Genomic DNA, 72,089 nt, shown 5'->3' with positions numbered 1-72,089 from the left:
ATCTAACTAGTGTCAACAACGAATTAATATTTAAAGAATTAAAAATTGATGAACTCGAAAATGCAATAAACTCTCTTAAAACAAACAAGTCTCCAGGTATAGATGACATTTGCAGTAATATCGTCGTCAATGTCTTCTCGGAGATACGCAAACCTATTTTCGAAATATTTAAATCATCAATTATAACAGGAACTGTACCAGATAAATTAAAAGTAGCTAAAATTGTACCTATTTTTAAAACCGGTGAAACATTTCTAATAAACAATTACAGACCAATCTCAATACTTCCAACCTTTTCTAAAATACTTGAAAGAATAATCTATAATAGATTATATGAATACCTAATTCAAAACAAGTTCTTAAATAAAAAACAATTCGGCTTTCAACCACAGCACTCAACAGAACATGCAATTTTAGATTTAGTTAATAGCATAAGTGATTCTTTTAATAAAAAGCAATTTGTATTAGGAACTTTTATAGACCTATCCAAAGCATTTGACACAATTAATCATGATATCTTACTAAAAAAATTGGAAAAATACGGAATAAAAAATACTAGCCTAGATTGGTTTAAAAGTTATCTGTGCAACAGACAACAATGTGTTATTTCGAACGATAATAAGTATTCTAATTTACTAAAAATAAAATGCGGAGTTCCCAAAGGTTCCATTCTTGGTCCTCTTTTATTTTTAATTTATATTAACGATCTTCCACAATCACTAAAAAAACTTGATGCAATAATGTTTTCTGATGACACAAATTTATTTTATTCATCAGCATCAATTGAAAATCTCTTTGAATCTGCAAATGATGACCTTGAGAGTCTAAACATTTGGTTTAAAGTAAATAAATTATCTTTAAATCAAGAAAAAACAAAATACATCTTGTTTCATTCCAACCAACAAAAAAACAAAATACCAAGCATGCTACCATTACTAAAAATTGATAACATAAACATCGAAAGAACTGAAACTATTAAATTTCTTGGGATAATTATTGACGAAACGATTTCTTGGAAACCCCATATAAAAACATTAAATACAAAAATATCAAAAAGTATCGGCATACCTTACAAAGTCAAAACTATACTTTCCCAGGAGAATCTGAAAGTTCTCTACTTTTCTTATATACAAAGTTATCTAACATATGCTAATATTGCCTGGGGAAGTACAAATAAATCTAAATTAAGTTCTCTATATACACACCAAAAACACGCATCAAGATTGATTTATAATAAAAATAAATTCACTCATGCCGATCCTTTACTTAAAAACTTGAATGCTTTAAATATCTATCAAATTAACATCTACCAAAATGTTTTATTTATGCTCAAATATAAGCTCGGACTTGTCCCAACTCATTTTACTAATAACTTTTTTCAAACCAACGCCAACAGATATACCACACGAGGAACCGGAAACTTTACATTGCCCATAAAAAAAACAAAATTTTCGAGATTTTCAATTGTATACCGTGGCCCCTATTTATACAACAAAACAATACCTCAAAATATAGAACTTACTAAATTGGATAATCTTATTGCCCTGAAGAAAAAACTAAAAGATCTCATAATTAACAAAACCAATTTTATCGATATGTATTAAATATAAAAGAACAATTAATATAATAAAATGTAAAAAGAACAATTTAAGCTATAAAAATAAATAAAAAAGAAATAAAACATAAAATACAAAAAAATAAATAAATAAAAAATGTTAGCAACTATACATAGTTAATTTTTAACTATGTAACAGTAGACCTCAAAAAATTAATGTGTGTCTTTACTCTTTAAATTTTTAGTTTATTTTGTATTTTAAAGGTTCTCGATGAAAAGACTTTTCTTAGTCTTCTGCGAGTTTCCTTACAACTACATAGTACTACTAATATATGTTGATATATATTTTCAACAAATAACATATATTTTCAACGACAACGACAAGCAAGTCCCTAGTAGCCCTGTGGTGCGACGGACTTGCGTATATTTTTTAAATGCATGGGTTAATAGCCAGCACATTATATTATAAACCACGAATTTATTATTTTAATTCGCATGAGTTAAAATGTCAAACGCGCATGCGTTAAACAGCATTGTTAACGCTCTTTAGATATTGTAAATATTTGTGGTGAACATTTATATAAACTGGAGACATGTAAATATTATTTGTTTTTGAAATATATAATAATGATTGTTGTAAAAAAAAAAAAAAAAAAAAAAATATTCTTTGTATTTAGTTAGTTTACGAGGTAGTGTGTATGTTAGCCTCTCGTTTGATCTCAGAGAATAGTTATTGTTTTGATTTATCTTAAATTTTGTTTCAAAGTTTTTTTGTAATGAGATTTTTTAAATGATAATACATAAAGATCATGTGTTGAAATGTATTTATCTCGTATACATTCATCATCTTCATTTCCCTCATTAACGGCTTTGCATTCTCAAATTTGTTTTTTCCGTAATTTTGCATGCATGTTTTTTTACACTAAATATCTTTTTAAGTTCAGAGGGTTGTGTGCTTGCCCACGCAATGTTACCATAATTGATATAGCTATGAATTAGGCTGAAGTATATTAATTTAAGATTTTGAGTATTAATGAAAGGACTAATTTTATACATTATACCAATAGTTTTTTTAATTTTTTATTCAATATATTTTATGTGGGAAAGCCAAGATAAGTTTTCATCTACATAGACTCCTAGGTAATTTAAATATTCTCGTTTTTTAATTTGTTTACTATTAATAAAAAGAAATGGTAATTTAAGTGGCAGGTTTTCTTCCTGTGTTTTTATTATAAAATAAAGTATATTGAGTTTTGTCTACGTTTATTGAGAGTTTATTAGGTCTGAATCATTTATTTACTTTTAACAGCTCAATATTCATTTCACCATATAGCTGGTTAATATCAATATTGGACATAAACAACTTAGTGTCATCAGCATACTTAACTGAATTTAAATTTGCAGATACATTACAGAAGTCGTTTATATATATTAAAAAAAGGAGAGGGCTGAGAATTGAACCTTGTACTCCACACAGAATAATTAATGTACCAGAATCCGAATTTATCACATGTTGTTCTTGGTCAGTAAGGTAGCCTTTTATCCAAGAAAATTTTTTGTTTGTTACACCATAATAATTTATTTTTTCTAAGAGTATAGAGTGGTCTAGTGTGTCAAATACTTTTGATAGATCTATAAAAATTCCTAGTGTAAACTTACTTTTTTCAAAACCGTTAGTTGTTTGAGTTAACTAACGGTTAACAGATAATACGGATATAGGTCTATAACTTTAATTGGGGAGTTTTAAAAGTATGGTTGGCAGTTGTCAAATATCAAGAACCTTTTTATTTTTTATTTTTTATGTCTCTAGTTAACAAAAAAAAACATACGATATCCGGCCCTCCCTCCTCCCCCCCCCCCCCATAAGAGACCTCTTCGAGACGGTCCTGCTTTTTATGTTTATATGCACAACCAAAAAAATAACCATGATTGCTTTTTATTTTAAAATAAAGGGATCAATATACGGTGTGTCAATTAAGTTCGTTTGAGTTTCCTGGAAAAAAATGTTTATTTTTATAAACGATTCCTAAAAGATAATAAAAACAATGAAAAAACTAAAATAAATGATAAAAAAAAAACAATGACAAAAGCAAAACTTTAAAAAACCTTACTCGTTTCTGTACGTCAAATTAATAATTGTCCTTCGGTCGATTTCTACATTTCCGTGCGTCGCGTTGACAACTGAAGAGTACACGGTATAATATAAATGAATAATATATACTTTCTCAGAACTTTTTAAATGTGACTCAACTATGTTGTAGATGATTTTGTTAAACTCATGAACGATAAGGGTATAAGCACCACTTTAGCATATTGTCAATGTAGTTCGTTCAAAAAGTTCTTTTCATACTTTTTGAGTCGTAAAACTATAATCTTCACTTTTAAGTTTTTTGCTATTTTTTAATTAAATTTAGCAAGCCCCACTCGATGGGCTCGTTCAGTTTTTATATCACTCCCAATTCCAAGTTGCAAGTTAAAAAGTTACTTTTTATTTCTTTAGTTATATCCCAATCTTTTTCATCGTTTGTTTCAATAACCCTATCAATTCTTAGGTTATTTCGTCTGTTTCAATCTTCATTACCTACACTCTAGTTTAAGTTCGGTATCGCCTAAAGATATTTTTTCCTGCGCAAAATGTTACACATTAAATTAAAATTGCATTTCAATTTGGCTAAAGAATTTTAATATAACTTTATTTTCATTTGAAAGTAATTATCTATGGTTACCATAGAAACATTCAAAATATGTCATTGTAATTATTTCTCTTTTTTAAAATTAATTTGGATAAAATATGAAAAAAAAAATTTCAATTTTTCCTTTTTTTTTTTAGATGCCCCAAAAAGTCCTTGCGGTCTTGTCACAGAGCACTGCGGATGATAATTTAATTGGAAGCTCACGCCTCCTTCCTAACCAATTTCGCATAACTTGTCCAGATGTGGGTTTTGAATTACTGTTTCTGAGGCAAGTGCGCTACCACTGCGCCACGGCTGCTCATATAATATAATTATGAAAATAAAATTTACTTTCTGATAGAAAATCTAAATAATTTTTGAAATTATCTAAAATTTAATAATAAAAATCAAATAAGTTTTTTTAAGAATTGACCCCCCTATCCACCCCTAAATTTATATATATTGCTGTGACCAAAAAAAATAAAAAATCAGAAAAACGAAACTACGTACCAAGAGTGCTGCATTAATTTAACTATTAGCTTCTAATTTTTTTTCGTTAAAATCGGCTCCGTAAAACGCGATTTTCGCGTTCCTAACTTAATATACATTATTAGTCAATAAGTTTTTACCTTTTTTACTTACTAAGTTTAAAACCTTTGATGAAAATCAACTCCAAAATTGTAAAACAAACTTCAAAAACAATTTTTTTTTAATTTTATTTTATATTTCGCTGTTAAAATAAATTACAGAATAATTTTACATTGTAAATACCAATAAATAAAATATTTTAAAAACAGACGAGGACTCAAAGAAGATATGGATGATGCAATATCACCTCATTTTTTTATATAATATAATAAAATATTAATATTTCAAATTATAAAACATTCAAAAACAGTTATAAAAATCTATTAAAAATATAAAAGTAACAAAATAAAAAATACATTAAACAAACTAAAGATATAATAAGAAAGTAAATTATTTTTACAATTACAAAGGTATTTTGCAATAACTGTATTGCAATGACACATTAGCAACTTCTTAGACACATTAGTAACTGCTAAGAATAATAATGAAAAATCGTTTGAATAAATTCACAAGATTGTTTTGGAATTTTCATTCCGCATAAGTAAAAATATGTTTTTTTGCTTGAAACTTAAATGAGTGTAATGATTTAACCATATTTGCATTTGTTTTTTGAAAAAAATTCCATAATTTAGGTACTCGATATGCTATCGAGTATTCTATCAATATTCTGTATATTTATTTAATTTCCTTGTCAGTTTAAAGGAATTTCATCGATTTGTTCTTTAAAGATTTTTTTTTCTTTACATTTTTCTCAAACTTACAAATAAAATTAGCTGGAGTTAGGTTATTAATATATTTATACATGAAAATTAGGTGCTGATAAAAATTTATTTCGTATGCATTCATCGTTTTCATATTTCTCATCAAGGGTTTAGTATGCTCTCCTTTTTTTTTCTCGAAAATAATTCTACACGCATGTTTTTGCAAACTAGGTAATTTTTTAAGTTTTGATGGTTGTGTACTAGCCATGTAATATTAGTATAGTTAATAAAACAATGAAAAAAAGAAAACTAGATTAACTTTAGACAAACTGTATTTACACATGGACAAACTCGGTACACCAGACCAATGGTTTTACTAACTTTTAATTGTAAATATTTAATATGGGGAAGCGAAGATAAATTATTATTTACAAGTATTCCTAAAAACTTTATATAGTCTTGCTTTTTATTTGTATGTGTACAATTTTTATTAGTATGTGTACAAATAAAACTTTAACCTTATTAAGTGAAAATCAGAAAAAGTTTCGAAAACCTTACATTTTGGTTATCGTTTTTTCGGGTGTTTTAAAATAAGATTTTAAATTTTCAATTATAAAATTATAAATATTATACTTAAAAAATTATACTTTTGAGATTATTTCAAACTTAAATAACGTTTTTGTTGGTCTGCTTTTTATCAAGTATTTAAGATCTTACTTTGAATAATGCTAAAAAACGTAAATCTTTTATATTTTTCAGCATTTACTAATCCAAAACTTGACATTGTTTACTTAGCGGTTTGTTATGACTAAGGCTAATTTTTAGTTTTTCTAGATCTGAGCATTATCTAAAAAGATTTTGATGCCAAATGAAGCCATGGAATTCGCTATAAAATTATATATTGCCGTTATTTTCATTTTGTCATTTTCAACGTCATTTTCATTTTGTCTTTTTTAAAGGAACTAAATATGCTTGCTAAATAGCTACTACATAAAGTTGAAAAAACACCATAATTTTTTCTCACCACTCAGTTTCACTTCCAAAAAAGCTGTAAGCAGCCAATATTAAATTAAGGAACACTGACATTAAAAAATGAGACTTTGATGAATGGCAAATCAAGTGAGCAAGTGAGAATAAGTTTGAGTGGCAGCTATCATTAAGTGAAACAGAACGTCTTTAGGACGTCTTGTTTTGGTCTAAGACATCGCGAACTAAGTAAGACGTCCGTAAGACGTCTGATTAATGCCTGTGCTCGCTGGGTAGTAACAAAAGTTTCAATTGTTTCACTATTCTTAAAATTTAAAGGGTGGGTTTTTTGTCTAAAAAACTTCAACGCCTTTTCCACATTTAAACTTAAAGTCTGCAATTTTCATTTTCATTTTTTTTTTGATCCAATCAGTATTGATTTCTAATTATTGAAGAAATGTAGAAACCTTCTCTATTTTGAAAATATATTAAATTCTATAAATATAACAAATCGATAGGGTTTTTATTAGCGTCATAGATTTCTGGTTTAGTGAATTTCGCATGACCTTCACCAGGTGATAAGGATTACGTAAAATGAGTATCAGTCAATTTAATATAGAACAAGGAAACAATAACTTTATATTTCAATAGAAATAATGGATCATAAATATTTACCATACTAATGTCTGAAGTAGCTCCAACAAATTCAAACAAAATAATTTCTAGATCACTTTCATAAATAGTTTTTAGACAACGCTTAACAATATTAATTTTTGATGTAACAATATTAATTACTTTACAACCACCAAGACAATCAACAAAACGTTTATTTACGCAGTTCAATTCAACTTATTTTCAAATGGCTTATTTTACCTAAATTCAATGAACCCACAACACAATAAGAAATTTTCTTTTCCTGTTTTGCTTTGCTTTGAAGAATAACTGAGGCTTCGTTACTATATCTTGGAAGACAGTCAACACTCTCATATTTTTTTTGAATAACTCTTGGATAAGGAAGTGCATTATTATATGTTTTCTTAGATATATGCATATATATCTAAGATATGCATATATGTCTAATATATATATATATATATATATATGTATGTATATATATATATGTATATATATATATATATATATATATATATATATATATATATATATATATATATATATATATATATATATATATATATATATGTATATATATATATATATATATATATATATATATATATATATATATATGTATATATATATATATATATATATATATATATATATATATATATATATATATATATATATATATATATATATATATATATATATAAGATATATATAACATAGATATATGCAAAAAATTTTATATGTTTTCTTAACATAGATATATTGGAAAAATAAAAATGAAATGTTAAAACAAAACTCTGTAATTCTGGTTTAAACTTATCCTTGTAAAACCCAAAAAAATAAATGCTTTGCAGACTCAGACAATTATTTGTTTAAATTCATACAAATGATATATTGAAATTTAAAGAATTTTGAATTAAAATTTATTTTAGTTTTTTTGCTGTCAATATATTACTCAAAAAAAATATTTGGTTTTCGTTACAAAAGTTTTAATCTAAGTAGAATAAATCACCATTCGACTTTTGAACTTTCAAATATGATTTGAGTTCGAAACATTGGCAGATAACACTATGTGACACTAATATTTTTGTCTCTCTTTCAAAATCTTTCAAAAATTTTAACTTAAACTTGCTTAATTATGCTTCAAATAAAAATGTTCAATATTTTTTAGATACTTTAACCCAATATAATCTATTACCAACAATAAATAAGTCAACGAGAATAACTAAGACTACATCTTCATTACTTGATAATATAGTTACTAACAATTTTCAAAATTGTCGTTTAGGTTCGGGCATAATCAAAACTGATTTAACAGATCACTATCCAATATTCTTAATTACTGAAAAAATTACCCAAACTAATCCTCCCTCGAACTCTGCAATTTTAATGCGACAGATCAATGAAAACTCCTTATTGTATTTTCGAACTCTTTTATCAGAAAATCTCGATTTGAATCTTATTTTACAATCCCATGAAGTCAATAATGCATATGAACTATTTTTAACACAATTCTGTAAACAGTATGACATAGCATTTCCTGTTAAAAAAATAGTTATAAAATGCAAGTCTCTTCTAAATCCCTGGATGACCAAGGGTCTAATAAAATTGTCTAAAAAAAAACAAAAACTATATGTTAAATATTTAAGGCATAAAACATATAAAAATAAAATAAACTACAAAAAATATAAAAACTTATTTGAAAAAACAAAAAAACATTCTAAAAAAATTTATTATGCAAAGTTGCTAGAAAAAACCAACGGCGACACTAAAAAAACGTGGAATATAATTAAACAAGTAATTGGTAAAAATAAATGTGTAACAAATAATCTCCCCCAAAAGCTTTTAATTGACGGGGAAATGACTTACGATAAAAAAAAAATAGCTGAAAAACTTAACTCATTTTTTCTTGAAGTAGGGCCAAACTTGGCGAGTAATATTCCACCAAGTACCATAGAGTTTGAATCTTATATCAAACCGTGTAATACTATTATGGAAGAATCTAATTTAAATCTAAGCGAGTTAAGAAATGCTTTTAATAGTCTTAAAAGTAATAAAAGTGCCGGCATTGACAAAATTAGTGTAAATGTTGTTAAATCAGTTTACGATATCATTGAACCGTCATTATTTCATATTTTTAACCTTTCATTAAAACTAGGTGTTGTGCCAAAAAAACTTAAAGTTGCCGTAATCACTCCAATTTTTAAATCTGGTGACGAAACTAATATTTCCAACTACAGACCAATTTCCGTCTTACCTTGCTTCTCAAAATTATTGGAAAGAATTATGTATAACAGACTTTATAACTATTTGATGTCAAACAGTTTGCTGTACAGTAAACAATTTGGGTTTAAAAAAGATAATTCAACTAACCATGCGGTAATTGAACTGATTAATCATGTAACAAATGCATTCAATAATGACTATTTTACCTTAAGAGTTTTTATTGATCTGTCAAAAGCCTTCGACACTGTTAACCATAAGATACTTATAAAAAAACTGGAACTCTATGGAGTAAGAAATAAAAACTTATTTTGGTTTGAAGATTATCTAGGTCACAATGTATTATTTATAAAAAAACTGAAAAAGAAAAACACATAACTTGTGGTGTGCCCCAAGGTTCAATCTTAGGACCATTATTATTTTTATTGTATATAAATGATTTGTACTTAGCATCAAATATTTTAAATGTTATATTGTTTGCAGACGACTGCAATCTTTTTTATTCCGACAAAAACATAAAAGTTCTCTTTAATATATTTAATGAAGAACTATTAAAAATAAACGAGTGGTTTACAAGTAATAGGCTTTCGTTAAATGTAGAAAAAACTAAATTTATCTTATTCTCCAAACCTAGTAAAGGTGATGATGTTCCTCTAAAATTACCTAATCTTATAATCAATAAAACATTTATTAAAAGGGAACCAATCGTTAATTTTTTAGGAGTAATACTAGATGAAAATTTGTCATGGAAACCACATATAAAATACATAGAAAATAAAATCTCAATAAATATTTCCATATTATATAAAACTAAACCATATCTTAACACTGCTTCCTTAAAAAAAATATACTTTTCATTTATTCATAGTTTTATCTCGTACTGTAATATTGTATGGGGTAGTACTAATTATAGTAAATTAAAAAAACTTTATAGTAAGCAAAAACACGCATGCAGGATTGTATTTGGGGCACACAGAACTTTTCATTGCGAACCTCTTTTAAGGAAGCTTGGTGCCCTAAGTATCTATAAACTTAATATACACCAGGTTCTACAATTCATGTTTAAAATAAAACGTGGGCTTTCTCCTATTGTGTTTCAGTCTTACTTTAGTGAAATCTCGCACAAGTATCCTACTAAATTTTCAATTAACAACTTCATTGTACCAAAAACTAATTTAAAACTAGTTTCTTTCCAAATTCAATATCGTGGACCGTTTCTGTGGAAACATTTTTTAAAATTTATTACAAAAAAAAATAATATTCAAAACATCTCTTTGAAACAATTCAGGAAAGAATCTAAGAGTCTCTTATTGCAAAATGACCTTGATTTAAAATATCTCTTTTAAAATAAATAATATAAATTATCTAAAAAATAGTTATTGACACTACTTCTCTTTTGTTGCTGTTTTATTTATATTTAACTTTTGTTAATTTTTGATATATTGCATTATATTTCAACACTTATATTTATATTGTAACTAACGTGTAAAATGCTTATTATGTACTTTGCTATTTTTCTTTTTTTATATATAAGCTAACGATTTTTTTTTCAATGTAAATGGGGCTCGATGATAAGACAGTTTATGTCTTCTGCTTGCTCTAGCTCTCTTATTTATTAACACGATTTATTTCATTGTAAATTTTAATATACGGCAAATATATATTAAAAAAAAAAAAAAATCAATGAAGTTAATATTTTTTAGCAAAAACATTTTTAAGTTCTGGATTTAGTTTAAAGCTAGTTTTTTTAAGACTTAGTCCGTTGAAATGCTATGAATATTTGATTTCCACAAAAAACTCATACGTCTTCTTCAACATAAAAACCTCAATTTGATCTTTTGAAAAATTGGCTGCTGCTTAACCTAATAATTCTGGTTCTCTAAATGCCACGTTGTTGTTTCGCTCTAAAAGTTTTTAATCTGGAATGTAGGGATTGTGCTTATTTTTATCCTAAAGAATTAGATGGTCTTCTTTTTCAGAATGCAAATAAAAAAAGTTCAAATAGAATTAGAATTCTTCATCTCAATATAAGTAGGACTTAAACAGAACTTTTGAAAAACTTTTAGATTTTTTAGAAGAAACAAAACATTTAAGTTTTATAAGTAATTATTAAACTTTTCATGCAAAGTTTAATAAATTTAAAATGAGGAATATTAAAATGATTGTCAAAATCGTTTAATGCTTAAACGATTTTAAAAATATTTTTAGAACTTTTTTTTTTCTTTAAAACAATAATTGTTTATAATATTATGATATGACATCAACTCAGGTTATAATGATAACAACATTTAACAATATATACGTTTTACAACTGTTAAAACGTTTTCCACTTTTTATTTATTTTATATTATTTTTTTTTTGTGTTTTTTGATTTTATATTTTTTTGTATTTTTTGATTTTATATTTTTTTGTATTTTTTGATTTTATATTTTTTTTGTATTTTTTATTAGTTTAGCCATTGTGCGGAAAGATATCGAGAATTAGGTGAGGTTTAAAATTTTTTTTATACAGTGCTTCCAGAAAGTATTAGCGCACTCATATTTTTTTTACCTAAGTGAACTTCAAATGAGTGTAATTCGAATATAATAAAAGGCTGATTGATAATTTTTTTTTTTAACTTCTTCATAAAATAAAGCCGAAATACTCATTGTCAAATATATAAAAGATATTTCTTTATTATTAACTTGAACTTAATTAGAATACAATAAGAGTGATAAAAACAATATTAAAAAAGTGTGCAAAAGTATTGGCGCACTTACAGTTTTTCAAAGATTTTAAGAAAGTTTAATATTTTATGCGACCACCTTTGTTTTTAAGGCATACCAAGACTCTACGCGGCATAGAATCTATAAGTTTTCTGAATAATTCTTGTGGCACGGTATTCCACAACTCTTGCATTTGTGTTTTGAGCTGCACCAAGTTAGTGGGCTTGCTTTTTTGTAATTTGCAGTCCATCCAACTCCAAAGATTCTCAATAGGATTTAAATCAGGTGAGTGAGCTGGCCAAGGCATTAGATTCAACCGTGTTTCTTCCATGTATTCTTCATTGAGAGTGCTGTGTGGCAAGGAGCGTTATCTTGTTGAAATTGCCAGGTGGAGTCAGCCTTGAAAACGTCCATTGATGGCTTAAATAATCTTCTAATATCTCTCTATATCAAAGTTGATTAAAGCGATCAGAGTAAAGATGCACCAGTCCATTGCTAAATCCAGCAATGCATCCCCAAATGCCAATTGAACCTCCTCCTCCTCCTTGAACTCTTGACATGATAAAACGAGGATTATATTTTTTGTTTTTGTATCTCCTCACGACAATCCTTTTCTTGCGATTAATAAGTTCAAAATATGACTCGTCTGAGAAAATTACTTTTCTCCATTGCTCTACAGTCCACGCAGCTCTCTCTTTGCACCATTTTCTTCTCTTGAGACGGTATTTTATACTTAATAGTGGCTTCTTTATTGCAAGGTATGAATTGAAATGTTTTTTCTTCATAAGCTTGCTAACTGTTGATCGGCTAACTTGATGTGCACCCAACGCTGTATTCAGATCTGAGGCGATTTCGGCTATGCTCATGTTTGGGTTGCGTCTAGCGAGCAAAATTGCATTATTTTCGTACTTTTCTGACATTTTTTGGGACAACCAGAGCGATTTTTGTCTTTGACTGTTCCAAACTCATTATTGTTTTTGAGCGTTGTTCTAACGCTGCATTCACTGATTTCAAGTTGACGTCCGATTTCTCAATTGCTGAGACCTCTTTTGTTCAGGCCAACAACTTGCCACTTTGTTTCAATTGATATGCTCCTTAAACCCATATTTTTGTTGTTGCAATAAAGTTTTAACTAACTGTATTTCAAATGATATTTCCGTCACTTCAATTTATTCTTCTTATATTTTTTATTGACTATTAATAATCAGCAGAGAGTTTTTAACAAAAATTAACCAAAAAAGTTTTTCTCAAAGGAATTAAATGAGTGTGCTAATACATTTTAAATGAGTGCGCTAATACTTTTGACGCTTAATTTCAGACATTTTTCCAAGTAGTCATTAAACTTCTAATTAACTCATAAAAAAAACAAGCAGGTTGACAATATTTGACCTTATAATTAAATTTAATTGGTTTTACCTCTCATTTAAAAAATAAAACTAGTTCAAAATTAAAATTACTTTACAATTTATGTTGATTTGAAGTTGTCTATAATAAAAAAATTATGAGTGCGCTAATACTTTCTGGAAGCACTGTATATTTAGAGATAGTGTTCAATATTAGTTAAGAATGTTTTGCAAGGAAGGATTTTTATTAAATAAGAAATTACAGAAATTACCTTTACACAAACACCACTTTACAATCGCTACATGTAACACATATATGTTGAAATTATATATCATAAAATAATGGCTGGCAGTGTTTTTCTAACCATAAAAAACAATAGTTGTGCTGTAAAAAAAGCATTGCAGAGTAAAGGAGGTCTTTACTAAACACTTATTTTTGAATTATTAGCAAGTTTATCAATTTAGCTCATACGTGTAGTTTTAACTTCTTGTTCTCTACTTGGCAAAATACATTATTGATCCAAAAAAGTTGATAAAAAATCTCCGTTGTTTCTGCGGACATGAAAATTATATTTTAAAATAGTAATATTTCTAGTTTTCTTGATTATTACCCTGATTACTGCCATTGGGTCAATTTTTATGTTACTAAACATCTGGTGGCATCTACTGTTCTATATTACACTCATGATGGTTTGAGTGAGTGTCAACAGCAGCTGCAAAGTAGGGTTTTTCTCCTATAAATTCACTGTTTCTATCAAGAAAATTGAATTTATCAAAGAAAATTTTTTTGGGATGTCAAGGAGTTATATACATGTTTGAAATATTCCCATATTTCAACAGAAGGAAGACAGTAGGCAAAGATATGAAGGTTGTCTTCAATTTTACCACAAGTTTTGCATTTGTTATTTTTAACGATCTGTTGCCTTGTGCTTTTTGCTAGCAAGGCCGCAGAAGGTAGACTGTTGTGTAAAAAAACAAAAGAGGATATTTTGTGTCGGTTGCATGCGTGGAAAGTAAAGTTTTTTTTCCAAATTTGGGTCCACGGCATTGTTGTTTTTTTTAAACCGTTCCAGAAAAGTTCTGCTGGCACGACTGCCTATTTGTTTTTTTTCAACTTTTAAGTAAAAATTTTTTGTTGATTTTTGAAGGATGTTAAACAGGGACCCGTTTTTGCCTAATATTTCAATTGTTGTTTTGTAGTACTGAGACGTTTTGTTGTCCCAGTGTTTTGAAAAATTGTTCTGTTTTAAAAAGTTCCAGCTTTAGTTTTGGTTTGTAAATTTTATAAGTGAACTTGTCAACCAATTCTTTGAAAAGTAGTAATAATCGTAAGTTTTATCTTCTACGCATTCTTTCAGTTGTTTTGAAGCGAAGTGCAAGATTTTGCTCCTTTGGAGATAAAATTCCAAGACCCCCACTTTTGATGGGTAAGAATTGTGTCTCTCTCTTGACCGGATTGAATTCGGACTTTTGCCACAGATTTTCGAAAATGGTTTTATGCAAACGTTCTATTACCCAATCAGGAATTGGCAACACGTTTGCCAGAAACCACACTATTGACATTGCTAGCGTATTTATCAACATAGTCTTTCCCCTAAGTGACAAAGTACGTAGTCCTAGAAACTTGATTTTTTTCTCTAATTTGTTTAGAGTTACTAGCTAGTTGAAATTGGTAGTATCACTCAGTCTGGTGTAAAAAGTAGCAACCAATATTTTGAAACCGGTGTTATTGTTCCACTTTATGTTATTCAATTCAGGGCACATTTTAGGATTAAAACCCCCAAGAGCAAGACCCTTAGTTTTTGAGGCATAACTGTACCACTCGCTTTTTCAAACAGTTTTGGTTTTTCAAAAAAAAAAGCGGACAAATTTTACGTCCCTGGCAAAAAAGTCTGAATCGTCTGTGTACTGCTGTAATTTAAAGGGTTTCGGTGTTACTGGTAGTGGAAAACCCTCTATTCTGTTATCCTCTCTAACCACCAATGCACGAATCCTCTCTAACCACCAATGTACGTTTTTGTTACCGAAGTAAGAGCTTCGGCAACAAAAACGTACAGCAGAAGAGAGAAAGGATCGCCTTGTCTGACTCCTCTTTTCGTAGAGATGAAGACCAACAAAAAACCGCTATTTAGAACAGATGCCGAAACTTCTGAATACAGGGTGTTATCAAAGGATGCAAAATTTTGTCCGAGATTGACTTTTTGGAGAATTTGCAGTAGAAACGCAAGATCGACTTGGTCAAACGCCTTTTCTTGGTTTAGAGATAAAATGAAACTAGGTAGATTTTTAAATTCTGCGTATCCTATAAAATTACGGACTAAATGTAAATGAGAATATTGTTCTACCTGGGATACCGCAAGTTTGATTTTTTTCTATAATTTTCCCCATAATAATGGGGAGAATTGCAAAGTATACTTTGCAAGTCTTAGGGCCAGCGCTTTTGTGATTGTTTTGTAATCAGCGCTGATTAAGGATATGGGCCTCCAATTTTTCCATTCAGTGAGGTCTTCTTGTTTTGGAATCAGTGAAATTACTGATTTTTTTATAGAGTTGCTGGTTTGTTTCTCTACAAAATGTATTTCAAAAGCAAGTTCTTCAAAGTCTTTTTCTAAAATATGCCAATAAGTTTTGTAAAATTCAGCTTGAAGTCCGTCATATTCTGGAGATTTTCCGTTTTCAAATTTAAAAAGGGCTTCTTTAAGTTCCGCGCCAGTTAGGCGGGTGTTTAAAATTTGGTTTTCATCATCACTTAAACGTTTAGTGATGTGTGACAAGACATAGTTTTGGCTGTCTTCACATAAATTAGTTTTAGTGTAAATGTATTTATAATATGAAACCAGGGAGTTGAGTGTTTCACCAAGTTCACTCGTCAATGTGAACTTGGTGAAACACTCAACTTGGTGAATGTACAGTCATTCTTGCGAATTTTGGTAATTAGCTTGTTCCGCTGTTGAGTTTTTTCCATATTATACAAAAATTTTGAAGGTTTTTCTCCTTCTTTGATTAGTTTTTGTTTCGTGCAAATAAACGCTCCAGGAAACCGGGGCAAGAAAAGAGCATCGCCTTTTTCTTTGATGCTATCTAAATTCGGGTTAGCGTTTTGTAGCTCTCGTTGGATTTCGTTTTCAATCCTTTTGATGTTTTTTTTGTTTTTCGCACATACCTGTATTGATATATGTTGTAATTCAGCCCTAACAAAAAGTTTGCAGTCGTCCCACCATTCTAAAATTGACTTCTAAGACCGTTTTTTGGATTGTCAATCTTGAATTAAGAGTTCAATTTTTTGCCTATGCACTTCTATTTTCAAAAGAGAACTGTTTAATTTCCAGTATCCTGGTCCTCTCCAAGTTTTACTAAAGTTGACGGTTGTTGTTAGGAACTCGTGGTCGGAAAAGAGATTGGTGAGAATTTTAGTGAATGTTGCTTTTTCGTCGATTTTATCAGGGCAGTAGATTCTATCGAGTCTACATTTTACCTTCTGATTTCGCCATGTGAATTCTTAATTTATGTTTATGAAAATATCTTTCATAATATGAGAAATAATTTAAGCGTCTCCGATGGCAATAAAGAAGTTTTAACAATTGAACTTTTACTTGAAAAAAAAAAAATATTATTCTGAGCTGTTGTTATCGACAACCTAACGGCGCGAGCGAAAACCTAAGCATGTTTTCACAACATATCGTGAAAACAAGGGACACATAAAGAAAAAAAGTTTTGTGATTGGGGAATTTAATATAAATTGTTTCTTTATAACGATGACCATAAAGTTAAATAATTTTATGACACGATTTTGGAAACAAAATCTATACCCTTAACTAATCGCCCTTCTAGGGTAAGAATAAACTTGGCTACCCTAATAGGTAATATCATTACAACAGACATTTTTAATAAAGATATTCAAAAAGTCATAAATATAAATTATAAAAACTAATATATCCGATCATTTTCCTATATTCCTGATTTTAAACTCAAATTTAGAAAAAAAATATTATCAACCTGGTGGTTGCAAAAATATATATTTTCAAAAAAAAATATCTGTAACTATTTAAAGATCAGCAACTTTTGCTCCATTGGAATCATATTGATTTTAATGACAATGCAAACAACATACTGCTTACGAAACTTCGTAACATTCTGTTTACGAAGCTAATTTTCCAATTGTTGAAAAAATAATAAAAATAAACAAAAGCTCAAAAAGTCCCTGGATTACGAAGGAATTAAAGAAATCGTCAAAACTTAAACAGAAGTAATATATTAAGTATCTAAAAACAAAATCACCTGTTGGCGAAAATATATAAAAAAACTACAAATATCTATCTGAAAACATACGTAAAAGCCTACAAAGAAATTACTACTCAGAACTAATTAATAAATGTAAAAATAACATAAACGCACATGGCAAATTAAGAAAGAAATTACTGGAAAACAAAAATCATGCTTAGGTTTTCTGCCACAAATGATTAAAGTTAACAACGAGTCATATCCCATGAACTTAAGGTGGTAGACTGCTAAAAAACATTGAAAAAAGTAGTTTTTCAAAAGTTGATTAGTTAAAAACTTTAACTATTGCTGTTTTTAAAAACATACATATTATTTTACAAAAAAACATAAAAAGGCCTAAAAAAACAGTTTAAACTTAGTAGGGTGATTTTGCTTCCCCTAGCAACGCTCATAGCAACGTCAAAATAAGGCAATTTTAACTAAATTTTACAAAATCTAAGCACTCAAACCAATAGCTACTTCTTTGTTTTTTGTTTTTCTATGTTTAAATGACATGGTGTGAAAGAACAACGTTGTTGAATTGGTTTATTACTATATATTAACTCGATAAAAGTGCATACCATCAACATGGGTTCTGCAGAAAGAAGAAATAAGTCTAAAAGCAAAAAACGTAAATGTTATAGATTACTTGCGAATAAAATTCACTTGACTTCTGAATATACTACTTCAAGTTCAAATAATACATCAAATAATACATCTCTAACAAATACTTCTTCAAGCAAATCAGCATCTGCTGAAAAGTTAAATTTACCTACTTCTGATACTTCAAGTATTAGTCAAGATAGTAATCCTGAATGTTACATTATATTTAATTCTGATGTCTTGAGTTCAATTTTAAATCTTGTTGGTTCTTGTCCAAAATGCCAATCTTTAATAAAATTGAATAATGATTTATCAAGAAAGAAAGGATTTTCACATCAACTTGTTTTGTCTTGCACTGCAAAAAAATGTCAATGGCAAAATGAGTTTTTTACCTCAAAAAAAATTGAAAAAAACAGTGATAATGAAACACAAGGCATGAAATCGTTTGACATTAATATCAGAATGTGTGTAGCTTTCAGAGAAATTGGAAAAGGTTATGCTGCAATGGAAAGTTTTTGTAACATAATAAACAGTCCACCACCAATGCAAAAAAAAACATACAATAACATTGTCTATAAATTGCATTCGTCTTATATCAAAGTTGCCCAAGATTCAATGAAGCGAGCAGCTGCACAAGCACAACGTACAAATGAGTCTACTATTGGTGACCCTGATATAAAAAATGTTACTGTAAGTGTTGATGGAACGTGGCAGCGACGCGGTTTTTCCTCGCTGAACGGTGTTGTTACAGCTATTAGTAATGGGAAGTGTGTTGACACTCAAACTCTCATAAAGGATTGTAAAAGTTGCCAATATTGGCAGAGAAACAAAGATATACCGGGATACAATGACTGGGTAGAATCACATATTTGCCCAATTAATCACAAAGGTAGTGCAGGTGCAATGGAAGCTATTGGGGCATTGCAAATATTTAAACGATCAACTGTTTTTAACAAACTGCGTTATACAAAATACTGTGGTGATGGTGACAGTAAGTCTTACCAAAATATAGAAAGTAATAATGTTTACCCAGGGTATAAAATTGAAAAAAGTGAATGTGTCAGTCATGTTCAAAAAAGAGTTGGGTCTCGTTTACGCTCTCTTAAAGTATTGTACAAGGGAAAAGTTTTAAAAGATGGTAAAAGACTTACTGGAAAAGGAAGGATGACAGATAAAGTCATTAATACATTGCAAAACTATTATGGAATGAGTATACGACAAAACAAAGGGAATTTGTATGGCATGAAAAAATCCATAGCAGGACTAATTCATCACTGTTCTGAAAGCAGCAGCGATGAAGAACGCCATAAGTATTGTCCTCGTACTAGCGATTCGTGGTGTAAATATCAAAGGGACAAGATTAATCAAACTTTGACTTATAAAAACAGTATAAACATTCCAGAAGCTGTTTGTGAAATTATAAAACCTATTTTTTCACACAAAGATCTTGGTGCAAACAAGTTATTAAAAAGATGTCTTGATGGAGAAACACAGAATGCAAATGAATCGCTCAATAATGTAATTTGGACAAAATGCCCAAAAAATGTGTACGTGGGTAGGTCAACACTTGAATCAATACGCAATATACGCAAGCGATCGGACGTGTTTTATCTTCTTACAAATTAATAGAAAAAATTTATAAAAAAATAAATAAATAAATTTAAAAATGGATCTTACAATCGAAAATATAGAACAATTAATTAACGTACTTTTGGAAAAACAAAAAAACACAATAGTTGAAGAAAGTCATAAGCTATTAAAAGAATTAGAAAAAAGTTTTACTGCAATTACGACTGCTAATTTAAAAATTATTACCGAAAGATTTAATAAACTTGAAACAGACGTTATAAACAGTTCAACAAAAATTGTTAGTATAACAAAAGCTTTGGAGCAATCTAATCAAAAGATATCGTCCTTAGAAAACGAGTTAAATGATATTAAAAAATTTATTCATGTAAACGATGAAATAGTCGCATCAAAATTTGAAAAAGTAAAAGAGCAAACAAAGAAAGTAAGCAGTCAGATTAAAGATACAAGCGCTGTAAATAAAATAAACAACAAGTTAAGGGAAATAGAAGATCGATCGAGAAGAAATAACCTAAGGATAACTGGAATAAAAGAAAGTGAACACGAAAGCTGGGAAGAAAGTGAGTTAAAAGTTTTAAAACTATTTGAGGAGACGCTTGAAATCAAAAATGTTAAAATTGAACGAGCACATAGAACCGGACCAAGAGATGCTAAAAAAAATAGAACGATAATTTTAAAACTCCTAAATTATAAAGATAAGATTGATATAATGAAGAGATCTGTAAGACTTAAAGGAATGACCATTTATATCAACGAGGATTTCTGTTACGAAACTGTTCAAATACGAAAAGATTTAAGAGATAAAATGTTAAGTGAAAGAAAACAAGGAAAGTATGCGTTCATCTCCTACGACAAACTTATCATTCGTGAATGGGGCAGAAAAGAAAATTGACGCAAAAAATCGCCAAGTATAAATTAATTTTTTGTTTTTTTATATTTATATTTTATGGGATATTTTTAAACTTTTTTATTCTTCAAATTATTAACTTGATATTTTTAAATGAATGTAACATTTACATTTATCTTAAGCTTAAATTCTTACAGAAATTCTTTTATTTCTATATTTAAAAACTAAAAAATGAACTCAAAACATGCAAATAATTTTGAGTTTATTTCTTTTGACTTTTTTCAAACAATAAACAATGAAACTGATTCAATTTATTTTAGTAAAGCAGGTGCTTTGTTAAACAATTGTTTTTATTTTTACAACAATGAACTAAAAGAATTTCTTGAGCGAGATCGCTTAAATGTGATACATTTTAACATAAGAAGTTTAAAAAAGAATTTCGAAACTTTTAAAAATAATATTGAGGAAACTTTAAATATTTTTAACGTTATATGCCTAACAGAAACTTGGTGTAGTTCTGACGAGGCTATATCTAACTCGAATCTTCACCTGCCAGGTTTTAATCCTGTTTCTTTAGCACGTAAAACAAAAAAACGAGGCGGTGGAGTATTTTTTTATGTAAGTGAAGGAATGCGGTTTATAAATAGGCCTGACATGAGTATTTCTGATGCCGATAAAGAGGTTTTAACAATTGAAATTTTAGCCAAAAAAACTAAAAATATACTTTTAAGTTGCTGTTATCGCCCACCATCTGGTGAAATAAATAGTTTCAAGTCCTTTTTAATTACTGATATTATAACAAAATCTACAATAGAAAAGAAATTAAATTACATTATTGGTGACATAAATTTAGACGCATTAAAATATCACGTAAATTCCAAAATTAATAGTTTTTATAATGATTTATTTGAAAACGGTGCAATTCCGCTTATTAATAAACCAACAAGAGTAACTTTAAAGTCAGTATCTTTAATAGATAATATTATGACAACAGACACTTTCAATAAATCTCTTAAAAAAGGGTTAATTAAAAACGATGTTTCAGATCATTTTCCTATCTTCTTTTCAATAAATACTGATATTGAACAAATACAAATAAAAAAGCAAGTTATCCTAAAACGCTGTTTCAGTGAAGTAAATATTGCATCATTTAATGAACAGTTATCATTACTACATTGGAAACATATAAATTTTTCGTCGGAAGCAAATGTGGTTTATAACTCATTCTTTAGAACATTCTATGAAGTTTATGATGCAAACTTTCCACAATACAAAGTTAACTTAAACAAAAAAAGCTTAAAGTCACCATGGGTTACTAAAGAACTCAGGAAATCTTCCAAAGTTAAACAAAAATTGTATATAAAGTATTTAAAATCAAAAACAGATAAAAATAAGGAAATTTATAAAAATTATGTAAAGCTTTTTGAAAGTCAAAAAAAAAACTTAAAAAAAAAATACTATTCAAACTTATTAGAGAAGTTTAAGAATAATGCTAAACGCACATGGCAAATTTTAAATGAAATTACTGGCAACCAAAAAGTTAAAACATGCAACTTACCAAAATTTATTAAAAACAATGGTGATTTCTTATATAATCCTAAAGATATAGCAAATCAAATAAATAATTTTTTTGTAACAATTGGTCCAAATTTAGAAAAAAATATTCCAATTATAACTAACACAATTAATGATTTTAATCTTCCGATAATTTCTATACTTAATAACTTTGAACTTTCGATTAAAGAGTTTGAATGTGCTTACAAAATGCTAAAAATCAATAAGTCGATAGGCCCAGATCAAATAAATGGTAACGTTATAATCAGTTCTTACGAGATCATAAAAACTATACTCTTTCAGGTCTTTAGTTGTTCAATTAAACAAGGTGTATTTCCTGATCAACTAAAGATAGCCAAAGTTACACCAATATTTAAAGGGGGGGGGGGAATTATCAAATATAACTAATTATCGTCCAATTTCTGTACTTTCTGGTTTTTCAAAGATTTATGAAAGGATCCTTTACAATAAAATTTATGATCATCTTTCTAAAAATAAAATACTAAATACAACCCAATATTGGTTTAAAAAACATAATTCCACTGAACATGCAGTGCTTCATCTGACTAGAAATATTGCAGATTCGTTTGAAAAATCACAATTTACTCTTGCAGTGTTCATAGATCTATCAAAAGCCTTCGATACGATAAATCATGAGATTCTTATTAAAAAACTCGAAAATTATGGAATCTGTGGTAATTTTCTAAAATTACTTAAGAGCTATTTAAGCAATCGTAAACAGTATGTGGAAATTGATGTATCCTCTACAACAAATTTACTAGATATAACATGTGGTGTCCCCCAAGGGTCTATACTAGGACCACTTCTTTTTCTCATTTATATCAATGATCTTTATAATGCCTCAAATTTAAAAACAGTAATGTTTGCTGATGACACAAACTTTTTTCTGTCTAGCAATAATATCATAACACTATTTAATGACATGAACTTAGAGCTAATTAAAATTTCAAAATGGTTCAAGTCTAATAAGTTATCAATTAACATAGAAAAAACTAAATGGACTCTATTTCATCCAAAATCCAAAAAACATCTTTTGCCAAATGATATGCCTCAAATATATATAGATAATATTCAAATAAAACAAACAAAAGTTATACTTTTTCTTGGTGTTTTTATTGATGAAAACCTTACGTGGAAAAATCATATTGAAACCTTGCACAACAAAGTTTCAAAAAATATAGGAGTATTATATAAAGCGAGAAGTTTTGTAAATAGACACGCATTAATTCAACTTTATTACTCACTTATTCAATGCCATCTAAATTATTCAAATATCGCATGGGGCAGTGCTAAAAAAAGTCAATTAGATCCTCTTTATCGGCAACAGAAGCAATCTAGCACGACTAATAAATTTTAAAGATCGTTTTACTCATGCAAAACCACTTTTATTCAAAATGAGTATTCTTAATATATACCAACTAAATGTTTTTAACACTCTTTGCTTTATATTTAAATGTAAGATAAACTTAGCTCCAATACCTTTTCAAAATTTATATGCAATAAAGCCCAAAAACAAATATGATCTAAGAAATGACAATTTTATTTATCAACATTATTCGCATACAAATTTTGGAAGGTCTCTTCTATCTTATCGCGGAGCTTATTTGTGGAACCAAATAGTTTTAAAAAATTTTGATTTTTCCCAAAGTTGGAATTTTTCTTCTTTCAAAAACAAACTGAAAAAAGTTATTTTCTCAATAGAAAATATTTTCGAGTTCTTTTGATCTCGTTTCTCTTTTATAAGTGTTTCTAAATGTAATTTAAAATATTTGTTTTTATTTTTTATTGTTTTGTTAATCGGTATTTTATTTGTATGAGGGTTTTCATAAAAACGGTATTTACTAATTTAAAATATTTGATTTTATTTTTTATTGTTTTGTTAAACGGTGTTTTATAATTAAGGTTATTTTATTTGTATGAAGGTTTTCTTAAACGGTATTTACTTTTTATCTTATATATTTTTGAAATAATTGGTTTATAATTTTTGTATTGTTAAACGGTTCTCGGTGACAGGATCTTACGATCCTCTTCGAGTTTCCGTGTTCTTCATATATTTATTATGTACCAACGAAACTTTTACCAGAGAATATTATTAAACGAACAAAAAAAAAAATAAAAAAAATAAAAAAAATAAAAATAAAAAAAAATAAATTAGTGTTGCATCTGCTGTCATACAGTTTAATGATGGTAAAACTGGTATGATAGATGTTCTTCACAGTTTAGGAATTTTACCAGGACATTTTACTAAAAACGGTTTTCAAAATAGTGATGTGCTACGTGAAAAGCTTATGGACATAAAATCATCTGAAAAGTTTAAAAAACAAAGAAAAAAGCTTAGAGCAACAAGGAAGGGGTTTGATGATAAGCACAATGATGAAGAAGGAACATTATATGAAAAGGGGGGGGGGGGGTTTAACCTGTTTTCAAGTGTTAATATATTTGTATTTTCAAAATATAAAGTTTTATTTGCATTTTTCTCTGTTGTAAAGTTTTTCATATTCTGGATAAGATTGCGGGAGCTGTATTTGTCCAATTGATTTGAAATTTTGTACAGATGTTCATTTTTATGAGCTTTATGTCCTGAAATAAAGAAATTTTGGATAAAAATTAAAATTAAATTTTTTGGGCTGTTTTGGGATCAGGAATTTGGCCTAAATTTAGACGCATAGAAAAAGCTTATGGTGCATCGAAATTGAAAAAGATTCAAATTTTTTGTTTATCTCAGGACATTTATCTACTTAAAAGGTACACAGCTGTAAAATTTTGAGACTTGATATATTTTACTTTTTGAGATATCTTTTCCAAGAACTTTGCACTTTTTAGGCCTAAAAACACTTAAATTTGCCCAAAAATTAGAAAGAGGAAAAAAAAAAAAATTTTTTTTTTTTTTAATCCTATTTATCGTGTTTAAAATGAGAAAATCAATTGGAATAATGTCAGATTTTAAAATTTTTTTTTTAGCAGTCTACCACCTTAATAAACTTTTTATTGGGATAAAAAGTTTATTAAGTTCATGGATATTTGGAATCTAATTTGATAGGTCTTTCCCTTTCAAATTAGATTCCAAATACGACGGCTTCTTTTATTGATTTCCTCGTAAATATGGATAATTGCATTTGTTCTGATGAGTTAACCTCAGAATTATATTTTGACGAATTTGATGTAGCTTTGAATTCTTTGAAAAGAAACAAAGAAACAGGTGCAGATGAAATTAATGGAAATGTAATTATACACTGCTTCGGTATATTAACACATGCCCTTTTTAAAGGTTTTAAAGCTTTAAAAGTTTTAAAATTATATGATTTTATTTATTTATAAATTATATTTCGGTATATTAAAACATGTTATTTTTAAAATTTTTAAAGTTTTAAAAGTTTTAAACTTATATGATTTTACACAGTTGAAAATATTTGAATCTAAAAAAAATAGAAATGAAAATTTTGAAATTTTAAGCACCTTAAGTATGTTTTATTTACCAAAAGTATATTTATAAAGCAAAATCATTGGTTTTTCATAATTTTATTTATATTACATCTAAAGTTTAAGTAGACATCATTATATTATTTGTTACCATAAAGTCTTTAAATGAGTTATATATCGTTTTTAACAACATATTAAAAGACCTCATTTGAACGTAACTCATAATTATACTATCAGAAAAACAATGCTGTTGATTCAGTAAACCTAATCGGTTTGGTGATAAAAGAATTGCCGCTTTATTAAATTATGAAACCTTTTTACATTGTTTTTTTTTTTTGCTTTTTTTTTTAATTTTATTTAGATGCTCCAAGAAGCCCTTACGGTCTTATCACAGAGCACCGCAGATGAGCATTTAATTGGAAGTTTACGCCTCCTTCCCAACCAATGTCGCAAAGCTTGTCCAGAGGTGGGGTTTGAACCAGGGATGCTTTGTTTCCGAGGCAAGTGCACTACCACTGCGCCACGGCTTTTGACGTGGTATAATACACGCAATACTTGTATTTAAATTGATTTACAATTAAGTCTTGTGTTTTGTTTTTATTTTCATTGATAATATTATTTCAAAATGTTTGTTATTTGTGTAATATTTCTTCTGTTTTAGCATCTACTTTTAGAAAAAGATTTTTCTTTCTTTAAAATAACATACTAAAACAGGAGAGTTTGCTGGCACGGTGGCCTCTATATGGCAATTAGCCGGAGGAGGATAAACCACAATACCTTTTTTTTTTAACTTTTTTAATTAACTTGTCTCTAATTTAAATTTTCTTTAAATTATCCTATTAACTTAAGGTGTGATTATTTTTTCCTTTTACGATTATCTTATGATTATAGATTAGTAACTTAACATACTTGTAAATATTTGTTTATAATTTTTAAATGGTACAAAATAATTTAAAGTTCACATTTTAATGGTTGTACATGCTTGTTGATGGAAGTACGTCGGGGCGTAGTGATAAAGCAAATATTGTCTTCTTTTAGCACCAGTCATGTAGATTTTTTTATATAACACGGCATTGTATTCTTTTTTTTTAATGACGAAATAAATAAAAAAGTAAAAAATTTATGTTTTTATATACTTTATAAATAATGAAAAATAGGTTAATTTAGCATTATTTTAGTTAAATTTTTAATTAATTAATTTGATATATTTAGGCTTTATAAAATACGTTTAAATGTAGCTGTTTCAAATAACTCGTGACATTCTTAAGGTGAAGGAAGGGGGGGGGGGAGGAAGGAGGAGGACATTAAAAAGTGTCACCAAATATCACATAGGGGAGAAGAGGCCCAGTCGGCATATCTAGTATTGTAAATACTTGGAGTATTGATCGCGTATAACATACCGCCATTGATACCAGAAAAATACGCATTTAGTTTTAAGTTTCGAATTCGAGTTCAATACCACTTATTTATCAAAAATACGTATTTATAATATTTGATCGAAATCGGATATGATATCGAACCTGATTTTGATCAAATATTAACAAAAAATGGAAAAACGAAAATCTTTGCTTTTAAAGCGCATGCTTAAACTGAAATTGCGAAAACAAAATTTAAATTAAAAAGGTTTCTCTTGAGAAATTTAGTAAATTATCTCCAGTACAGTTACAGTACTTTATTGCACTAAAAGAGTTACTAAAACTTTATCATAAAAATATTTATTACTACTTTTAAATTTGTTAATTTAGTTTAATGAAGTCCTAAATTAATATAATTCAAATATACGTTAAATCCTATCATTTCATACCTTGCTTATTTTATTCTGTTGATTATTATTTTATTATTATTATTTCTGTTATGCTATTACCTTTTTTTGTTCTGTCTTAGAAAAGTTAGAAAAATAAGTTAAAATTTTGAGCCAACACTGACATTTTAATTGTTGCTAAACGTTATATTTTGTTATTAGGATTGCAGTTCTTTTATCTGTTTTTTTGTTCTTTATTCAATAAGTATTTGATTTAAATTAAATATGATTATAATTTGATATTTTATTACGAGATATATGTCTTTATATATAAATTAATATGAATCTTTTAATCTCTTAATATGAATTTTTAGATTTTTTCATGATATTTTTAAATTTTTTGTTCACTCAATTCAATTTATATATGTTTATAGTTTGCATATATGTTTATATTATGTTCAAAATTAAAATGTTTTTGATAAATATATGTATGTGGTAATATGTGTTATATAATTGTTTTCTAAATGTATTTTTATAATAGTGTAAAATGTATTAATTGTGTATATAAATATTATAAGAAGTGTTTATATATGTTATATAAATTTAAATAAATATATTGTGCTTTATAGTTAGTATATATGTTTATATTATGTTGTTTCCATGACATGGAAACAACATAATATAAACATATATACTAACTATAAAACACAATATATTTATTTAAGTTTATATAACATATATAAACACTTCTTATAATATTTATGGATCATGTTTTCAAAATGTGTGACTTGGCAAACGTGTTGAGCAAGATTTTGCATAAAGTTGTTATTTATGTTACTAATGTTGTTACATTTGGCTTACCTTTATGTTGGTGTCTATTGTTAAAAATTATAAGTGGTTTTATTATTGAAAGTCACTGCTTTTAATCATTCACTCATAAAAGCCACTCAAGAAAAATCATTTTGCCATATATATATTTTGTTTATATCTTAATTTGAATTTTTAGAACCATGACGTACCAACATGAATTGTTTTCTAAAAGCTAACATGAAATAACAATATTTAACAACTACTACTCTCTTATCATGACATCTTATCTCTATCTGATATTTTGATTTGCGATTCATATATGATGTTTTTCTTTATATTTACTTATCCATTACATTTTTTCATTTCAGATTTATGATATGATGGATTTATGCGATATAAGAGCACAAATATATGTAAATCTTTATGAATTTTTTAAAAACATCTGCTAATAATTAGTCCAGTCAACGTTCAAACTTCAATTTTGCATATGTCATCTTTAAGTAGTTTCTAGGCTTTTCTAAATGTGTTTCTTATTCACATGGTTTTACAAGCAAGGTATGCAAGCAAATTTGAGCTGAAAATTTTTTTTTTTTAGCCTTTAAGGAGAATTGGTGTTACACTTTTTTAAATTTAATTTGTTTAAATATAGTAGTTTTAACAAATAAATGTTTGTTTGTTCTTTGTTTTTTTACTTATTTGTTTTCTTAAGAACTTGGCAACTTATCTAAGTAAGTTTTTTTTTTCTTTTTAGTGCAATTGGAAAGAGCTGAAAGTTATTTTTTAGAGCAATTGAAAAGAACTGAAGTGTTGTTTAGTTACTTCACACGGTATAACTGATCCTGATTTGAGTAAGTTTACTATTTTGTTTTATTTTATATTGGATTTATTTGAGATTTGGTTTATGTTATATTAGATATATATTTTATGTATTTAACATGGAAAACTGACTGTAATTTGTTGACACAAAAGTTTATAAACATAAATCTGCCAATCTTTCAGTATATTTTATATTTCTCTGTATCTATATAAATATTCTTTCTTAGAAAAAATAACAGACTAGAAAAAATAAATAAATTCCTTTTGAAAGTAGTTGAAAAAATGATGATGTTTTTCCATATTTCATTGTGTAAAGTGTAATACCACTTTTTAAAGGTATGTGAATAGATATATAGGGGAACATGGGGCAAGATGACAACTGTTTCGAAAAACGCCTGTATCTTAGTTGGTGATGTAGCGATGTAATAAATCAAGTCAAACAAGGATAAAAAAATTTTTTCTCAATTTCGGAAAAACTTTTTTAATACTTAGCTTTCGTCACAAAAATAATATTTAAAAAGAAACCATTGATAAATCTAGTAAAATTAATCTTCTTCCCTTTCAGCTAAAGTCAACTGTTATATTTAGTTTTGCTTAAGAGATAACTGTAGGTCGTCATCTTGCCCCATTTGTCATTTTACCCCATGTTCCCCTATATATATATATATATATATATATATATATATATATATATATATATATATATATATATATATATATATATATATATATTTAAATAATTAATTTAGAGTAAAATATACTGATTGACATTGCTTCATTTTTTTATACAAGATTGTGCATTTATTATTTTTGTGCATTAAGGTAAAAATAATTTTGTGCATTGTAGTCTAGATTCTTTTTTAATTAAAAATAATTGATGTAAATAAATGTTGTTTAATATTTTTGATAAACGACTAATGTATGTAAACATATAAAAAGATATGGATTTCAATAAATCTTAAGTTTAAATAAAGTCTTTAATTAGAAAAGATCACAATTTGTAAGATTCTTTTACGTTCATTTATTCAGTTGCAGCAATAGTAAGATTACTGGTAATATGTTTAATGATAATAGTTAAATTGAAATAGATAGTATTAGGCTCAACGAAGTTATTAATGTAAATGCTTATAGGCAACTTGAAAATAGTAGTCAAATGAAAAAAATAGATAATTTCTAAGAAATATTTTACAATTTGCTTGCTATTTTATGGTATAATTGTTTAAATTGTTTAACTATAATTGTCTCACGATTGTTCAAATATTGTAATTAATAAAATCTTTTCAGTCCAAGTATTTAAGTTAATAAAATATTTTATTAAGTTGTGGTGTTATTTGCCAGTGTTACTACATTGTGTTGCCTAGCCTTTTTATAATTTTTTTTAATTATTCTGTAGTCACGGAATATATATTTTTTGTTATTAATATCCTAATTCTACTAACAATAAAATGCAAATTGTACTTTTGTAATTAAAAATTGTAATTTTTTTTTAATTTCATTTTTTTAGGTATTTGCAGGCTTTACTTGACTTAGCGTTTCTGGTACCTGTGTTGTGACAGATTTTAAAAAGAACTCAACTGATGTTAATGCGGTCTTCGTCGTTAACTATAAGCAATGACGTTGCTGATAGGGAGTCAAAGTTAAAATATTTATAGATAAATTTGTATTTAATTTTTTAGATAATATATCAAGTTGTTAATGTGTTTTTATTGTTATTAATGATTTAATAACTCATAACCCGTATTACGGGTTGCTTACTGCAAGTCATTACCATTATGTTATGAATTCATATTAGTTAATAAAATTGTATTGAATATTCTCTGGTTATCGTGTTTTATACGTGTTTAAATGCGAGTTTGATACTTAGTAGGCGTCGTATTGCCCAGTCGGCATAACTAGTATTGTAAATACTCGGAGTATTGATCACGTATAACATACCGCCATTGATACCAGAAAAATGCGCATTTAGTTTTAAGTTTCGAACTCGAGTTCAATACCACTTATTTATCAAAAATACGTATTTATAATATTTGATCAAAATTGGATATGATATCGAACCCAATTTTTATCAAATATTAACAAAAAATGGAAAAACGAAAATCTTTGCTTTTAAAGCGCATGCTTAATCTGAAATTGCGAAAACAAAATCTAAATTAAAAAGGTCTCTCTCGAGAAATTTAGTAAATTATCTCTAGTACAGTTACAGTGCTTTATTGCACTAAAAGAGTTACTAAAACTTTATCATAAAAATATTTATTACTACTTTTAAGTTTATTAATTTAGTTTAATGAAGTCCTAAATTAATATAGTTCAAATATATTTTAAATCCTATCATTTCATACCTTGCTTATGTTGATTATTATTTTATTGACATTTCTGTTATGCTATTATCTTTTTTTGTTCTGTTTTAGAAAATTTAGAAAAATAAGTTAAAATTTTGAGCCAACACTGACATTTTAATTGTTGCTAAACGTTAAATTTTGTTATTAGGATTGCAGTTCTTTTATCTGTTTTTTTGTTCTTTATTCAATAAGTATTTGACTTAAATTAAATATGATTATAATTTGATATTTTATTACGAGATATATGTCTTTATATATAAATTAATATGAATCTTTTTAGATTTTTTAATGTTATTTTTAAATTTTTTGTTCACGCAATTCAATTTATATATGTTTATAGTTTGCATATTTGTTTATATTATGTTCAAAATTAAAACGTTTTTGATAAATATATGTATGTGGTAATATGTGTTATATAATTGTTTTCTAAATGTATTTTTAAAGTAGTATAAAATGTATCTATTGTGTATATAAATATTATAAGAGGTGTTTATATATGTTTCATAAATTTAAATAAATATATTGTGTTTAATAGTTCGTATATATGTTTATATTATGTTGTTTCCATGTTTTCAAAGTTTAAGTAAAGTCATGGATTAAAAAAGATCACAATTTGTAAGATTCTTTTACATTCATTTATTCAGTTATAGTAATAGTAAGATTACTGGTAATATGTTTAATGGTAATAGTTAAATTGAAATAGATAGTATTAGGCTCAACGAAGTTATTAATGTAAATGCTTTTGCATTTACATTAATAACTTCGTTGAGCCTACTTGCAGGCAACTTGAAAATAGTAGTCAAATGAAAAAAAAAATAGATCTAGGCAGGATGAAATTAATAATTGTTGAAATGCTAGAAATGTTGCTCGGCTAGCAGAAAACTTGACAGAATTCAGTGTCAAGCAGTGTTAATGTCTGTTAATTTGGTTTTACTTTAGAACAAAGCAAAGTATGAGTTTAACTATTTATAGTATCAATTAACACTTTTAAATTTAAATAATTTTAATTTTTTTATAATTTTTAACATAGTTATGTTCTTTTTTTCATTTTTAGTTTGTCTTCCCTTTGTCGTACGACGATGTACCAACATGAATTGTTTTCTAAAAGCTAACATGAAATAACAATATTTAACAACTACTACTCTCTTATCATGACATCTTATCTCTATCTGATATTTTGATTTGCGATTCATATATGATGTTTTTCTTTATATTTACTTATCCATTACATTTTTTCATTTCAGATTTATCATATGATGGATTTATGCGATATAAAAGAACGAATATATGTAAATCTTTATGAATTTTTTAAAAACATCTTCTAATAATTAGTCCAGTCAACGTTCAAACTTTAATTTTGCATATGTCATCTTTAAGTAGTTTCTAGGCTTTTCTAAATGTGTTTCTTATTCACATGGTTTTGCAAGCAAGGTATGCAAGCAAATTTGAGCTGAAAAATTTTTTTTTTAGCCTTTAAGGAGAATTGGTGTTACACTTTTTTAAATTTAATTTGTTTAAATATAGTAGTTTTTTACAAATAAATGTTTGTTTGTTCTTTGTTTTTTTACTTATTTGTTTTCAGATTCTTAAGAACTTGGCAACTTATCTAAGTAAGTTTTTTTTTTCTTTTTAGTGCAATTGGAAAGAGCTGAAAGTTATTTTTTAGAGCAATTGAAAAGAACTGAAGTGTTTTTTAGTTACTTCACACGGTATAACTGATCCTGATTTGAGTAAGTTTACTATTTTGTTTTATTTTATATTGGATTTATTTGATATTTGATATATGTTATATTTGATATATATTTTATGTATTTAACATGGAAAACTGACTGTAATTTGTTGACACAAAAGTTTATAAACATAAATCTGCCTATATTTCAGTATATTTTATATTTCTCTGTATCTTTATAAATATTCTTTCTTAGAAAAAATAACAGACTGGAAAAAATAAATAAATTCGTTGAAAGAAGTTGAAAAAAATGATGATGTATTTCCATATTTCATTGTGTAAAGTGTAATACCACTTTTTAAAGGTATGTGAATAGATATATATAAGGTTGCCAGATGTCCCGATTTTACGAAGGAGAACTAAGTAAAAAAAATATTTTTACATATTTGGCGCAGAATTCTCCTTCGTAAAATCGGGACATCTGGCAACCCTAGACATATAGGGGAACATGGGGCAAGATGACAACTGTTTCGAAAAACGCCTGTATCTTAGTCTCTCCCAAAAATCAAAACTTACCTTTAGCTGGTGATGAAGCGATGTAATAAATCAAGTCAAACAAGGATAAAAAGTTTTTTTCTCAATGTCGGAAAAACTTTTTTAATACTTAGCTTTCGTCACAAAAATAATATTTAAAAAGAAACCATTGATAAATCTAGTTAAATTAATCTACTTCCCTTTCAGCTAAAGTCAACTGTTATATTTAGTTTTGCTTAAGAGATAACTGTAGGTCGTCATCTTGTTCCATTCGTCATCTTGCCCCATTTGTCATTTTGCCCCATTCGTCATTTTACCCCATGTTCCCCTATATATATATATATATATATATATATATATATATATATATATATATATATATATATATATATATATATATATATATATATATATATTTAAATAATTAATTTAGAGTAAAGTATATTGATTGACATTGCTTCATTTTTTTATACAAGATTGTGCATCTATTATTTTTGTGCATTAAGGTAAAAATAATTTTGTGCATTTTAGTCTAGATTCTTTTTTAATTAAAAATCATTGATGTAAATTAATGTTGTTTAATATTTTTAATAAACGACTAATGTATGTAAACATATAAAAAGATATGGATTTCAATAAATCTTTAGTTTAAATAAAGTCTTTGATTAGAAAAGATCACAATTTGTAAGATTCTTTTACGTTCATTTATTCAGTTGCAGCAATAGTAAGATTACTGGTAATATGTTTAATGATAATAGTTAAATTGAAATAGATAGTATTAGGCTCAACGAAGTTATTAATGTAAATGCTTATAGGCAACTTGAAAATAGTAGTCAAATGAAAAAAATAGATCATTTCTAAGAAATATTTTACGATTTGCTTGCTATTTTATGGTATAATTGTTTAAATTGTTTAACTATAATTATCCCTCGATTGTTCAAATATTGTAATAAATAAAATCTTTTCAGTCCAAGTATTTAAGTTAATAAAATATTTTATTAAGTTGTGGTATTATTTGCCAGTGTTACTACATTGTATTGTCTAGCCTTTTTATAATCTTTTTTAATTATACTGTAGTTACAGAATATATACTTTCTGTTATTATTATCCTAATTCTACTAACAATAAAATGCAAATAGTACTTTTGTAATTAAAAATTGTAATTTTTTTTTTAATTTCATTTTTTAGGTATTTGCAGGCTTTACTTGACTTTCCGTTTCTGGTACCTGTGTTGTGACAGATTTTAAAAAGAACTCAACTGATGTTAATGCAGTCTTCGTCGTTAACTATAAGCAATGACGTTGCTGATAGGGAGTCAAAGTTAAAATATTTATAGATAAATTTGTATTAAATTTTTTAGATAATATATCAAGTTATTAATGTGTTTTTATTGTTATTAAAGATTTAATAACTCATAACCCGTATTACGGGTTGCTTACTGCTAGTCATTATCATTATGTTATGAATTCATATTAGTTAATAAAATTGTATTGAATATTTTCTGGTTATCGTGTTTTATACGTGTTCAAATGTGAGTTTGATACTCAATAGCCGTCGTATTGTATACCTGTCTTTATACGCATCTGATGTCTATTTTTAATGCGCGTTTGACACGATAAAATGGCTAACAAATATTCGTAAATAATGCGTATTCTGGAAAGTTTTAAATGCGCATGTAATACCAGGGAAATATCGTATTGAATATTCTCTGGTTATCGTGTTTTATACGTGTTTACAAGAGTTTCAAATGCGAGTTTGATACTCAGTAGGCGTCGTATTGTATACCCGTCTTTATACGCATCTAATGCGTATTTCTAATGCGTATTCGACACGATAAAATGGCTAACATACATACCACATCGATACGTATTTAAAAGAGTTTCTAATGCGCATTTATAACTAAATTTGCCGACTGGGGGATTTATTTTAGTGTGGCGTGACAAAAAAATTAAATTCTTATTAAAACGGAATTATTGACTTTTAGAAATAAATTGTATGCTCGGAGATATATTATGATCAAAAATAATGTGTCGTCACATACAGGAGGAGTCGATAAAAATGCCACAAAATGTCACATGGGAAAGGGGAGTCTAAAAAGGCCAAAAAATGTGTCGCGCATTATTTGAACAACCCTAATAGTACAATTTTTTTTTTAAATATCATTTTAAAAAGAACCTTGGAACTATTTAAATAATACGTGATAATTTTTGGCTCTTTTCAGATTCATATTTTCATATAACATTTTAAGATATTTTAAACTATATTATCAACTTCCTTCCTCCTCTTGTAGGTGATGTAACATTATTTTCAAACAAAATATCTCCGAGTTTGCAATTTTCTGCTAAAAGTTCACTAATTCCGCTGTGATTTTTTGTAACTTCACACTGTAACTAACCATCCCCTTCCTCATGTTGTATTTGGTTTTCCCATCTAAGACTTTTACGAATTATTTGAACAGCACCCTATTCTTGTATACCACCTATAAGTGTTATACATTGTACACAAGGTTATGTGCGTTTATTAATTTTTGGAAAACTTTATACGTACGAGTGTGAGCTTAATTAGAACCCCCCCCCCTCGTCTATTAATTCCACATTGGAACTGAATGTCAAAACTACCCAGTCGGCAAATTTAGTTGTAAATGCGCATTAGAAACTCGTTTAAATACGTATCGATGTGGTATGTATGTTAGCCATTTTATCGTGTCGAATACGCATTAGAAATACGCATTAGATGCGTATAAAGACAGGTATACAATACGACGCCTACTGAGTATCAAACTCGCATTTGAAACTCTTGTAAACACGTATAAAACACGATAACCAGAGAATATTCAATACGATATTTTCCTGGTATTGCATGCGCATTTAAAACTTTCCAGAATACGCATTATTTACGAATATTTGTTAGCCATTTTATCGTGTCAAACGCGCATTAAAAATAGATATCAGATGCGTATAAAGACAGGTATACAATACGACGCCTACTGAGTATCAAACTCGCATTTAAACACGTATAAAACACGTAACCAGAGAATATTCAATACAATTTTATTAACTAATATGAATTCATAACATAATGATAATGACTAGCAGTAAGCAACCCGTAATACGGGTTATGAGTTATTAAATCATTAATAACAATAAAAACACATTAATAACTTGATATATTATCTAAAAAATTAAATACAAATTTATCTATAAATATTTTAACTTTGACTCCGTATCAGCAACGTCAATGCTTATAGGTAGCGACATAAAGACCGCATTAACATCAGTTGAGTTCTTTTTAAAATCTGTCACAACACAGGTACCAGAAAAGAAAAGTCAAGTAAAGCCTGCAAATACCTAAAAAAAAAATATTAAAAAAAAAATCACAATTTTTTATTACAAAAGTACTATTTGCATTTTATTGTTAGTAGAATTAGGATAATAATAACAGAAAATATATATTCTGTGTCTAGAGAATAATTTTAAAAAATTTTAAAAAGGCTAGACAACACAATGTATACATTGTTACTATAGTAACGCTGGCAAATAACACCACAACATAATAAGATATTTTATTAACTTAAATACTTGGACTTAAAAGATTTTAAAATATTTGAACAATCAAGGGACAATTGAATCGATGTATACAAAAACGTTCTAAGTCATAAAAACTATTTTTTCATGGAACGAGAAAAAACTTATTAAATCCAGAATTATTACTTTAATAAATTCAAAAAAAAAATCTGGGTGCTTTTTGACATCTTTAAATATTAGATTTGTTAAAATATATTTCAAAATTAGTAATATATATATATATATATATATATATATATATATATATATATATATATATATATATATATATATATATATATATATATATGTGTGTGTGTCATACATAGTTAAAGTTGTCTGACTTAAAAATAGTTTTTATGACTTAGAACGTTTTTGTATACATCGATTCAATTATAGTTAAACAATTTGAGCAACCATATTATAAAATAGCAAACAACTCGTAAAATATTTCTTATAAATGGTCATTATCATTTGTGGTATTAAGAAATACCTAAGAGCTCAGTAATTACATAAGTTTTATTAAATCTCCCTCTCATCTAAGAGAGATAGGGAGAGAAAGAAAGTGTTTCCAAAGCAGCATGTTAACAAATGTAAAAAAGCACGGAATAAATAGTATTAACTGGTTTTATTATGTTACCAGTAAACAAAATTATTTTTATCTTGATTAAAAGCTAATTTCCAGCATTTCTTAATTAAGCTCCAGCTTCGCTCTAACTGTTGACTTATGATTAATAGAGTAAATTTCACATCATACTAAATTTACAAAATTAAAACCATGTTTCAACAGTTAGCTAATCAAAACATGACAAAGGGAAGACAAACTAAAAAAAAAATGAAAAAAGAACATAATTAAGATAGAAATTATGAAAATAAATAAAATTATTTAGATTTAAAAGTGTTAATTGTTACAATAAATAGTTAAACTCATACTTTGCTTTGTTTTAAAGTGTCTAAAATAAAATGAAATTAACAGACATTAACACTGCTTGACACTGAATTCTGTCAAGTAAGTTTTCTGCACGCCGAGTTGCATTTCTTACATTTCAACAACGATTAACTTCATCCTGCCTTGATCTATTTTTTTCATTTGACAACCATTTTCAAGTTGCCTATAAGCCTTTACATTAATAACTTCGTTGAGCCTAATACTATCTATTTCAATTTCACTGTTATCATTAAACATATTACCAGTAATCTTACTATTGTTATAATTGAATAAATGAACGTAAAAGAATCTTACAAATTGTGATCTTTTCTAATCAAAGACTTTATTTAAACTTGAGATTTTTTGAAATCCATATCTTTTTATGTTTATATACATAAGTCGTTTATCAAAAATATTAAACAATATTTATTTACATCAATTATTTTTAATTTAACAAAGAATCTAGACTACAATGCACAAAGTTATTTTTACCTTAATGCACAAAAATAATAAATGCACAATCTTGTATAAAAAATTGAAGCAATGTCAGTCAGTATATTTTACTCTAAAGTAATTATATATGTATATATATATATATATATATATATATATTTACATACCTTTAAAAAGTGGTATAACACTTTACACAATGAAATATGTAAAAACATCATCATTTTTTTCAACTACTTTCAAAAGGAATTAATTTATTTTTTCTAAGCAAGAATATTTATATAGATACATTGAAATATAAAATATTCTGAAATAAAGGCAGATTTATGTTTATAAACTTTCGTGTCAACAAATTACAGTCAGTTTTTCATGTTAAATACATAAAATATATATCTAATATAATATATATCAAATATAAAATAAATCCAATATAAAATAAAACAAAATTGTAAACTTACTTAAATCAGTATCAGTTATACTGTGTGAAGTTACTAAAAAACACTTCAGTTCTTTTCAATTGCTCTAAAAAATAACTTTCAGCTCTTTCCAATTGCACAAAAAAATAGAACAAAACTTGCTTAGCTGAGTTGCCTAGTTTATAAGAATCTGAAAACAGATAAGTAAAAAACCAAGAACAAACAAACATTTATTTATTAGAACCACTGTATTTAAATAAATTAAATTAAACAAAGAATAATGCCAATTCTTCTTATAGGCTTAAAAAAAAAATTTTCAGCTCAAATTTGTTGCAGAAAAGCCTAGAAACTACTTAAAAATGACATATGCAACATTGAAGTTTGAACGTTGACTGGACTAATTATTAGCAGACGTTTTTCAAAAATTCATAAAAACTTACATATATTCGTTCTTTTATATCGCATAAACCCATCACATGATAAACCTGAAATGAAAAAATGTAATGGATAAGTAAATACAAAGAAAAACATCATATATGAATCAAAAATCAATATATCTGATAGAGATAAGATGTCATGATATAAGAGAGTAGTAGTTGTTAAATATTGTTCAAAATATTTAACAACTACTACATATTATTCAAAAATAAGTAAACTTATTTTTGAACTTATCGAAGATATCATTTTTTTGGGTATGTAATCAACAACAAGTTTCTTCCAATGAATTTTTATTAATTTTATCAATTATATGCTATTTAAATAAATATTTTTTTGAATATTGACTTTGTAAATTAAATTTGAATTATAATGATAGAACTTTCTTATAGTAATTTATAGTAATTAAAGAAAAATATTATATTAGTAGTACACTTTAACAAACATTTATCTCCACATTAATAACATCTGCAACATAAATATAAAAAAATGGTGATTCATAATTGAAAAAGTTAATTAGTAATTAGTATTTATAGTACTAAAAAATTACAATCCAGAATATTTATATTAAATTAAAATGTCTCTTGAAGCTCTTTTTGGTGCATTCTTTAGCCATTCAGACATAAATTTCTGCAATTCTTTAACAGATATATTCCATGTTGTGCTAACAGCATCAACAAGAATTTTAAAAATCTCTGGTAGTTCTCGACGTAGAGACACATGGTCGCAGTAATCTTTATTTGAAATGTAGTTTCCATACAAAACATTAACTTTTGTTTGTAAATTAACTGACATTAGAGTGTTGATTGCACCATTCATATGTTGACGTGCATTACTACATGTTAGGGCTATAATTTCTAATGTTTTCTTAACTTTTCTCCTATATTGGGGGTCTTCATCTAATTTTTTATTAATGTCTTTAAGCTGGTCAATTGATTCGGCTTTGGAAATCTCTTCAATTCCATCCACTTTGTCGTCTTTAGATACAAACTTTAAAATTATTTTTTGACTTTTTTCAATGTTTTTTAAACGTTCTTTTTGGTCATTTAACTGCATAAAAAGTTTCTGCTGGAACTCAATAGTTCCAAGTGGGTAGTACTCATTTGCTGCTGACTTCGGACGTCCAACCTTTGTGATGGTTTTGATGGTCTTTGTAACAATTTGAGAGTTATTGCCAGAAATTTCTTCCATATCATTCTCAAGATCTCTGCTTTTTTTTGCAAGAGGTTTTACCATTGTCTCTTCGTCTGAACTGTTAAATTTTTGACTTTTCCTTTTTGAAGATTAAGTTAAGAAAAGTTTATAAATAAAAAATTTGTAAAACATAAGTACAGTTAAACTATAATCATAAATCAAACTATTATAATGACATCATAAAAAAGCAAATAAAATACACCAGCCTTGAGCTGTGCGCTTTTTCATTGGCACTCGATTGCATACTCTTCAATGAAAAATCCACATCTGGCATTTCTTTTGCCTTGATACAAGGTTCCTTATTGTTTTCAGTTATTTTAAGCTGTCTTTTTGGCAAACTTTTAAATTCTGCAAAAAAAAAAAAAAAAAATAATGTTAGAGTTTTGGAATGATTTGATTCACATTTAAAAATGAAATAATACATAAAATGCTAACGAAAAACAGGATACTCTAGCAGACTTCCATCCTCATTTTGATGTTCTATAGATAAAAATTTATTGAAATTTTTAAAAAATATATTTATTTTTATATATTATTATTATATATTAATTACTTTACAAACAATTAACAATGATTAAACAAAAAAAAAAACCTTCTTTTTGTTGCTCCTTGCCACAAACCATAGGGATTTCGGCATTAACATCAGACAAATCACCTTTGTAAAAATGAACATAGTTAAAAATAGTTAAATATATATTATCAACTTTACATTACAATATTAAAATGTTTTATAATTAAGTAACAGATTGTAATGTTTAATCAACAATTAAATATAAAAAATATTTCTAGTTATTAAAAAATAAAATAACTTTATTTTCAACTTGTTTTATTTGCTTTCAATAAAAAACATTTTTATTAAAGACAATTTTTATAACTATAACATTAACATAAATAACATGCTTACACAAAAAATGTTGGGTAAGATTCTTTTTCTTTTTAGAACCTGTAGTTCTCGCATTATCTAAAGGCAGTTCATCTTCAGTTGAAATACCTGCTTTCATGAGCTGTATAAGTTCATCAAAAGAACCTGATTGTAATGTAACACAATAACATTTTTAAAACTTTCATAACAATCTACAAAAAAAGAAAACTAAAAAAATTGAAATATAAAATTAAGTTTAATGATAAAGAGAAATTCAAAAAAACTTACTGCTAATACGCTTGACTTTAACAAGCTTAAATGAATACCATAAAGAATTAGGCTCCGTACAATCAGCGATCATCACCCTTAGTGGATCAACAAATTTTGATGGGTACCAAACAATTTCATTGGCTTCATCTACCCAACATAAAGAAATAACATCTTCAATTTCAGTGTCCTTTTCAATCCAAACTGCCAAACAATACAATTTCTAGGAAATGCAATGGTAATAAATGTACATATGTTAAACTTTATTAACAAAATTTTGAATTACAAATAAATTAGGTGACAATTACCTGAACAGTACTTGTTTTTTGTTTTCGCAAAGTAGGGTGCAGCATTCTTCTTTTCTTGATAATAAGATAAAAATTCAACAAATTTTTCTATTTTTATCAATACTAACTTCAATGTTATACTTATCAATAATTACTTTAAAACTATATCTATTAATAAAAAATAATTTAAATAATTAAAAAAATAAATTATAAAATAAATGCATATCAGTGACTTTATTCATTCATATTCATATATCAAATTTCTTCAGCTCTGTAATCAACAATAAAATCCTTTAATTTAAAATAAACTTCTTTAACAGACATAAATAAAAATAACCTAAAAATACAACAAAGACTAGCTGTAAGTTACTAAATGTGTGTTACTAGCTGTAAGCTAAGTTAACTGAACTATAAAAGATAGAAAAGATTATTAAAGGAAAGATTTAAAGAGGAATTGGTAAATCATATAAACTAAAAAATAATAACAAAAAAAACAACATCAAATTAAAATAAAACATACAGCTATAAGTTTAACAAAACTTTTCTTCTTAACTTTTTCCAGATGGCTTTAATAATGATTAGATAATAAAAAAAGGCTCCTTTTATAACAGTAAAAATAAGGAAGTCATTGACTTTCTGTAACAATACCCTAAGTATTAAAGTACTAATTATATCACTTTTTTCCCAGACAGACAGCTAATTAAGCTACTTAAATGATTGCTCTGTTTATAACTAGCCAAAAAAAAAAAGTCAGACATTCACAATTATCACAATTATAAGTGTTGCAATAAATTTATGATATTAGTGATATCAAGAAATATTTTTACAACTACAAACTAATACTATTTTTTTAAATTATTATTCTCAATTTTGCTTATACAATTTTTATCTATCATTTTTAAATAAGTATTTTAAGTGATTTAAAAACTTATTTCTAAATAATTTTGAACCTTTATTAAATCTTAATGATTACTTTTTAAATAAAATTTATAAAATAATTTATTTTTAACAAAAATTGATATCTATTGTATTTTATATAACACATTTAGGAGGTAAGACTTTAAAAAAAAACATTATTTTTTGTTTGGCCACCATATACATATATATATATATATATATATATATATATATATATATATATATATATATATATATATATATATATATATATATATATGTATATATATATATATATATATATATATATATATATATATCTATATATATATATATATCTATATATATATATATATATATATATATATATATATATATATATATATATATATATATATATATATATATATATATATATATATATATATATATATATATATATATATATATATATATATATATATATATATATATATATGCCTCGTAGGTAAAGGACATCATCTCCATTTTGTCAATTTTACAATAGAGCAGAATAACCTTTTTTTTCAATTAAATATTTAATGTATTTTTTTCATTAAAAACATTCCAGCCGGGTTTTCGTATTTAGATTTCCTTGAATAGTTACACAAATGTTTTTTTAACAGGAAAAATTAAAAAAAAATATTCAGATTAAATTTTAATGGGCATGATGTTTTATACCTCTAAAATTTTATCATCATTAGGCTACTATTAATATTGCGCTGATTTGGAGATAATGTCATATACCCTTAGATAGAAGATTTTAATACACTTTTGTAATAATAATGTCATTTTGGGGGAAAATGGAAATGATATCCTATACCTCCAAGGTAAATATATATATATATATATATATATATATATATATATATATATAAATATATATATATATATATATATAAATATATATATATAAATATATATATAAAAATATAAATACATATATATATATATATATATATATATATATATATATATATATATATATATATATATATATATATATATATATATAATACAACATGCATTTCCATTAAACTGAAAGTATTTATAGGGTTTATAAACATTTGTGCAGCCCTAGCTATAACCCCTGACATGTTTTATCAAATCCCCGATCGTTTACTGAGTAAAGCTGCATCAATAATTCACAACTATCTATAATAATGTTTTAAGAAACTTTCTTTCATTCAATTGATTTTATGTAACACAGGAAAGAATGTCAATTCACCCAAAGCATTATTCATGGCATAAAGTTTTTGTAAAAAATCACTTCTTTTTAGCACAGTTAATTTCCATTTTACTTTATTAAACTTTGAATATTTCATAATTCCCCATTCTCCACTGTTTATAGGGGTCACAAAAAGTGGTTGCAAATTATGCTTGCTTATAACGTTACAAGAATACTTTTGTTCTCCTTCGTTAAGAAGTATTTCCATTACCTCGCAATACATTCCGTCTTTGCTTAGAAAGTATTTGTTCCTTTTAAAAGTTGAAATTTTGCAAATTGCACTTTTTATAACATATCCTGAAGGGTGCACAAGAATGGAGCGCTCTTTAAATCGTTTAGCAACTGATACAATGGGATTATATTTTGCATTTCTTGTTATTTTTTTTAAATACTGTAAGTAGTTTTCAAATTTAAATGCAGATATATCATTCATAGAACAATTATAGTATTTGGCATCATCAACGATATGAAGCAAGTTATGTACATTAAAAGTTACAAAAGATTTGCCACAAATCTTACGTGAATTATGCACAAAAGTGGCAAAAAGTTTCTTAGCAAATGGCAACAAATCATTTCTATCGTCATCATCCTCTATGTGTAAAATTCTCACAGCTACAGCAAATGCAACAAATAGATTATAAACTTCATTGTCTAAAATTTTCTCTAACACAACAATTCCTGTATATAAGGTGAATTGACGAAATTCTGTTGCTTTCCAACGTTCTATTTCAGAAAGACCTCTTGGCTGTCTAACAAAGTCAGAAGGAGTGGACTGGGCTATATCCAGCATTCGATTTGAAATCAGTTGTTGTTGAGCAAAGCTGATATGAATTTTTGATTTGAATTTCAAGAAAAAAAGAAATCGACGACACACACCTAGGAACAAATTGTGCATAGGTTCGATGACAAAAGAACGTACCATATCTAAATTATTTATTAGCAGACATGGACTGTTTCCATTCTTGTGTAACGGATAAGCATTTGATCTAAATTCAGCATCAGTTCTTAAATTTGCATTGTCATTTGTATAAACAATTCTTCTTTCATAACACTCTGCCACAGAAGTGCACCTTTCACACCCATTTTTTGATGTGTGACCTGAGCAACATCTAACAAATGCACGTGCTGGAGCATCACAAATAAAACTACGTAAATTAAATTTATAATGCTTTTCATTAATAACTAATCCATTAAATGTTAGGTTATTAACTTCAGTTACAAAATCTTGTAAAAAATCATGAACACTTGACGGTTTTGCACTTCCACTATAAATAGCCACCAGAAAAGGAAAAGATATTATATTAACTATTGAACAAAGTATTGGCCAAAACTGCAAATTATTTGAGCGCTGAATAGGAAGTCCATCAATATTGACATCAATAGTTATGAAGTTAGTATCTACTTCAACATTATTAATAGCAAATATATCATCTATTCCTTTCTTCAATCCTATGTAAATGTAACTACCATCACACTTGCTCAATACATCAATGGAACTTGGAGTTTTAATCAGTGTGCGGGCATCTTTTGGTATGTCACATTTTTCAAATTTTCCTGACTGACTTAGAATTAGCAGTATATCGTTTATGGCATCTCTTGTTAAATTGTGCTTAACTGCAACTTGTGCAAGTTCTTCACAAATGATATATACTGGTTTGGGTTCAGAATCAATATCAGTCTCACTGAATTCAAAATCACTAGAAAAATCACAAACATTTGATTCATCATCTTGACAGCCATTCTCGCCTTCTGATAAGTACTCACTAATACTGACAGATAGTTCTTTAAAATCATCCCGACTTTCTTTTTCCGGTAACGAAATAGCTTCAGATGATTCATTCAATGAACTTGACAGCAAATCAGTCTGATAATCTATAAATAATGAAAAAAAAAAATTCTATATATAATCTATATCTGATGAAAATAAGTAAATAATGCACTGATAATTAGTAAAAGCTGTACTGGAGATAAGTGATACTGCTTTAACAGAACGATATCTCTTCATATAACTTTTCATATATTCCTGACGATTTCTTTTCATTCCAGACAAGCTTTTTACTAAATTTATTAAGAGAAACTTTTTAAAATTTTCAAATTTTGTTTTCGCAATTTCAGTTTAAGCATGCGCTTTAAAGCAAAGATTTTCGTTTTTCCATTTTATGTTGATATTTGATCAAAATCAAGTACGATATCGTATCTGATTTTGATCAAATATTATATAATACGTATTTTTGATAAATAAGTGGTATTGAACTCGAATTCGAAACTTAAAACTAAATGCGTATTTTTCTGGTATCAACGGCGGTATCTTATACGTGATAAATACTCCGAGTATTTATAATACTAGATATGCCGACTGGGTAATAACTAAAAACTTTCAGTATAAATTAGCCTTAAAAATTAGAAATTAATAACTCGCTAATTAAAATATAAACTTTCAGTTTTTATCAGCCTTTAAAAATCATCAACTTATTGAAGACAACATTTGACGGCAACAATTTATCAGCTGAACTATAAGTTGTAGGAAGAAAAATGTTTGGCATTCATTTAAAATCAGAAAAGTATATATATATTTGAATAAATTAAAATCTAGGCAATTTGTTTCTAAATATTTGTCAATTGCACCCAAAAGACTGCATGGGGAAATATGCAATTCATTGATTTCTACAAGACAAGTAACAAGAGGATAATAAACTAAAACGCCATCAGCAAAATTAATTATACTGAAAATTAGTTATTACTGAACAGTTATAATTAAAGTTATAATTAAAGACGAATAATATTTTAGTTAGGTTAAGTTAGGTAAGCGAAAAACTACAGTATGAACGTTGACCCGATAAACATTTTAATTTATAACACTGAACCTAGCGCCAATAAGTTAATTTATATAAATTATATAAAGTGGCCCGACGTAATGTCAACCTAATGAAACATGAACAATAATTTTGTTAATTGGGTATTTTTAATAAGAATTCTTTACAAAATAAAAATTCTTTACAGTAAAACAAAAATAAAACTAGTGCTGAGCCAACCCCTTAGCTTTAGCCACGGCACTGACAATTAATAATTATAGTATGAGTGAATATCAAAAAAATAAAAAGTTTCTAAAATATTAAACCAATCTATTTTAATAAATTGAGTAACAAAAATTTGCAAAAACAAAGCGGCAGCAATAACAACCTGTTCGTAAATTGTTTTAAAATTGTTGAATTCCCCCTTATATATTTAAACTTAGCGTGACATTGTTTATGACCCAGAGGTGGTTTTAGGCAAAGACTACTATAGGCTATAGCCTATGGGCAACATGAGGCCATGGGGCTCCGCAAGAAAAAAGAAAGAAAAACAAAACAAAAAATGGAGGAGGGGCGTTAGGGGTAGAAACTTCAGCCTATGGGCTCGAAATTCTTAAATCAGCCTCTGTTATGAACAGGCTTAAAATGATAACAATGGAAATCTTATTTATGATGACATCAGTCAAATAATACCTTTTGACTTCTATACTTTAAAATTAAACCTGTGAATTCAGAGAAATTCTTAATTTCATAAAAATACCTTAACATAGAAATAATGAAGCAACAAAAACTATTAGAAACTTTAGCAAAAAGTTAAAAGAAAAAAAAGTTAAAAGACAAAAAATGAAATCAGTTTTAAAAGTTTACACTAATTGTACTTAATCTCAATATATAATATTCTACAGATAAAATCATTTATAAAAAGGATAAGTATATAACTGTGAAACTATTGTTTTTCACATGCTTGGAGGAGAGCGTTATTAAAAAACCGGTAACTAACTAAACTGGTTCAGAAACTCACTCATACATAATGTTCACATTTACCTTACCTTGCACGATATTTTAGTTGAACAATTGAAATGCTATCCTGAAAATATACATTTTTATGAAATTTCTTCAAAGTCTTTAAAGCATGTTAGATCACAGTGTTAGTAGAATAACTGAAACGATTGATATGCCAAATGTGGTCAAAATAATGAAATATTTGAAGTTTTATATGGAAAGATTGGTTTTAATGAACATCAAGCCAAAGTAATTATAAGCAGAAATCCAAGACAAGCAACATAATTAGAGAACTAAAGCATGAAGAAAACATCTTCAGCTTTTGTACCTTTATTGCTCAAAGTAGAATATGACAAAATCTGGAAAAAGGGAAATCCTTTAAGTTATCACTTTTGTAGACTTCTTCATCTGCAACATAAAAAAGAGAGTCCAATTTTATTCAGAGAAGCAGAATCAGATCTAAAAAATCAATTAAATACCACTTCACAAATTTTTTTATATTCAAGAAAAATGGTGACGTTAAATATCAGCTATAGGTTTGATTTTACAATGTTTAATAGTAAAGTAGTGAACACACTTACAGAGACAAAATCCACTCAATTCTGCAATGTGTGCAATGTTAAACCCAACAAAATGAACAATAATGATTTAGCAAAAGCAAAAAATGAAAACAAGTCAGAGGATGAATCTATGCACTATGATCAATCAGATGCACTACCTTCTACCTACCTTCTAGTAAAACCATATCCAAAATTATCAAGCATATTTTTTAGAAAACATAAGAGTTATCGAGGAAAAACTGTTACCGGATTAAATTATGAAAATAATTATATATTAATTATATATTTATTTTCATAATTTTTATTAATATTTTTATTAATATTTATATTAATAAAAACTATATTTTTATTAATATAAATATTAATAAAAATATAGTTTTCTTCACTATGTATCAACATTCTTTAAAAACCATTTTAATAAAAGTATCAAGTAGAGTAATTTATCAAGAAAGTATTTTTTTCTTAAAGATTCTAAAGCTTAAAAAAATAATATTTTGCACACTTAGGGTCAACTTTACAGCGCGCTTACGCCTATACACGTTTAAGCGCGCGTAAAAAATTTTTTTTGTTACAAATTTGAAATCTTTGACCCAAAAACTATTATTTTAACAAATAACATGTTTATTTTAGAAATTATATTAAATTGTATTTAATTTGTGCCGTTTTTTGATTGCTCTGAGTTACTGTGCAACGTAATTGACTGCTATAATGAATTAAAATTGACTGTTTCTGGTTGTTCAAAAGCATAACAAGTTGAAACATAAAGTGCGCTTATGCTATTATGCTAGTTTTATTACAATATTTTTGATTAAAAGAAATTAAATTAAATTTATTATTTAAATAAACGATTAAATGCTTCTCAATAATGGATAAAGAAGTTGTTAACAAGTTGAAAATGAAGAAATTGAAAACGACACTTTTCAACCAATGGAATTCGAGCAAGATACTTTTATGAAAGTTGTTCGCGATTTACCAACCTTGTGGGATGATAATCATCTCACTTACAAAGACAGAAATGCAATAATAAATGCATGGAATAAACTTGCCTTAATATTTTGTAAATATTTTAGTTAAACGTAATCGTATGACGAGATCAGGAGGAGCAGCCTCAAACTTACCTAAATTAAAATGACATTTTTTGCTTGAAAAAAGTGAGAACAAACCTACGGAATGTAACTCTATCCAAAGTAAATGTTGTTCCAGATCTTGTTTTTCCTTCATCATTTTAATCACAAAGTTTTTCACTAGTAAGTCCAAGTGGTAGTAGTTATAGCAGTGACTTCACATTAAACAAATTTTCAAAAAGATTAATCGATACCAGGTCATCCAACAAAAATTTTACATAAGTTATACAAAATATCATAATATTATCATATTTTACTTTAAGGAAGCTTTTACTTTTGTATTGAAACATGAATGGGATAGCATTTTTTATTGATACATGATTGGGTTAGCATTAAAAAAAAGTTTTTATATGCTAAATCAAATTGCCAACTCAGTTCTCCTTCTGGTGTAAGAAAGTATTTATTATAGTCGTCTCAGACTTGTTTTGTATCTCTCGAGTTGTTGTTAGAACTTAATTGTGAAACTGGCTGTAGTGCAGCAGAACATGAATTATCTTCCTCCAATCATCTGGTCTAAACGCAAAAGAACCATCAACATCAGTTTAGTTTGTGAGACAGTAGGAAAAATTATTTTCTGATTTTTTTTTTCACAAGAAATTTACGTAAAGCTACAATTGCTTGTGTAATCAAAATCACTTTTTCACGATTACCGGTAACTGGTCTGTGAAATATACGAAAGCGTGTTGTAGCAATACTAAATGTATTTTCTATAACTTTTTTAGGCCTTGAAAGTCTGTAATTTAATGTTCTTTGTTTTTTTGAAATTTTCAATATTTTCTGGAATATTGCAGTAAGAGTACACTGAGCATCTCCTGTTACAAAGAATCTAAGTGTTACAGCCTGCCACTTACTTGGGCTAAAAGGGTCACTCATAATAGTTCTTTGTTTCACAATGGTTGACGCTACATACGAAAGCAACTCTTTGTTGGAGGAATTAAAATTTGTTAAAACAATAATCTTGTAACAATAATGAATCTTTATTTTCTGTAGTCGTTCGGCATAAGTTACCCTTACCCAAAACCATTTCTTATTTTAATTTTCTCCTTTCATTTGCAACATCTTTAAAGTAATTGTTTTTCTTCGAGTCAATAACAACATTTTTACATATCAACATGTTTTCCCAATAACGCAAACAGTTTTGCTGGTGGAAATTTAAATTTTGAATCAATGAAAAGTTATCGACGAAAAAATTTGCTTCGCCCAAAATAATTCGCTCCGTGAAAATTCGCCTTTGAACCGCAAGCTATTTTTGATGTAAACAACAACACCACCTTTTTTTTAGACTTTTTTTGTAATTAGGTTGCATCATGTATTAGTAATTCTTTAAATTTGCGGCAGTGGCGCAGTGGTTAGAGCGCTTGCTTCAGAAGCAGCAGATCCAGGTTCGAAACGAGCTCTCGACATATTTCCGCGTCTCGGTAAAGAAGGAAGCGTGAACTTCCTAGGTAAACTGCGGTGCTCTGTGACAAGGTGGGGCACCTAAATAACAAAGTTAAAGTTAAAGTTAAAAAAATTCAAACCAACAATTATCGCTAAAGGCATCATTAGTTAGCCAAGTTTCGCCTGAACAAATTATTCTAAAAATTACTTTCTTCCAAGAATATTTTAAAGTTTTCAAAGTTTACTTCAGCGCTTCTTATGTTAAGATGAAGAAGAGCTTTTCAAAAGAATCATAATCTGATAAACTTTGGCTCAGAAAAAAGTACGGTGCTTCCGTGTTCATTAACTAAGAACTATCATAAATAATTTTATCAGCACTTCAAGCATGTTTAAATTACTAAATCTAAAGTCATTTTCATTTTCAGCCACATTCATTTTAAAGTGTTTTATACTTGTCATGAATATTATATTAATATCGACACAGTAGATCATTATATTTTACTTCAAAAACTTAAATATTATGGTATTAAAGGTTCTATATTAGGTAATATATTAAAGGTACTGCCTTGAAATGATTTAGAAGCTACATAGCTAAAAGAAAACAGTTTGTAATTAGTAACGACGGTAACTAATACAATTATTATGATATCGCATGCGGTGTTGCTCTGGCTTCAATTCCCGGACCCCAACTTTTATTAATATTTATAAATGATTTGAATAAAGCTTCTAACCATATATTTATCATGTACGCATATGATACTAATCTATTCCTCTCAAGTAGTAGTACATATGATTTTTTTACCACTATGAATAAAGAATTAAAACACATATCATACTGGTTTAATCGTAATTAGCTAACTTTAAATATTAATAAAACCCGAACAACTCTATTCCATTCGTACGCAAAAAAGCGTTTTTTACCAACAAACTTGCCGCAACCCTATATTGACGAAATTGAAATAAAATATGATATCGTTGCAAAACTCTTATGCGTTTATTTCGATGAAAACATCTCCTGGAATCAACACATTTATAATGTATATTCTAAATTTTTAAAGAACAATGGGATTCTATATAACGCTCGTAACTACCTAAATAAAAATTGCTCAAGTTAACTTTATTACTCTTTTATCCACAGTTACATTAATTATGCCAACGCTGCTTAGGGGAGTATTGCAAAAAGTAAGTTAAAACTATTTTATCGCTATCAAAAACAATCGATCCGCATAATTAACTATGCTGATGGTTTTACCTAAACAAAACCTTTTTTTAATGAAAAAAGATTATGAAATTTATTTGAACTAAATGGGTTTAAAGTTTTTTTTTTTAGTTTTATGTTTAAGTATTTTTTTTCATTAGAAAACTTATTTCTTGCATTCCTAACGAATAGTATAAAAATATTGGTTGCAAAAATAAAAATTAGAACATATAAAAAAAGATAAAAAAAACTCAATTATTTTTCTTTGGGCTTTCATCCCTTATGAAAAATTTATCGTCGAATATGAACGCGAATTTTTCAGACTTTACCATTTTCATTTTTTGTAGCAGTTTTTCTTCGAATTATGATTATTATCAAAAAAATCTTCGTTAATGTAAACATTTTTTCCACTCAACTTTTTGAAAAAAATGTTTACATTAACGAAGATTTTTTTGTTAATAATCATAATTCGAAGAAAAGCTGCTAGTTCAATAATTTCAATTGTTCTTGATTTCAATAGTTCTTGGTTTCTTTGTGTTCCTCAGACCAGTGCGATGTGCTTGCTTAAATTTTATATTTTTCAAACCAAGATAGCCTTCTAACAATTTATGAATTTTATCCTCGCTCTCGTTACAGGTTTCATTATCTAGTTCTTCAATTCTCTTAACTCTTAGATTGTTTTTCCGCTATCTGTCCTCCATTTTTAACTTTTTTTTAAGGTGGTAGTACAGTAATGAGAGAAAAAATATTTTCAACTTTTACATATTTTTTTTTTTTTACAATGTTTAATACGCCTTTAAACAGCTAAAAAAAAATAATACAAAAAAATTAATAAAAAATAATTTTTAACTTATTAATTGCTAAAGGCCCAAAAATGGGGTAGAGGGCGACAGAGATTTTTCAGCAACCGATATATTTTTTTATTTGAAATTTTAGCTGGTGATATATTACATGTGGTATTGTGTCGTGGACTAAAAAATTAGGTCTAAAAAAGAACAAAATATTTGCATTTATATGAATTAAGGTAATTTTGGGGGTAAATGATGGCACAAAATTTTTGAAAATTACCAAACCAAAAAAGCACTCAAGATTATTCTAGTGTATGTTGTAGATACTAATATAGTAAATAGATGTGCCAAATTTCAAGTAATTTTGACTATTGGTTTTGAAAATATTTCTGTCGCCAGCCTAAAAAACATGACTTTGAAAAAAACGCAATTTAAAAAAAAAAAGTAAAAAACGTTAGTTCAAAATTCTCCACTTTTATACGTCACACCTTCCAATGTTTCATTTTGATCACAAAAACCTTTTCGTATTGCTCTTAATTTTTTTCTTCTAGATTTTACTTTAGGGGTACATTGCTTTTCTGCTTTAGATATTCGTTTAGTGTCCTTATGCAATACATAATTTTGCGCATTTATACCAAATATCATTCCAAGTTCATTAAACAACTTGTTTAGAAATTGTTGACCATCATTAAAATTTAGCACAGCTGATGCCACTCCAATACTTAGAGCAGTTCTTTTAATAAATATATCTTTTGGGCATCGCTTCCATATCAATTGATTTAACGACTCATTGGGATTCTGCGTTTTACCGTGTAAACATTTTTCAAGAAGTTTATCGGAACCAAGGTCCATAAATATTGGTTTAATAGCATCACACACAGAAGCAGGAATACAAATATTTTCTTTATATGTCGCTTTTCCAGTCAGTTTGTCAGCCTGGAATTTGCACAACAAATCTTTGGTGCGCAAACAATACTGATGGCGTGTTTCACCATCACAATTTTCAGAACAGTGAAAAAGTATAGCTGCAACACTCTTTTTCATTCCATATAAACAGTGGCGGATTTACCATATGCGAGGCCATAGGCAAGTTTTCTATTATATTAGTTGAGTTTTTAATTCTTGTGTTCTATTGTGTTTTGGATATTTATTAGAACGTAACGAAGCAAAAAACGCACATAGGTTTTAAATGTACATTAAGTATTTTTTTTATTTTGGATGAAGATGCACTAATAAGACTACTCAAAACGCGATACCATTTATTTTTTTTTCGCAGATTTTAGGAGGATCGATTACATTGACTTAAAACTTAACCTTTCTGACTTTTAAAGACGCAAACTCATCAATTAAATCAGAACAGTCCAAGGACCGACTTATTTTATTTTCAATGGAAATTAAAGCTAATGCAGATAAGCGGTCTTGACCCATAGTGGAACGTAAATAGTTTTTTATGAGTTTTAATATGGAAAATGACCTCTCTGCGCTTGCCACTGAAATAGGGGAAGTTAGTAAAATTCGTAGGGCAATAAATAAATTTGGAAAAATTTCGATTAAAGAACTTGCCGTAATATACTTCAAAATTTCCAGTGCATCTTTCGATTCCGCCGAAGCTTCCATTCTTAAAAATGTATTTATTTCCGAGTATAACTCTTCATGGTTCACGTCCGATTCTTCTGTACTAGGATTTCTCAGTAATATTTCTAAATTTTTACAATCATTCAACAATTCATTTGCATCTAAACTTCGCATTTTTTCGGTACGGGTTAAAAAACCTAATATTTTGTTGTATGAATCAAGCATTTTGAATCTTTCATTAAAGCTTACTAATGCAACATCAATTATTGCATTAAAAAAATCTACTTTATATTTAGACTTTCCATTTAGAGGTGTATCAGTTCCTTCATATTCAAAAAAACGTCGTTTTTGGCTAAGCCGCACTTGAGGGAATACTGGCTCAGTACCTAATTTTATAGCTATTTCTTCAGATTTTTTAACAATCGCTTCAAATGATTCATCACTTCTGAATGATTCTAAAAAAATTTTCGTAGTTTCCACCAATTTTATCATAATAGAAATATCTGCCGAGAAATTCTGCATAACTTTACTTACTTTGTTAATTTCAAACAATAAATCATGCCAAATTGTAAGTGAAAGTATAAACTGATATGAGGATATCTCATTTGCAAGACCGTTAGCTTCAGAAATAGCAACTCCAATTGAACTTGAATCTGCAACTTTGTATAAAGCTTCTATAATTTGAACCAAATTATCTTTTACAACTTTTATACTATTTATACGGCTTTCCCAACGCGTATCTGATAATGATTTAACAGTCATTTTACAAACACTTTGCAGTATGTCCCATCGAACGGTTGATGCAGCAAAAAATGTAAAAATTCGTTGAACAGTACCAAAAAAGTTAATTGCAATTGATACTGATTTCGCAGCATCACATACCATTAGATTAAATGTGTGGTTAGCACATGGAACGTAAAGAGCTGTGGGATTTTTTTCTTTGATTAAAGCTTGAACCCCTTTGTATTGCCCTCGCATGTTAGCACCATTATCATACGATTGCCCGCGACAACTCATTTGATCCAAATTATACTCAGCTAATAAATTTAAAAAACCAGTGCTATCAGTTATGTGAAAAAAACCACAAAAAAATTCTTCAATTTGTACTTCTTCCTGATTAATTTTAACGCATCTCAAAAGAATTGAAATCTGTTCCTTATGACTTACATCAGGAGTGCAATCCATGATAACAGAAGAATATTTTGATGACTGTACAGAAGATACGATAGTTTTCAGTATTCTTCTCGATATAAGTCCAATTATTTCATTCTGCACATCTTTTCCAAGATAAGTGTCAAAGCATTCTTTATTTTTTATTCGTTTGCGATGCTCTAACATAACTGGATCAAATTTTGCTATAAGTTCTACTTGTGCCAAGAAGTTTCCATTATTAGGCTGATAAAGTTGCTCACGGTGTTCCCGAAAAGGTAATGATCTTTTAGCTAACATTAGCACTATAGCAAAAAGACGTTCAAGTACCAAGCGCCAATGTTTCTTCTCATTTTCTATCATTCTCTGCAAATTTTGATCAATTGTTGCATTTGATTTTAAATTAACTGACGTATTCATCCATTTTTGCATACAGCTAATGTGATCCTGGGATTTATCATGTTGTTTTAAGCTAGAACCTATGTTTTTCCAATCTGAATAACCTTCAGTCAACGATAAACATATTTTTCGGGTAGGAAAAATTTTGCAACAAAAGCAAAATACCGAATTATTTTGTATAGAATACACTAGCCAGCTTCTAGAAACTTCTTCACCGTTAGCAAGAACTCTCGTGTAGAAACTAGTATTAAATCTGCGACCCGATTTATCGGCTTTAAAATTTATTTGTTTAACCTGAGTCGGTCCTTTTTTAACAATATCGATTCTTTCTCGTTCATTAAACGAAATAGACCATAACGCCGGGTCGTCGGAAACAATAACCACATCAGTTATGTCTTGTTGTGCTTCATGCAATTGAGGATTCGAAGCTAAAACAAAATCATTAGAAGCTAACGAAGACTCTTGAGACAAATTCATTTCAAAATGTTTTTCATGGGTGTCCGGTAATAGGACAGCAGAAACTTCAGAATTTGAAACATCAAAAGATAAAGACGCTAAAGATGTTTCAGATTGGTCTGATAAAATATCTACCAATTTTTCTGAAACATCTTGCGAAGTACTAGCACCTGCATCATAAGTTGTGTTAGTATCTGATGATATATTAAAAAAACTTGTCACTGGTTTAATTTTCTTTAACATATCTGTATGTTTTTTCTTATTTCTTTTTTTTTTCGGCACCTGAAGCCCATTTTCTTCCAGTGTCTCGATCACGATGAGGATTCATAGTTAAATAACGATGAATATAAATTTAAACTTTTTCTAAAGTTTGATATTTATTTATAAATATATAATATAATTTATATAATATTAATATAAAAGCGAATAATCAGAAGAATAGCCAAGGAAAGAGCAGAAGTCGTCAATATAAAATGTATAATCAGAAGAATAACCAGGAGAAAAGCAAAAATCGTCAATATTAAAATCGCATAAATTACTATGAACACCAAACAAGAACGCCTGAACTATAAGAATTATAATTTAGAAGTGAAATGGAAAACAAATAATCTCTATTTTTACATCATTCATTACTTACATTATACCAAAAAATTGTAACTCGCACACAATCATAACACAACATTTTTTATACCAACAACAATCATACTATAGCTATAGCAATATAACAAACTATAACAAACGAGAAACTAAAAACAAAATTGTTGTCAGGAAAAATAAGAAGATCGTTAATGAAGACATTAAAGTGCTCACAAAAACAAAAATGGCATAGCGACGTCAAACAAATATAATCTACAGAAACCACAAATCTTTTCAATATAAAACCAAAAACGTACCAGGATTTTGTATATTAAAATGTACATAAAGAACTCAACTCATAAAATGCATAAAGACTCAAAGTCAGAAGGAAGGAACAAGCGTCCTCATGAAAACATTAATGTAAAATGATAAAAATAGTATGTAAATGTGATAAATTAGTAAAAGAAAAATCAGTCTTTGTTGTAAGTTCTGTAACGTCGAGTCTAATCAAAAGCCAGCGTAAGGAGTGAATATAAAAGCAACAACAATGATAAGGGAAGTGCCAGTCGTAAATCAAAGAACCCAAGATGGCTTTAACAGCAATGCAAGGAGAGTCTCCAACTTTAGACTTCACCAACTCACCAAGGATATTCCACGGAGGGGGCAGCCCCGCTTATGGGACTATTGTCAATAACTGTTAGCAAATGTAGCCATACTTCATCGAATCCACAATGGATAAAACACCTACACATGGAATAAACACTGATCTATGGCTCAAAGAGAAACCGCTACAATAAATACCCGGAACCAGCATAACATCCCATCACTGCTCAGATTATGTCTTGTGCAACAGTAAAAATGTAAAGACAATATTATATAAAATAAATAAACAAACAAACAAACAAAAAGTCATTCAGTTAGGAGGATGGAAAAACAGAAAAAGCCTTTGAGACGTGTAGGTGTATATGAGCAAAGATACATTTGTCACAGTCATTGTCAATGTATATGAGACTAGAAACCGCATACTCTTTCATATGGTTGCCAGGCATTATGTATAACGCAAAAAAAATTGCTACATACATAATAATAGATGTATATGTAAAGTTGAATATTTTATAAAAATACTGTTTATAAAAATACTGTACGCATACATTATATTGAATTTTAATAATGAGTTTCGTTGTTTATATTTATTGTACTAAGAAAATTTTTTTATATTACTTATAGTAAGAAAAAGAAATGCGAGGCCACCTGAGCGCGAGGCCACCGGCAAATGCCTGCTTTGCCTGTGCTTAAAACCGCCGCTGCATATAAATTTCCAATGTTTTGCCTTATTGCCTTGCCATATTAGTTTTGCAATGTATTTATCACATTTTCTGTTAAGCGACCAGCTTTCGGAACGCAAAAAAATTTTTATTACACCACTTGATTCCATAGAAGAAGCTGAACCAGTGTGACTGATTTGACACTTTTGATGATGTAAATAATGAAACTCAGTGTATTCAACAGGATGTGTGTATTTTTTTAACTCCCATATTGAACACAACTTACAAGTTTTAGTTTCAATTTCAAAGTCAATACATTTTCCATTTTCTACAGAAACAGCTGTTACTACTCCATTGTTCGATGTATATCCACGTTTCTGCCATGATTCATCAAACCCACATGTTTTGCAAGTGTAACTAATAATTTGGCCGCCCCCACTGTTTATTAAGGTGGTAGTACAGTAATTAAAATCGAAAAATTCATTTTTTCAAAGATTTAATTTTTGGCTGGTATAATTATTCTAAATTCCATTTTTTTCTTGGTTAACAAAATAAAACCATGATATCCACTTCTAGTATTGTTTTAAACTATTCGATATCAATTTTTATCCATAGCAACGCTTTGCTTATTCCGTTACTACGCGTTTTTACAATAAAAGTTATTCCACAAAATGCAATAAACCCATCTCACTATCAACTGTACAAAAGGAATATTGTTATTCAGTTACTGCTTCTTGTTTATTGACTTGATTTATGCGCAATGTATGCGCATAAATCAGTTTTAATTCTATTTTGCTCTTGACAAGCTTGCTTTTTTCTATATACTGCAGTCAATTTTTGTAATATCTTATTCAAAAAAAGGTGTTATGGGTGGATCGAAAAGAAAAGAAGCGTCAAAAAGACTATATCAAAATAAAAAATTAAAGTTTCATGGAAACAGATAAAAAAAAATTGCAATTTTAATGAAACTACTGCTATACCTTCAGTTGATCAACTTCAGTTGTCAATTGACAACATTACATGTTCATCATCCTTTAAGAAGTTGTTTAACAAAGAGTTCAAAATATAAGTGAAGACTTTAACTATATTATGAATTTTATTTTACTGAAAAATGCAATAATGCTTCTCAAATGTCCAGAATGTGAAGAGTTAGTTAACTTGCAGTTTGATTCTTCAAAAAAATATGGCTTAAGTATTAGACAAAATATTTGTTGCAGTGGTTGTGACTAGGAAACTGCTTTTTTTTTTCGTCTACTACTATTGAAAGAAAGAACTGTAATGCAAAACAAAATTATCTAGTTAAAAATAAATGTGTTAGGCGTAAACACTCGTGTAATAGTTGCGTTTCGTGAAATGGGTAAAGGACTGTCAGCTATAGAAAACTTTTGTGAAATTATAAATATGCAACCGCCAATGAATAAAAACAGTTATAATAATACATTGCATATACAGTTGGATGTGTATCAAAGTTTAGTTGATAAAAGCATGAAAAATGCAGCCGATGAATTACGACCTATCAGTGAAACATCTAAAGATATTATATATTATAATATTATTCATTATAAACTCTTTACATGTTCTTATGCTAAATTTTTATACAATTATTAGTGCTACTAGCTTATATGAATATTTTCTTTAAAATAAAACACATATTTAAACACTATTACTATTTTTAAGCATTTATTCAAGAAAACTCAAAATGTTTTTTAGTATCTGGTTGGGCCACCTTTTGCATCAATTACTGCTTGTATCCTTCTTGGCATACTTTGCATACAATTCTTTACATTTGCTTTTAATTCCTGATCATTTTGCCAGGCATTATTTAATGCATCTATAAGATTTTTTTTTGTTGGTTAAAGTTTCGTGCCTAATTATCCGCTTTGAAAAGGCGTTCTCTATTTAGTTTAAGTTAGGAGATATGCCAGGCCATAATAAAACAGTAACATTTTTTGACTTTAAATATCTTGTCACTGATTTGGCTTATGGCATTGGGCGGAATCATGCCTAAAGATGCATGATATTGATGCACCACGGTCGCATCGATATATCTTTAGTTTTTCCCATTGTTCGGCACCAAAGTTCAAATATTTTTGGTTAGAATTACTAATTAATGTAAAAAAATGAGTTAGTGTCACCAAAACGCTAAACAATTGACAAAAAAAAAAATATTATTACACACGTGGAAACAATAATTTTATAGATAAGCCCTTTTGTCAAACCAAGTTTAATCAGTTTTGTATGCATATCGTGCACCCTATCTTTTAAATAAAAATGTTTTGTCCAATTTCGACGTGCATTTTACTTTTCCCATTTTTAAATACAAACTTAATATATAAATATATCTATATATATATATATATATCTATATATATATATATATATATATATATATATATATATATATATATATATATATATATATATATATATATATATATATATATATATATATATATATATATATATATATATATTTATTTATTTATTTATATATATATATTAGGCCGGATCATAAAAATTAATTTTTTTTAGAATTTGTGAAAAGTGGCGTGATATAGTGTTGTTTAATATTTACAAAAAAAATATTTCTAAAGAATTGATTATACTTTGCAGTTTTAAGGTTTTATATGCTAAGTATATTTACTTTAGTACATGCATTAACTGAAACATGCATTTAACCCTAATACTAGATATAATCCCAAGGTTATGAAATTGAACCAAACCTATACCTACCTAACTAAATTAACCCTAATGATATGATTAACTCCAACGCTATTATAACTTTATATTATTATATTATCATTATATTATTCTATTTTTATACGATTGTTTATTAATTTCTGCTTTTATCAACTGATTGCAGAATTTATCCGTCTCATCTTGTATTTTTAGAAATTAACTGAAATTCTGATATGTTATAAAATTGTAAAACAATAATGATTTCAAGATCTAAAGCTTCAAAGAATCATCATATACTTTTTGGAGAAGGTCGTGAATTACCCAATTTTTGCTTGCCAACCCACAAGCAAGTAGGCAAAGCATACTTGTCTGAGAAGAATTATGAAACTGAACCACTACGGTCTGTTTGTAAGAGACTAGCAGAGAAACTTTCTCAGATATGGATTAAAGCATCAGTTCCTACTATAAGTCTTCGAGGCATAGAATTACAGCTGGAGAAGTACATAGGCAATGTTCAGAAAGTGATTCGATCAAAGTCTGCAACAGTCAAACAAGATGAAATAGAAAAAGATCTTGACACATTGTTTGACATTTGTTCGTGTAAATGCAAAGAACTTTCGTCTTGTTGCTGTCCAATGGTTCTGAAGGTGCCAGCAATTGAGCATGACTTCCTAACTGATCAACGCACTATACGTGTTGGCAGAATAGCCAGAGTCGTTGAAAGTGTGCCAGAGTCGTTGAAGCATCTGATAATGAATCAGATAATGAAACAGACAACAATTCTGACACCGAAACTTATTCCCCTTCCGTATCAGATGTCGATACCAAAGTCACATCTACTCGTCTGAAAAACCGTTGTTTAAAAAATATTGCTCTACAAGCAGATGGTTTTGGCATATCAGATAGAGCAGTTGCCGCGATTGTATCAGCAACTCTGGTTGATTTTGGTATAGAACATATGGGGCCAGTGGATCGAAATAAAATTTGCAGAGAACGAAAACTACTGAGAACATCCTGTAAAAATGCTGATTGTAGAATTACTGGATTGTATTTTGATGGAAGGAAAGATCAGACTTTAAAACTTGAGGGGAATAGGCAGACTGTGATTTCTGAGGAACATTTTTCCATTTTATCAGAGCCAAATTCAAAGTATGTTGATCATTGTACGCCAACAAGTGGATCAGCCAAATCCATTGCAGATTCAATAATTGATACTGTTGACTGCACGAACCTTGTTTGTATTGGTTCTGATTCAACTAACGTTAATACTGGTTTAAACAATGGAGTTATACGCAGAATGGAAATTGAACTTGGTCGACCACTGCACTGGTCCATTTGTCTTTTACATCTGAACGAGCTTCCTTTGCGACATCTTTTTCACTCCTTAGATGGTGCAACAACTGGACCCCATTCATTTAATGGACCAATTGGCAAGTCTATTTCGATGTCTGTTCAGAAACCCATAGTCAGCTTTGCCATATTTGTTGGTGAACCTATTATATGCAATAAGCAGTTGTTAAGCAGTGATCAACTGTACTTTTTCGAAATTGTTTATGTGGTGAAGACAGGTGTTGTACCAGATAGATTTAATTCTAGAACACCTGGGCGACTAAACCATGCAAGGTGGTTGAGACGAGCAAACCGTGTTCTACGCCTCTATATATCTACTGAAGATCCATCAAATGAACTAATACTTTTGGCTAAATTTATTGTGAATTCATACGCGGTTGTTTGGTTTGACATTAAGAAACATTCAAACTGCTGGAATGCTGCTCCACACTATTATAAAATGATAGAAACATCACGATTTCTTCCTGTGCGTTATCGAATAATTGTTCAGCAAGTTTTGAAGCGCAATAGCTACCCGGCTCATATCGAGAGCATTATTCTGGCTATGCTCAAAGACAACCGTCAAGTGATCCGTAAGCTTGCGTTGAAGAGAATTCTTCGTGCTCGTGAAGATGACATACCAAATCGAAAATTTCAACTCCCTGAGATACGATTTCAAGCGACTAGTTATGAAGAACTGATTGACTGGCAAACACAGCCCCGCTTGGAACCTGTTCTGACAAAACATATTCCAACTGTACAAATATTGGCATGGCTTTCGTCAGTTGAAGACATAGTTATTGACATGGAGCCATTTCCATGTCACAATCAAAGTGTTGAACGTGTGATTAAAATTGTGACTGAATCAGCATCCAAAGTTTATGGTCATGAAAATCGTGATGGCTATATTCGCGTTCAACTGGATCGCCGCAAGTTGATGCCTCACTTTGACACAAAATCTGAATTTAAGAACATTAAAGTATAGTTTCTAATCAACGTTTGCTAATGATATATTGTTTTGACTGTTCAAATAATTTGAATTTTATTATAAATTCAATCAATAAATTATGTAACAAATGAGCGTTTTTAAGTTAATTTATTTGAAAACTTCAAAGGTAAAAATACAAAGTATAGCAAAGTAGTAGCGAAAAACGGTTTGCAGCATTTCATTCAGCGTATTTGAGAGCCAATTACTGGAAATTCCCGAAGAAATTTTCCAAATTTTTTTAAGTTATGATCCGGCCTAATATATATATATATATATATATATATATATATATATATATATATATATATATATATATATATATATATATATATATATATATATATATATATATATATATATATATATATATATATATATATATATATATATATATATATATTGTTTCATAAATTATGCAAACCTATCATGGGCAAGTACGCAACCAACATTAACTCCAAAAAATTTACAGGCTACAAAAATATGGCTGCTTAGTGCATCGCTCATGGGTTTGAAGAACTCTTATGATTATATTTTTAATTAAAATTATTTCTCTAAATAGATCATCGATGTTTTTAAATGTTTTTAAAGATATGTACCCTTAAAGCAAAAATTGATGTTTATTTTAACAAACCCTTTTGTCAAACAAGGTTTGATCAAATTTAAACAATCAAACCTTTGTCATATCTTTGTAATAATTTTCAGAATAATTTTCTATCTTTGTAATAATTTTCAGAATAAAATTGTCGCTTTATTATCTTAGGAATAAGATAATCTTAACGCAAGAATAAATTCTTTAGCCCAATTTTGATTTTTTAATCTAATTTTAAGTTTTCAAGGATAACTTAAAAGGCCGGGTGAATAAAAAAAAGCAATTGCTTTTACTCAGCATTGTTAGAGTAATTTGAGCAATTTTGCACAAATTTTTATTTACGTAAAGCTGAGCAATTACTCCAAAAACATTGAGTAAAAGCAATTGTTTTTTTTTTTATTCACCCAGCCTAAAGACTATTATTTTTTAAATGGATAATACATTAAAATACTTTTGAGATGCAACTTCAACTGTTTTAGATTTTCATTTATTAGTTATTTTGATTTAAACCAATTGTATTATATTATACTTATTTTGCAATTTTTATTAGAAGTTTGCGGTAGTGGTGTAGTGGTAAAGCGCTCGCTTCATAAGCTAGAGGTTCCGAGTTTGATCCTCACCACGTCCCTAGTAGTACCGCGCTCAACTTGTTTCTCCGCGCAGCGGCCTTGTTTTTTAAGGTTCGTGTTTCGGAGTTATAGAGTTGAGAGAGGGTTATAACCACTATTAAGTAGCCTCCTCATCTGTAGTGGCCTTCTCGGCCTTGAGGAGGTGAATAACAAAAAAAAAAAAATTATTATATGATATATATATATATATATATATATATATATATATATATATACGCTTATATATTACTGTATAACAATATATATTTATATTACTGTATAAATATAAATGCATAAATACTTTATACCACTTTATAAACATGTATTTTCTAGAAAAGAAAAATATATTTCAAGTCCTAGTTATTTTCATTCAATAGATGCAGTAACTTCTTTTAATAGAAGTTTTGAGAATATTTCTTTTATCAGTAAAAAATTGCTTTTTTTCATATGAAAAATTTAAGTTTAAACTTAAAACTTAAATTAATTATAAATAAGTTGTTTTTTTATATGAACTATTAATAAATAATTTTCTGTTAGGTGGTTAACTCGGCTTGTTTTTCTGAACCATCTCGAGAAATTTCGTCATCGATATCCGCACCCATTGGAGAGATTTTTCTATTCTAACTCCGACTTGACTTTTTACCGTCTCGCTTACTCCTCGTTGAACTAGGTGCTTTTGGTTTTGGTTTTTCAATAAATTTCTCTGAAAAAAAAAATTGAAAAAAAATTTTAAGTTATTTTAACAATTAACTGTTTTTATTAACTTTTAGTTTAACTTATTTTTTTAATTTTTAAGATCTTTATAAATAATTCGTTATAAATAATTCAGCGTTTTATATTTGATTATTGTCGATTGGATCAATTTTCAATGACCTAATTTAACATGTGTACGGTATGTTAACGTATGATGCGCGAAATATTTTTAAATGGAAGTAAAACAATCACCGCAGGGCCTAATTAAACTAGCCCTCAGGAGCATATTTTACAGAACAATCGCGCTGTGTTTGAAACTTTTAAGTTCAGCTCACATATTTTATCCAATTTTTTAAACTCTTGATTTAGAAGTTATAAAAAATTTATTTCTAAAAAACTTTAAACGTTGAGTTAAGGTAAAGTGAAAATCGATTAAATAAATCGTTAAATAAATCGAGTATAAAATTTTTTTTTTAGAAAAGTTGCAAACATTTTGTATGATTGTTGCTATGCTGTTACAACTGGTTTACAAACGTCTTTAATATTACAATTAATTATTTTACAAATTAATAATTTATTCATATAACTATCTTCTTAAAGTAAAGAAAAATTATTAAACTCTAATTATTAATTAGTAATTAGCAATATAAACTATTAAGCAATAAGAACAAAGCAAATTATCATTACTAAAATAAAACACTAAAATATTTACAATATTATAACTATATAAATGTATACAAATGTTTGTGTTAATATCTTTTTATGAAGGTCCTGATGATGTATCTTCTAATGAGGGAGCTTCAAAACTCTGATGGTTTAAGAACTGCTAAACTTATTCTCTAATAACTTAAAACATGAAAATACCTGAAAATATTAAACATAATAAAAATTATCGCCACCACAAAAATGTTTCAATCTATTTTACGAATATTTGTGGTCTAACCTCTTACAAAATTCACGTTTTCCCTTACCTTTTATGAAACATATTTAAACCTCAACTGTTTGATTTTCAGTGTTAATGGCTATTACTCTTTGATTTGCAAAGAAAAACTAATCAAAAACTGGTCTGTGGACAGTTTTTCTTGGTTAAAACTTTAAAACTTTTATCTTTTTTTAAAACTATTTTCTTCTTCAGACTACGTAATCACCAGGATATAGGCAGGTGTGATATTCTCTTTACATTGGTTTTAATTAAAGCCTTATGGCTTTCACATACTTATGCTTAAAGGAGTAATTATAAAACGTTATTTCGTGAAAAAAAAAAACAATGTCGCTTTATATAACAATATTTGCAATTGCCACCTTAAAGTAGAAATCTTTAAAACTTTTATCGTTTTCTTTTTCCTCAGAACCTACTAAACCTACTTCATACTATCCTAAAGATGACAAAGAATTCTTTCCTTATTTTTTTAAGTAATCGCCCGTATGCTTATAACTTTTATCTTTCCACTGATAACTACACATCTTTCATTATTACCTGGATTCAGGCAGGTGTGGTCGCTTTTTTTTTTACTTGCATTGCAAGAAAAAAAAAAAGTCTAATGCAAAGCCCAATTATTCTCATTTCACCAAATCTTGTATTTTATCCTAAAAGTTAGGTTATAAAGACTTCCGGAAAATATTTAAGTCATAAATTCCATCTCTTATTTATGGATCCAATGTATTGACTCTCCCAAAGATAAAGCAGAACTATTTGCAAAACAATTTTCCTTTATATTTTTTTTGTTGCTAAAGTTAATTCTCTCTTAAATTTATTAACTGTTTGAGGTCCGGAGAACATTACTTCTTACATAAGTGATCATAAGTGGCCTTTCTTCAAATCTCTCTAAACTATTCAGTAAATAAATCTTATGAACTATTCAGTAATTGAATCTTACCTTCCTGCCTGATGGAAAATGGAAACTGTGATTCCAAATCTGGAAAAGACTTTGATCCCTACAACTATTGTTCAATCAGTCTTCTCTTTATTGTTAGCAAAGCCTTAAGTTTTTAATTAACAAGCATCAAAGACCTCACCTTGAGAAAACATCATCTTGAGTCAAACATCTTGAGTCAAACAGCTTACTCTCTAACATATGACAATAATGACAATTCTACAGGCTGTATAGTATTGATTAAGTTCAAAAACTTGTTTTCGAATCTAATCACAACTCAGTCATCAAAAAGGCCAAACCTTAAAGACTTTTTATAGCAATTATAAATTTATTATGAATTTATATAAAAGCTGTGCTCTTAATTATCAAAACCCATTTTATTTAATAAATCAAAGAAGGGTTAAATTACTTCATATGGTTTTAAACAACCATATGAAGTAATTTAACAAAGTAATAGGTAAAAATAATTTACAAAGTATTTCGCATAAAAAGGTTTTATAAAACGCATAGTTCAAAAAGGTTTTGAAATAATCAAATTTTGAAATGCTCAAGTTGTCAAAAAATGCAAACAAATTTTTTTCATTTATTATTAATACTCAGAATATGTTTTATTATTTATACCAAAGATTGTTATGGTTTCAAAATATTCTACTTGCTTTTACATTCTTGTAGTTATAAAATATTCTACCTGCTTCGACATTCTTGTAGTCATAAATATCTCCATTTATAGAAACATCTGTGACTTTGGCTTTCTTCAAAGAAGGCTCATTTATCTCAGGTAAGTCTGAAATTGAACTCCTTTTCATTGATGTCAACTGCTCACCTCCTAATAATAGACATACAAGCATATAAATTAGCTGCATATAAATTACTAGGGTATAAAAGCATATAAATTAGCTGCATATAAATTACTAGGGTATAAAACACATCACAAATTAAATAATGAAAATCTAACATTGATAATAAAAAAAAAACCTGGCAACAAATCACTTTCTGGTTCATCAATATCTGGTGCAACAGGTAAATAAAGTAAACTGTCTTCATCATCATCGTCATCACTGCTGTAATATACAGGTTTGTCTATTGATATGACATCATCTAAAAAATGTAAATTCTAAGGTCCTTTGGTTTTTAACATTAATATATTTAACAATTAAATATTTAGTTAATTTTAACATTAAATTTTCAGCAAAAACAAAAATATATATATACTCTTGCATGATTTATTTTTTTGAAATTGTCATTATACTCATTTAAACCCTTTAAATACAATACAAAAAACCTGAGAAACTTTGTAGATAAACAAGTTTAGCATTGTATTTCTAGAGACATGGTAAATTAGATACCTAGATATTTCCAGAGAAGTTTGTTTTGTTTGTAAAAGGTTTACATAGAGATATTACCGTATAGGTCAGGCATGTCAAGCTCAATTTGGTATGGGGGCCTCTTTAGCCTAAGGAAATGTTGTAAGAGCCACTTAAGCTAATACTTATTTTTCTGATGAATGAAGTGTTACTCTTTAACCCAAACTGTCCTTTTGCTAAGATTTGATGTGAAGTAAACAAGATTATAATTATATTTAAAATCTATCAAATCATTGCAATATTATTAAAAAGACTACAGAAGTTTAATTTTACATTAAATTATTTCACACAATTTTATTTACATTATTTATTTCACACAAAATAATAAAATAAATTGAATGCTTTGAGTACTTTGTGACATGATAACCATCAACCATCAGTGTAATATGGTAAATCCTCATATTCACTGACATTTTCATTCAACAATGAAACAAACTGACAATGATTTAGTCTTCTTGCTCTTATAAAGTTGACAACAGATGTTATTCTTTTAATTACATAATCCAGATCAATTGTTTTTCCGCATAATACTTCTTGGTGAATGATACAATAAAAATTATTTTCCTTTTTGCCAATTTTCTCATACAAACAAGACCCTTCTTTAAACCAATCATAGCGGGTGCTCAATATGTATGCTCAATCATATGCATGCTCCATCTGTGCGCTCAATCATAGCGTGTGCTCCATCTATTGACACAAGTTTAGTAATTGAAAGTTTATACTTGTCTAATATTTATTTAATCTCCAAAAAAATGTCTACACTTGTTGTTATACCATGCATTGGAATCAACTTCAGATGCTCTTCTGTAATTTCATATTTGAAATTGCAACCGCTGATAAAAACAGACATCTTTGACATCCGTACTTTCATCAACAGCAATTGAAAAGGCCTGAACACCCTTGCAGATTTTTGTGACCTGACTTCTCAAATCAATTGCTATGTCATTTACACGCTCAGCAACTGTATTTCTTGAAAAACTTATGTTGTTAAAATCTTTTATTTTTTCAGGGCAAAGCAGGGAGTTTCAATTAGGCAGTTTTTGATCAATTCACCATCAGTGAGAGGTCTGGAATGAGATGCAATTATATGTGCCAGATTATAACTTGCTTTGACTACGAGTTCATTTGATTTGTTCACGGAATGAAAAATATTTCGTTGCTTTTTTAGTTTGGCTTTTAGTTCATTTAATTTGTCTGTCCTTTTATCTTTTTGATAAAATTCAAATTTTTCCTGATATGTTTTATAGTGCCTCTTGTTATTAAATTCTTTCAGCACACTAACTTTTTGTTGACAAATCAGACAAATAATACTTTCATTAATGCTTGTAAAAAAGTAAAGCACTTCCCATTTTGACCAAAAATTTTTTTTTCATCTTCAATTTTACGTTTTCTGCTTGCACTTGGTTTTAAATGAGACATTTTGATTTTAGTGACAATAACAAAAAACAAAAATAACTCAATGTTAAACAACAACAAAAAGATAACGACTGATCTATTAGGTCGGGTGAATAAAAAAACCATTTGTCTTTCTTCAGCGTTTTTGCAGTAATTGTTCAGCTTTACGATAATAAAAATTTAACCAATTTCGATCAAATTTTTGTTCATGTAAAGCTGAGCAACTACTCAGCGTTTTTGGAGTAAACTGCTCAGCTTTATGTAAATAAAAATTTGAGAGATTTTGCTTAAATCTTTGTTCACATAAAGCTAAACAATTACTCCAAAAGCGCCATAATATCGTGATAATTTTTAAATAATTTTTTATGGCTTTAATTTCAGAGATTCAATTTTAATAAAAAGTTAGAAAATTAATTTATTATTACTGTCCTTTTTTATACAGGAGTTCAGAAAACTAGTTGTTTTTTACATTTTTGAAATGCATGTCTGCGGGCCACCATATGTAATAAAATGATAAAAACGTTTAGAGCCACCTATAAAAATCTTGCGGGCCGCATGTGGTCCCTGGGCCACCACTTTGACATGTCTGGTATAGGTATTCCCTCACTTACTAAAACAGGGGCTACACCATCACAAAGGCACAATTTCCACATTATTTATATAGAAAAAAAGAAATTAACTTCCTTTTATTTATTTGATTTCTATTATTATGTTACTTTCTATTTTTTTTGGTTACTATGAGTGATGTAAATTTGAACGCAATTAAAAAGGTGTTGGCCAAAATCAATGATGCATGACAGTTGGTAGTAAAAAACATATAGTAACTTAACTAAACGATAAAAACAAAAACAAAATGTTTATACTGAATTTTTAAAAGTATTTAAAAATATTTTTTCAAATTGATTATAAGTATTGAAAAAAAAACTTTTTTTAATGAGAGTTTTGTTTTGCATAATTTTATCATTTTTATAATTTTTTTATAAATAAACTTATTTATAAAAGGCAACTTTTTTCCACAACTTTTAAATAAAGAAAATTGTCAAAGCACCACCCTCATGAATTTGTTATGATTTTTGATTATTAGTCCACTGGCAGAGAACAACAAAGAAGCAAATATTAAACTTTTTTTAACATAACTAACTTTTTAATTTCACCAATTTCAGCACAGTAATAAATATTCTGAACACAGTAACAATTACTTGAACAAACCTCAACTTCTTCATGTTGTTCATTATTTAGATTATTCAATTCTTCCTTATCTTCATCTGTGAGATCAAATTCACTTTCTGTATTCAATATTTTCATAAAGTTCTTTGAAATCAGGAGCAAATGCAAACCAATTTTCCTAAAAACAATAAAATAATAAAAAAATAAGTATTTTATTAAAGTAAAATCAATAAAGGTTATTTACACAAAAATTTAAAAATTATTTATAAACTTCAATTTAAATTATTCATAAATTTTAATAAAAAAAAATTATTATTCTCTTGAAAAAAAAAAATTAAACTTTTTTTAAAATAAAAAAGAAAATAAAAAAATTTAAAGAAAAATTTAATTTAATTTACTACATGAGTTTGTGACTATATTATAACAAGTCCATTTGCAACAGAAAATATTATTGGTCTAATTGGATGCCACTAAAATTTGCAAATAGTATATTTAAATATTTAAATATATCATGAACTTAAATAACTTAAACAGCTGTAAAAATTGCAAAACGAAAAAAAACGAAAAAAAAAGTGCAAACAAAATTATATATTTAGATTGACAGTCATCATCAGTCATTATGATTTGAAACATGATGTTGATGAAATTGTTAATATAATTATCCTGGTCAATGATTATCTGATTTCTAACACTGATAAAGATGGTGTTTAATGCTAATGTCTAAAGAAAGTTATTAAAGACATTTTTTAATAAAGTTTGTATAATGCTGTAAAGAATGCCCAATAACGATGGCACCTTAAAAATGGTGATTATCCATAAGCAAGTGAACCATAAGCAAGTCAACCATGTGCTATTATAAATAAACTCTTTAAACCCTTGAAAATAAATACCAGCTCTTTATATTTTATAATCTTTTAGTTTTGATGATGCAGTCCACAAATTCAGAAAAATTAGTTAAGAAATTGACTCACTTGATAAACTATTATGTCAGGTCAAGTTATCATGCT

The 72,089-nt window shown here is 27.7% G+C and overlaps 3 protein-coding genes and 3 long non-coding RNA genes across 15 annotated transcripts; 2 read left to right on the top strand and 4 right to left on the bottom strand.

The window, feature by feature from the left end:
- The first annotated feature begins 28,192 nt into the window (after window positions 1–28,192).
- On the top strand, window positions 28,193–30,741 carry LOC136075079 (uncharacterized). 2 transcript variants are annotated; one of them, XR_010635674.1, is made up of 3 exons: window positions 28,193–28,784; window positions 28,981–29,381; window positions 30,550–30,741. It is a non-coding gene; the product is annotated as an uncharacterized LOC136075079 (long non-coding RNA). The 2 variants fall into 2 exon arrangements; XR_010635673.1 differs by having other exon boundaries at window positions 28,376–28,784; window positions 28,981–29,077.
- Window positions 30,742–31,150: 409 nt separating this feature from the next.
- Window positions 31,151–34,967, top strand: LOC136075078 (uncharacterized). 3 transcript variants are annotated; one of them, XR_010635672.1, is made up of 5 exons: window positions 31,151–32,334; window positions 32,439–32,815; window positions 33,018–33,114; window positions 33,310–33,417; window positions 34,776–34,967. It is a non-coding gene; the product is annotated as an uncharacterized LOC136075078 (long non-coding RNA). The 3 variants fall into 3 exon arrangements; XR_010635671.1 differs by adding an exon at window positions 34,021–34,093 and having other exon boundaries at window positions 31,151–32,815; XR_010635670.1 differs by having other exon boundaries at window positions 31,177–32,815.
- Window positions 34,968–36,740: 1,773 nt separating this feature from the next.
- Window positions 36,741–42,407, bottom strand: LOC136075077 (uncharacterized). Of its 5 annotated transcripts, none has more exons than XR_010635668.1 (9): window positions 42,011–42,400; window positions 41,724–41,925; window positions 41,478–41,600; window positions 41,166–41,228; window positions 41,009–41,053; window positions 40,780–40,921; window positions 39,385–39,429; window positions 38,987–39,119; window positions 36,741–36,934 (listed from the first exon to the last, which is right to left on the bottom strand). XR_010635668.1 is itself a non-coding variant. In XM_065787315.1 (7 exons), the coding sequence occupies exons 1-7, from the start codon at window positions 42,053–42,055 to the stop codon at window positions 39,417–39,419; spliced, it is 633 nt and encodes a 210-aa protein (XP_065643387.1). In that variant the 5' UTR covers window positions 42,056–42,390; the 3' UTR covers window positions 39,156–39,416. The 5 variants fall into 5 exon arrangements, 2 of the variants coding, with proteins under 2 accessions (XP_065643387.1, XP_065643388.1); XR_010635667.1 differs by having other exon boundaries at window positions 38,987–39,134; window positions 42,011–42,399; XR_010635669.1 differs by having other exon boundaries at window positions 38,987–39,050; window positions 42,011–42,398.
- Window positions 42,408–44,060: 1,653 nt separating this feature from the next.
- On the bottom strand, window positions 44,061–46,322 carry LOC136075076 (uncharacterized). Its single transcript, XM_065787314.1, has 2 exons — window positions 46,095–46,322; window positions 44,061–46,004 (listed from the first exon to the last, which is right to left on the bottom strand). The coding sequence occupies exons 1-2, from the start codon at window positions 46,171–46,173 to the stop codon at window positions 44,092–44,094; spliced, it is 1,992 nt and encodes a 663-aa protein (XP_065643386.1). The 5' UTR covers window positions 46,174–46,322; the 3' UTR covers window positions 44,061–44,091.
- Window positions 46,323–54,278: 7,956 nt separating this feature from the next.
- Window positions 54,279–56,798, bottom strand: LOC136074048 (zinc finger MYM-type protein 1-like). The gene has a single exon (XM_065786347.1). The coding sequence runs from the start codon at window positions 56,796–56,798 to the stop codon at window positions 54,279–54,281; it is 2,520 nt and encodes an 839-aa protein (XP_065642419.1).
- An 8,230-nt stretch (window positions 56,799–65,028) lies between these two features.
- Window positions 65,029–71,556, bottom strand: LOC136075075 (uncharacterized). 3 transcript variants are annotated; one of them, XR_010635664.1, is made up of 5 exons: window positions 71,481–71,556; window positions 71,125–71,260; window positions 68,132–68,254; window positions 67,845–67,982; window positions 65,029–65,292 (listed from the first exon to the last, which is right to left on the bottom strand). It is a non-coding gene; the product is annotated as an uncharacterized LOC136075075 (long non-coding RNA). The 3 variants fall into 3 exon arrangements; XR_010635665.1 differs by having other exon boundaries at window positions 71,484–71,499; XR_010635666.1 differs by lacking the exons at window positions 71,125–71,260; window positions 71,481–71,556 and adding an exon at window positions 71,057–71,079 and having other exon boundaries at window positions 65,037–65,292.
- Window positions 71,557–72,089: the final 533 nt, after the last annotated feature.

Source organism: Hydra vulgaris, chromosome 01, assembly GCF_038396675.1.
Source record: "Hydra vulgaris chromosome 01, alternate assembly HydraT2T_AEP".
Taxonomy (NCBI): Eukaryota; Metazoa; Cnidaria; class Hydrozoa; order Anthoathecata; family Hydridae; genus Hydra; species Hydra vulgaris.
The sequence above is the reverse complement of the archived record's forward strand: the minus strand, read 5'-3'. Positions and strand labels throughout refer to the sequence as shown.

Excerpts from the sequence above, each read along its gene's own strand:
- LOC136075076 (XM_065787314.1), bottom strand. The coding sequence starts at position 46,173 with ATGAAAAGAAATCGTCAGGAATATATGAAAAGTTATATGAAGAGATAT. Across the intron at positions 46,005-46,094 it reads AGCAGTATCACTTATCTCCA|ATTATCAGACTGATTTGCTG; the intron begins GTACAGCTTTTA and ends CATTATTTATAG.
- LOC136075077 (XM_065787315.1), bottom strand. The coding sequence starts at position 42,055 with ATGCTGCACCCTACTTTGCGAAAACAAAAAACAAGTACTGTTCAG. Across the intron at positions 41,601-41,723 it reads TAAAGTCAAGCGTATTAGCA|GTTCTTTTGATGAACTTATA; the intron begins GTAAGTTTTTTT and ends CATTACAATCAG. Across the intron at positions 41,229-41,477 it reads TCTTACCCAACATTTTTTGT|GTGATTTGTCTGATGTTAAT; the intron begins GTAAGCATGTTA and ends ATTTTTACAAAG.
- LOC136074048 (XM_065786347.1), bottom strand. The coding sequence starts at position 56,798 with ATGTTAAAGAAAATTAAACCAGTGACAAGTTTTTTTAATATATCATCA.